Raw genomic sequence first — 68610 nt, 5'->3', positions numbered from 1 at the left:
ACAACAAGCTGATTGTGAGCCAGCTATCTGCTCTTCCAGAAAAGAAGCTCAAAGGCACTCTGGGCTGCATCGGGCAGAGTGTTGCCAGCAGGTCGAGGGAAGGGATCCTTCCCCTCAGCTCACCACTGGTGAGGCTGGACCCGGAGTGCTGGGTCCAGTGCTGGGATCCCCAGTTCAAAAAAGATATAGAGCTACTGGAGATAGTCCAGCGAAGAGCCACAAAGATGATTAAGGACTCTGACATACAAAGAGAGGCTGAAAATGCTGAGACTATTCAGCCAGAGAGGAAAAGGCTCAGGGATATCTCATCCATGTGTATAAATACTTAGCTTTGGGGAATAAGGAAGAGGGAGCCAGACTCTGCTCAGTGGTGCCCAGTGACTAGACAAGAGTCAATGGGCACAAACTGAAATACAGGAAGTTCAATTTAAACACAAGAAAACACTTTTTACTACGAAGGCAATCAACCACTGGTACAGGTTTTTCAGAGAGGTTGTGGAGTTTCCAATGTTGGAGATGCTCAAAACTGACCGGACAGAGCCTGGAACAACCTGCTGTAGCTGGTACTGCTCTGAGCAAGGGGTGGGACAGGACAATCTCCAGAAGTGCCTTCCAGCCTCAACCATCCAAAGATTCTATGATATATTTTTTTTTTTTTTTCAAGAAATAGAAATCTACATATTTCTAGTTAAATTAATTTATAGAAATGGTACAAAAAATAGCATTTTTTTATTGCAAAATAAGTGTCTGACAACAAACGTCAAATAATGCAACAGACATCACAGACATTTCATAGTCTTCCACAAATCTTGCAGAAAGCTTTAGTAGTTTTATATATAGACAGATTTACATTTTTAATAAAATAGGCTAAAGCTTCACCAAAATTTTGCTTAGACTTTCTTAAGCAGGAAACTAATCCAGATTTTGTACATGTGCTAGCATAACCTAACACTGTTCTTGTTAAACATTTGTATTCTGCACAAAATCTTCTGTGGCATAAGAAGAAACAATAAACAACATAAAGAGACATACCTCCTCTTGAAAAAACTCTCCTCCTTTATCTTGTTCAATTTTGGATCATGGAAGCAGGGACACTTGAAACTGTAGATGGGGTCATGCAGGCATCAATAAGTGTTTTACTCTGGCAGTTAACTTTTTTTACTGCATGCTGCAAGTCAGAAAGTGACTCAATTTATCATTTCCCTTACTGCTTTTGAACTTCCTTAAATTTCCTATTTTGCAGATGTTAATGATTTCACATGAACTGATGATGCAGCTAACTCTTCCTTCCTGCTATGTTGGATAAACTAACCATTAATAGTCACAACATACAAACTCATTGTATAAAAATACATAAATACTCAGTAGTATGTGTATTCATGCAGTATTTGTACTCATTTATACTCAATACATGAATATGTTCATAGAAATATCTCTCCTACAAATAAACACATTTTCGTAAATTATATGTTCTGGGTATAACAGCAGTGTTGTGTGATTAGTCCATGTTTAAAGTGCTTACAACATAGCCACTTATTTCTGTCAGGACCTGACTGGCTGTATATGTTGTTTATGGCCTCTGCAACAACCCAGGTTTTTCTTTGAGGAAGATTAATCTTTAGCACGCATTTGAAAACAGCCAACAAAATTCTGTCTTGCATATCTGTAGGCAAAGAAGTGGCAAGGAAAATATCAGATCCAAATTTCTGAACTTTCTCACTGCCTAATTTTGGGTTGGTTTTGTTTAATTCATCTTAGGGTATAATTTCATGGGTTAGATACAAAAGTGTTGGAATATTCAAATTGAAAGAAAATATCCAAAGCATTTGATGAATTTAGTAATGTCAAGTTCATAAAAGACTTTGCAGTCATATAAATATGAAAGTTTAAGCCGCAGTGTTTGCTTTAACTTCCAGCAACTTTAGATGTGGCTCTGGGTCATGCTGAGCGTTAGCCACTTCCCACTTTGTTTTACATGAGATATGTCATACAGATATGTAATCTTCATGTAATAGATTCTTTTTATTTCTTTCTGTTCTCAAATGCTTATAGCAAGAGTGATTTGAATGACTCCCTGATTTCAATTCCCAGCACAAGGACAATAGCAGGAAGGTGAAGAATTCCCCAGGCTTCTTAGTAGTTAGTCTGCTCGAGGAAGAACTACTCTCAATGCTGCTTTCCTTCTACCATTTTTTTTTTTTTTTCAAGTATGTGTGGTCAGATCCACCAATAGCAAATTACTTCACAGACATTTCAGATTTTATAAGTCTTTGCTTTTCAGTCCATACTGCTCAGTCTTGCCCACTTTACTCAGTGATTTCTACCAGAAGGACATGTTAATAATATTTTCCATTTTAAAACCTTAAGGTTAAGGATGAAAAAAGCTATAGATAAGTTAAATGAGTAATACTGAAGGCAGAGTGCATGTGAGGCAGTGGCTCAGCTGCAGAATTTGGTCTCCAGAACCATGTACCTTTCATTGACTCAGCCCTTGCCAGCACTTTCAGTACCTTGGGAACAGGACTGGCATGTTTCAAATCTTCTCCTCACCAAAGGTTTTAATTTTCTTATTTTATGTAGCCTAAAAAGAATACAGTACATGTGTCAGTGTGGTCTGAAATTGCCTGTTCACCAAATATGCTCTACTTGGGTACCACCAGCCACCTCAGTGACCACTACCACCTTGCATAACTTTTCCGTAGCACCATCATCCTGTGCCCCACATATTTCTGATGCAAAGTGTGTGTCAGTATGCCTGATTAATTTTGATGAAGGGATTTGCATCCTCTCGTGGTGACATGTTTGGTCAAGTTCTGGGTAACCTGAGGGTGGTCTTACGGTGTCATCTGACTAGTACCTTCAGGCTGCCCAAACAGTGGCTGAATTAGATTTAACTGATCCATTTTAAACTCTGATTTGGACTAATGCATCAGGGCTCTGTGTGCACCAGCTGGCACAGCCACCCTTCCCCTCTTTTCGAGGTCTGTGCTCCCTCGCTGGGTGGAGTGGAAGGGCCCTGGTCGGGGAGAACACGACACTTCTGGCCCCAAGGCTTCCTTCTGGTCCTGGACAAGCCCAGGATTCTGACTCTCCTGGAGACCAGCTTCCTTCAGGACATGAAATCTTTTGTGTTCCACTTCAACAGGCCCTGCCTTCTTCTGAGAACAGTCAACAGCTTGTGAACTGTCACAACCTACAGCCTGGTGCTTATGGTAAGCCAGCAATTATTTGGGTTTTGTTTAATATACTGTTCTGTGCTTTATTCTAGTTCAGTATTGACAACGTGAGTGGGTAGGACTCCTCCTAGAGTAGTCAGGGGTGGACAGAGACCTCTCCAGTTCTCCCAAGACAGTCTCTTCCAGCACCAGAGCTCTTGGTCCACAGGTCTGCTAGGATCTCTTGCAGGTGGTGTTCCACACTGTTGATGTAGAGGTTGCTAGCCAACTCATGAATAACTTGTCAGAAATGAAAGACACAAAATTCACTCTACATGGCCTGCAAAATCTTCTAATAATAATGTCTCGGTTTAGCATTAACATCTGCAGCATTAAGAGGAGGTCTGAGAAAAACACCAGGCTAACAAAAGCTTCAGAAATGTTACCAAACTTTCATAAGAAAAGAGTAGATGAAACAACTGTGTTCAAGACGTTGGCAAATGCATGAAGCTGTTTTGTGGCAGACTAACAAGGGCTGGTGTGATGCACGCAGTTCTGTGAAATGCACAGTACAATTTTTCAAAATTCTATTTTAAAATAATGTTGTATTTTTTTAACTTTTCCTCTTCCAGGCAATGTAAATTCAAGTGAGTAGTGGATGATTTCATGGTTCCTTTTGGATTATTCCTTCAACATGTCTGGGTCCCTCTGGATGGCAGCCCTCATCTTGAGCAAATCAGCTGGTCACCTCAATTTGGTGTCATCTACAAACATGTTGACAATGCATTTCATAACCTCCTCCAGGTGATTGATAAACCCACTAAACCAGATAGGTCACAGGATAGTCCCCTCTGGTACCCCACTTGTCATACCCTTGGTAAAATCATACTGACTGTTCCCAATGACCTTCTTAATGTGCCCTGAAATGTGCTCCAAGAGGACTCACATCATGAGTTTTTCAGGTTGATAAGCCTGCCATTCTCTGGGTTGAACTTTTGGCCTTTTTTTTGATATGGGTGTAACAACTTTCCTGAGTAAGTCGAAGTATGTTATCCCTTTCCAGGATAAAACAGGAAGCAAATGATGAGGTTATTTAACATCTATTTAACAAGACCATAATGACATCTCCTGAATGTCTCAATATTATCTTTGTTATGCTTTCCTATTACCTTCCCTACAGAGAGACAATGAATAGTTCATAGCTCATGACTAGGTTTTGGTGGATTAGAGCCAAACTATGCTTCACCCTGGCAATTTTGCCCAAGAGGAAACATATTGTGAAAGGTTGTATAAACTAGTGCAGTCTACTACAATCCCATCGCTCTTTTAAGAAGTGATTGTGAGCATTTTAGCTCTGCCCACTGTGATATCCTGAGAGAAACACAAAGATGATTTGCATGTGTGTCCGTCATGAACTCAGACTCGTTAAGAAATTGGTCTTGCTCTGATCTGCTGCAAAAAGCTTCCCAGGCGAGTCTTTGACCAAAGGGCAATCATTAACGTTGTCAAAGGCAGTAGGTGTGCCAAGAGCTGTTTACATCCAGCTACAATAGAACCTGGACCGTGTGTGGGATCACCCTTGGAGGCACTGGTAACTGGAAGGCTCCCCAGTGCAGCAACACATCCAGGAACAACTGTTCCCAGCACTGGTTTGGCCAGGATTTGCAAGTAATGTCCTGAACAACTCCTGGACACAGTCCAGAGGTTAGCTCAGGTCAGGGCTAACTTCTAAATCAGTTTGTATGTGTCCACCTTATTTAAAGGTTTAATAAAATGTATCTGGGCTCTTACATGGAAATTGGCCTCAGTGCAAGAAAGTAGCTCTGGGAATAATTAGTCTAATAATCAAGTGTCTAGTATCATTGTAAAAATTGTCTAATAATCAAATAACTATGTTCAAATATCTAGTATAGAAATCTGAGCCTTTGAGTCTCAAAGCTAAAAACAATTTTACACCAAAGCATAAACCTGATGTGTCAGTGATTCTTCACCCAATTATGAAAAATATTGTGAAACCCCCAAAATCTGAATCTCAGAGACCAAAAGGAACAACAATGTACATGAGTTATCAAAATTAGTGGGGCTATTCAGAAGATAAAGTTCTTTTTCTTGTGAATGAAGGTGTTCAAAAGCTAATTCTGTTAAGGGAGGAAATCACTGAGCATTTTCTCTTTGAGTCTTAAGACCACCTTAGAAGTCATGGTGAGCTTCCAGCATTACATCTTTAGGTAGAAACAAGTAGATGGTTCACCAACCAACAATCCAAACTGGGGAGTCAGATGATAAGACTCTCTTGATATAACTAGTTCAAGGCTGAGCCTTGAATGGAATTAGACTTTAACCAAAGATGGAAGTTTTGTCTGTGCTCTGGTATTACCTGCTCAAATTCTGACTTCCTTGCTGGAATATGCTTCTTTCCCAAAGAAAGATGCCCAGGAATCAAATTATACCAGTAAAATAGTTTGTTGCTGTGCTCCTGGTCCCTCTTAAGGGTATCGGGAGACACCCCAGGAGGTGAGGGTATTTGTCTCTTTTTTGTGCTGACCTCATGGTCTCTACTCTCTACTTATCTCTTAAAAGGGCTTATCAAGGGCTTATATCATCAGCCCATTGCTACACTTCAAAAGAGATGTAGAAATTAGGTTTTTGGCAAGTACTGATAATACTTTATTCTGTAAAAACATTACCTAATATTCTTTGCTTCTACAAAGCCTTTATATGTGGAGCCATTATAGCTGTATGTGATAAAGACATAGCTATGCCCACTCTGGTATCTACCCACACCGTTGAATCAAACATTGAAATGTGTTCTTTGGATCCCATTCCTAATAGTAGAGGGTTTTTTGCCTCTTTAAAAAGAGAAATCTCCTTGATCCTGGCTTAGCAAAGTCAAAGGATGAGAGAGGCTGTACAAAATAAGAAAGCATTTGTCAAAAAGCTGGAGCCTTCGCCACAGAAGGAAAACAGGAAAGTGTGTGAACTCTGACAGGATAAATACAAGACCACAGTAAGTCAGGCCAAAAACATTTTATTTTTTTTTTTTTTTTGTTATGGAACAACCTGTAAAAGGAACAAAAGATATCTAATAATAAATAATTTCCCAAAGTAGATTCTTATCAGACTATCTTATTGCATTGAGCAAATAGATGATTAAGGTATATTAAAAGATTCATTAAAGAATGTGATAGCAGAAAGTACTGGTGAGTATTTGATACTAAAAATTCCCTAAAGGATGTTGTCACGCTGGGACTTTTCTTCAAGAGGAATGTAAGGGAAGATCACGCTCAAAATGAAGTTCCAAAGGGATTAGAGAAAAAAATCAGCATTGCATTGCTAGACCGGGAGAAATGTCCAAGCTGCCCTGAGATGAGAGAAGGATCCTTTTATGGATAAATAGTTACAAGTAATTTGGGATAATAGAAACCAAAGATGACTGTTAGAAGGTTCAGTAAGCTGATAATAGTGAGTTACTGAATAATATTGTCAGATGAAATGTCAATTTTATGTATAATGTACAAAAATGTGAAGGTGCACACAAGATAAAGAAAAATCCTAACACGCTGAAGTGCTGGATTGGCTGGCTGGACGTTTTACTCTGATATGGTATGGCCTTTATGACCCTGTGTATTTCTGTTGCTACATGATAAATTCCCAAATGTTTTTCTGTCTGATCTAAAAATGCTTGACTTGGGAGGTTCAAATTACTTTCCAAACACATTTGTTTGCATCATCTGAACATGACATAACTCCACCCATCCTCTGCAACAGGGAAGACACCACCAGCCGGACAGAATCTCTTCTGAAACCACTTATGCTCATAAATCACATGAGCATGTAGGGATCCAGCACAGCAAGAGTGTAAAGTAACCCAGCAATCTATCATTAGAAAGAGTAATGAATTGTGAGTTAGCGAAAGTGTTAGCAGAACCTGGCCCCACTGTTATTAGGAAGAGAGGAGAAAATTAAGAGCTGAAGTGATAACAGTTTTCTAAGGCTTACTTAGAGAGATTAGCAGCAATGATCAGCTAAATCTAACATTTAGTGGGGAAATCTCCCAAACCTGCCACAGTTAGATGCTATTGCCCTAAAAGGAGAAAACAGGCCATAGGGCTTTGACAGTACTCTGTCGAACAACACTAAAGCAGGGCCTTTCCTGCAGAAGACAATCTCAAACTTGAAATATGGCAAAGTAAGCCTCCCAGGTTTCTCAGAAGATGGCTTAACAGAACCTACATCAAGAAGAATATTCCAGAAGATATTCCTATTCACATCTCTTTGGAAATGGTTCCCATATCTTTATTGCTTGTCTGAAAAAGCTGTTGCTAGTCCTTTCAAAAGTGCTCCATCCATACGAAAGAATTTTTGGCAAGGTAAGGCCATGTCAGACACCCATGACCAACAATAGAAACAGAAATAATTTTCTGAAAACTTTTGACGGAGCTTGTATGTTTTACAGGAGTGAATAGAGGTAGAGTATATACTTCCCATAGAAAACGAAAGGGGAAAGAACGGTTGGTCCAAATATAATGTACCCTTCCTCCAGGATGAACCATTGCTCTGGGCACGAGAGTCTGATCTTTCTCAAACTGTAATGCAACTCTGTGCTTGTCTTGAAGTCTCAACAGTAGGTATAGCCCTTTCCAGAGATTACATGTATTTGTCTTGTGCAGGTATGATATTTTTTCATAAGTCTGAGAACCCTCCAATGTTCAGAAGAATCCAGGCCTCCTCAGGCTGCTTTCTCTAACTGTATCTCACCTCATACCGGGAACTGTAATGGAAATGTCCGAACCTTAAAAAAGGACAAAAGTTCTCATCAGACTAGTGCCTTTCCATTCCCATTTCTGTTTAATATCTTTCTCAAAACTTGTGGTTTGAGCTCAGCTTGGAGGGCAACTGGGCACCACACAACCGCTCACTCTCCCCTTCCCCCTCAGGACCAGGATAGGAGAAAATAAAACAAAAAGCTCAGGGATCAAGATAGGGAAAAGAAGGGGTGAAACACCCATTAGGGTCATGGACAGAAGACAGACTCATTAGTGGAAGAAAACAAAGCATAAATTTAATACAGACACTAACTATGACAACACTGAACAGACAGAATAGGACAGTGAAAAGCATTACCACGTCTTGAAAACACTTACTCTTACCAACCCTCCCTCCCCTCCTTCCCGGGCTCAGCTTTGCTCCCAATCTCTCTACCTCCTCCCCTCAGCAGTGCAAGGACAGGGAACGGGGGGTGCATTCAGTGCTGTTGCTTCTTCCACTTCGGAATGGGGTGGGGGTGGAACTTCTGTCATTCACCCCTGCTCCAGCGTGATCCCCCTCTCACAGGAGATGATCCTCCACAAACTTTCTCTGACATGAATCCCTTCCACAGGCCACAGCATTTCCTGAGCTGCTCTGGTATGGATCCCCCCCACATGTTGCAGTCCTCCCAGCACAGTGGGGGCTGCTTCTTCCCTCAGATTCCTGGCCTTCTTCATGCAGAATCACCTGCTACAACGTGAGGTCTTCCACAGGCTGCAGGTTGGCATCTGCTCCACTGTAGACCTCCATGGGTGGCATGGCAGGGGTGGACCCTGCTGTCTCACCACGGGCTGGGTTTGTGTTTGTGGTGGGGGTTTTTGGTAATGGAGGAGGAGGCTACAGGATTGGCCCCCTGTGAGAAGCTTCTCGAAGCTCCCCCAGATCCAAGTCAACTCCACCTCTGCACAAAAAGTGAGCCAATCAGCTGCGCCTCTGCGATAATGTATTTAAGAAGGGGAACCTGAGAGGGTGTTGGGACTTGTGAGGAAGAATTGTGAGAAGGGCGAACACCAAGGTCAGTGGAAGGAAGAAAAAGGACGTGGGGGGAGATGCGCTAGAGCAGAGATCCCTGTATCTTGTAGTGAGATGGCAGGGCCACCCACCCTGCCACCCATGGAGGTCTGTGGTGAAGTAGAGGTCGACCTGAAGCCTGAGTAGAAAGCCACCCCAGGACAGGCGTCTGTGCTTAAAATAGGCTGGGACCTTGAGGGGAGAAGAAGCTCCTACTGCTGTGCTTCAGTGGTGGGAGGACTGCAATATGTAGGGGTGACCCACGCCAGATCAACATGGGAATGGCTGCAGCCTGTGGGGAGGACTCACACTGGAGAAGGTTGGTGGATAAGTGTCTGCAGTGAGAGGGGAGCCATGTGAAGCAGGGGAGGAATGTGCGGCGTTCATCCCCCATCCCGAGAAGGAAGGAGTAGCAAGCTGACTGTGACCCCCACTCCCTGCCCCCTGCACCTCTGGGTGAGGAGGTAAAGAGATCAGGAGCAGAGCTGAACTGGAAGAAGAGAGGGATGGGGAAGGTATTTTTTGGATGTGGTTGGGCTTCTCATTGTCTCCACCTTGTCTGTTAAGTGTTGCCTTTATTAGCATTTGAATTAAAGTGATGTTTTCTTTTTTTTTTTTCTTCCCCTAATGAGTCTTTCTTTTGCCTGTGACCATAACGAGTAAGCTACTCCTCTTGGTCCTTAGATGTATTCTTTAAGCCGTTCCTGATCCATAATCTTCCCGCCCCATCTCTTATGTGGGAGGGAGTGAGTGAGCGGCTGCATGGTGCTCAGTTGCCCTCTGGGCCTAAACCACAACTCCCCTTTTGCTACTACACCTCGGTTCTTTCTCCTTTGAATAAGAATCACAGTTTATGGTGCTTTCTAACTTCAAAGACTGGTATTCCTTTTGAGATTCATAAGAGAGAAGGCCCTTCCAGTCGGTGAAACAGAAAACGAAGAACTAGCTTTAAAGGACATTATTCCTTTTCCTACCTCACAGGGACTACCAAAACACGTGAGTTGCCTGAGCTTCTACTCTTGTCCAATACTGGGCTTTCCTACACTTTCCCATGCCCTAGCCCTAAGGCTATGTATTAAGCGCAGAATGCTTCAGGAAATGAAAAAGAAAAAGAAGTGCTGGTGCAAACAGGCAGCTCAGCACTGAAAAGAGACAAGAGGATCCTTTTGAATCAAGCCCTATTCCCAAGTGGAAGAGGCATGTCTTACACTGTAATTGTCTAGACAATTGTACGACTCCAGCTCTCCCAGTTGCTTTAAGTGTGCAAATGGGTACCATTCTTTCAGAACAGGGAATTAGAAAGGTTGACCAGCTTTGACAAGAACCATTTAGAGAAATATTTAGAGAAATACTTGTGTTGGAATGTACATCTGAATGTTGTTGAGTCCAACCTCCCACTTAAAGCAGAGGCAACATCAGTGTCAGATCTAGCTGTTTGTCCACTTGTGTTTTGAATATATTCAAGGACGGAGATTTCACAGTCTCTCCAGACACCCATTCCAAAGAATATCCAACTACTCTCACCTGTAAATCACTCTTTTTCGTTATAGAAAATTGGACTTTCTCTTGCTGCTGTTTGTGACTGTTTCCTCTCACCCTCACACTGCATACTTCACAGACAAGTCTGTTCTGTCTTCTCTACACACAGTGGAAGACAGTAGTAGATCCCCTTAACTTCTATTCTCCAGGCTGAAAAATTCCAGTTCCCTCAGATCCCCATAATCATCTCTGTGCCCCTCTGCTGAATTTACCCAGTTTGTCAATGTCTCTCTTGTAATAGAAAGCTGAAATCTGGACATGGAACTCCACATGCAGACTCGTGAGTGCTGAGTAGGGGGAATAATCACTGCCCTTGACCTGCTGGGTCCACTTCTCGCAGTATTGCCTAGTATGTAGATAGTTTTCATTACCATAAGGAAGCACTTCTGATTTGTGTTCAGTTTGTTGCCCACCAGGGTCTCAGAGCCTTTTCTGCAGACCTATCAGTCAGTCATTCTCTATGATACATGCAGTTAGTTTTTCCCAGGTATTTGGCTTTGCATTTGCTTCAGAAGATTCCTATCAATACATTATTTCAGCCTGTCAAGAACCCTTTGAATTACAGGCCTGCCTTCCAGTATATCTGACAACATGCTCAGTTTGCTGTCATTCACATTCTTGTTAAGGCTGCATTTCATCCCATTGTCCAAGTTAGTTAGTACTAAATGCTGTGAGTCTCAGCATTGATCCTTGAACAGCATCACTCACCACCAGTCACTACATTCTACAACAGCCTGGGCTGTTTTCCCAATACCTTGTTCTAACCCTATGTCTCTGAAAACATTCAGCTCAAGAGTAAAGCCCTCTATTTGAAAAAACCACAGAGATTAACTGAGTGATGCAATCAATATTTTAAAATACTAAATTAAAGTAGTAGGAAGGCAAGTAAGCGGTAAGAAGATAAAGAGCTAGATACCTACAGAAGTAAATTCTGGGCTGATATCAAATTAATGGTGGCTGATCTCTTAACTTGTAAGTAACATACATAAGATCTAAAATTAATTAGGGTTTTAGACATACTCCTGTCCTTTGAGATTCCTGTTGATTACAGGCCGCCACTCAATGTGACAGCCTGGTTTTCAAACCCATTCTCAATTTTCTAGTTGCCCATGTGTACTTTAAGAGATTTGAGGAAACTTCAAGTGTGAATAGGCCCATTCTGGACAGTAGAGCAATGGCATTGAGGCACCATGGATTTTTTAAAACATTTTTTGTTCACCTCAATAAATTAATTCTTATTCATCCTAATACGAGACAAAATCATTATTTTTCCTTGAACAAATTAAAATGTAACTAAAATTTCTTGACTGGAGTATTCCAATCATATTCACAAAATGGAAGATATCCAGTAAGGACACGTTACCCAAATGGTTAAATTTAGCCAAAATGAAAGGCAAGTACAATGGCATTTAAAATAATTACATGTGAGGTATAATCCTCTCTTGGCTGCACTACTATTTTTGCCAAGAAAAGGAAGAAAATGAAGAAAGTCTATATATTATTGCAGATTTTCCACAGCAATACACAGTCGCTTAAGCTAAGAAATGCATTTTCAAATTCCTCAGTTTTTATTGGTTATTTCATTACATCAGTAACTAATATTATCTCTTCATTTTCAGATGTTATTGACTGAATTTTGCGCTCCATCAGCTGAAAGGAAAATAAAAACTTCCATTAGCTTTATACATAAAAATAGTCTAGCTTTTACTTATTTATGCACAATTATGAGAGTATTTCAACTTTTGTTGCATATTTTATAGAAATATTTCCCTCTTTTGTTTCTTAGCTGATAAGTTTTCCTCAGCTGGATGTAACAGTGAAAATTCAGCAACTCTGTAATGCTGACACATAGTTGTTGACTCACCTGGAAATGGATAGGAAGAACATGTTCTTTTCTCCAATGTACCATGTAGATTACCACAAATCATCTCAAACAAATTAATACAAAAGGATTAACTTCGCTAAGGTGTGAAAGTAGATAAGTAAACATTGGTCTGAAGTTTAGCTAATTGAACAGGCCATGAAGAGTTACTGGTTGTGGTTTAGACCTGGTTGGCAGCCAACCACAATGCAGCACCTCTCTCTCCCTTCCCCTCCGGCAATGAGAAGGGACAGAGAGCCAGGCTTGGGGTTCAAGATAGGACTGGGATGGGGGAAAATCCCCCTTTTATGATCACGAGCAAAAGGCAGACTCGTTAGGGGAAGAAAAAAAAGAACATACATTTATTACAGACACTAACAACACATAACAGAGTAGGACAGTGAGAAGCATTGCCACATCTTGAGAACACCTTCCCCCCACCCCTCCCTTCTTCCCGGGCTCAGCTCTGCTCCCGATATCTCTACCTCCTCCCCCAGTGGCGCAGGGGCAGAGAATGGGGGGTGCAGTCAGCTCTGCCACTTCCCTTATCTTCGGTGAGGGGAGTGTCCGAAACTTGTTCCTCCTGCTCCATCGTGGTCCCCCTCTCACAGCAGACAGTCCTCCACAAACTTTCTATGACATGAATTCCTCCCATGGGCTGCAGCATTCCCCACACTGCTCCGTCATGGGTCACCAACTTTCTCCGACTGGATTCCCTCCCATGCGCTGCAGCCCTTCCCGAGCTGCTCCGGCGTGGGACTCCCCCGCATGCTGCAATCCTCCCAGCGCTGAATTACAGCAGTGGGGCTGCCTTTTCCCATGAGACCCTGGCCTTCTTCGGGCACAGAACCTTGATCATATGAGCAGGAGCAACAGGCCATAAATCAATGTCTGCTCCACCGTAGATCTCCATGGGTGGCAGGGGGGGCCGCCCTGCCGTCTCCCCACAGGATACAGGGGGGTCTCTGCTCCGGCACACCTTCCCCCTCCTTTCTTCCTCCGTTCCTCCACTGACCTTGGTGTTCACGCAGCTGCTGCAACTCCTCCTCACAAGTCCGACTGCACATCACCATGTCCCTTCTTAAATACGTTATCACAGAGGCGCAGCTGATTGGCTCAATTTCCCAAACAGAAGTGGAGCTGAACTGGAGCTGGGGGAGCTTTGAGAAGCTTCTCACAGGGGGCCGCCCCGATAGCCCCCTCCCCTGCCACCAAAAAACTCCACCACTCACTCAACCGAGAACAGCATAACATGATAAACTGCTGGACAAGGAAAGACCACCGGTGAGCTTTTGGTCAGTATGATGGTCTGGTCAAATGCTCTGTGTGACCATTGCAGTCTGTCCTGTTACCTTACAAAATCCTATTTTGAAATGTATCACCTTGCTTTCTATCTTGTGTGTTTAACTTGCTAGAGAACTTTAATGAGTCTGGGCCTAGTGAGTGAGTAGAAAAGAACTGCATCTGGAGAAACCCAAGATGAGAGTTGGTGGCCTGGTGGGGGGATCCAGGGTCTGGGCACAGAAATCAGATGTGAGGAGCTTGCAAATTTATGTGTGTCGTGAATGAAGAGAGTGAGGGTGTCTGAACGTCTCACTGGCAAACTTCAGCCCTGCTTGGCTGGAGAGGAGCAGGAGGACTGGGATGTCTGTGACCCTATTTCTGTGACTGCTGGTGGTGTTGACATGGTGCTGGTAAAGGCACCTGTGATGCTGTTTGTGGCTGGCTACGTTGATGTGTGTCATTCTACTTGCGTGTGCCTCATGTTGGGAAAACACACAGCCCTTGCTGCTCTCTGGACCTACCGGACAGGTAGTCAGGGAGCATCAGCCCCTGCACCTCTGAGACTGGAACAGGAAAACCCCCCTGGTTCTGGAAGAGCACTGCATTTGGCTTCCCTTAACAAACTTGACTGCTGATTTTCTCTTTTTGTGCTGTGTTTCTGTGAGTGATGGGGTTTTTTGGTAGCAGGGGAGGAGGCTACATCAGTGGCCCCTGTGAGATGCTTCTCAGAGCTTCCCCTGCTCCAAGTCAGACCTGTCTCTTAACCAAGGCCAAGCCAATCAGCTGCACCTCTGTGATAACGTATTTGAGAAGGGGAACCTGGGATGAGGAGTTGGACTTTTGAGGAGGAGTAGTTGAGAGGAGGACACCTATGCAAACACATAGGTCAGTGGAGAAAAGGAGGAGGAAGAGAGGGGAGGGGGTGTGTGTGCCGGAGCACAGTCTCCCCTGCAACCCACGGTGAGACGGCAGAGGCTGTCCCCCCCGCCACCCATGGAGATCTATGGTGGAGCATATGCCCACCTGCAGCCTGTAGAGCATCCCATAATTGGAGGAGATGGCTGCCTCCGAAGGAATCTGGGACTCTGTGGGAAGAAGCAGGCCCTGTTGTTGTAGTTCGGTGCTGGGAGGACTGCAACATGTGAGAGTGACCCATGCTGGAACAACTTGGGAAAACACTGTGGCCCGTGGGAGGGACTCATGTCAGAGAAAGTTTGTGGAGAACTGTCTCCTGTGAGAGGGAGACCACGATGGAGCAGGGGGAGAATGTGAAGAGTTCCCCCTTGACCCGAGGTGGAAGAAGTGGCAGCAGTGACTGCACCCCCCATTCCCTGCCCCTGCACTGTTGTGCTGGGGAAAGGAGGTAGACAGATTGAGAGTAAACCTGAGCCCAGGAAGAAGGTGGTAGTGGGAGAAGGTGTTTTCAAGATGTGGTAATGCTTCTCACTGTTCTATTATATCTATAAAGTGTTGTTGTTAGTGTCTGTACTAAATGTATCTTCTTTTTTTTCTTCCCCTAATGAGTCTGTCTTTTGCCCATGACCAAATGGGAGAGTCATCCCTCCTTGTCCCTATCCTGATCCCTAAGCCTTTTGTTTTATTTTCTCCTTCCCCCTGAGGGGAAAGGAGGAGGTAAGCAGCTGTGTGGTGCTCAGTTTCCCTCTGAGCTCAAGCCACGACACTTGTAATTCCTCAAAATATGGCAAAGAGTTCTTTGTGTTAAGTTCCTTATAATTTAAAAAATACCTGCAGTAGAGTCTTGTATGTACTTCACACATTTAATATAAAATAGAAAGAGAACATACCTCTGGATTTGTATCAGATAGGCCATGAAATGCATTTTTTGGCTCTGGGATTTGTGAAAATGCAGCTTTCCAACAGCCAGTCCTGGAGATCAAAAGGGATGGTATAGAAAAGAAAAATTAAGTAATTGTCATGTGTCAAAACCATTACACCCTTGGAACAGCTTTTAGCTTGCTCTTCCAGCATAAAAGAGAAATGAAAAATATACACAAACTCAGCACAGAATTAACATGTATCAGGAAAAAACTAAGAATTTGGATGGTGATAGTTTCATTTTTGGTAAAAGATTCACTAGAGTTATTTTCTTCTTTAAAAGGAAAAGGAATTTTTCCTGCTCTTTAAGTCACTACAACCAGTGAAGAATGGATGTAAAAATTTTAACTAGTTGGAAGAACAGTATCTTCTCTGAATTATTGTATATTTCTATACAAAGTGCATGGTACAGCAGAATATTCATTTTTTTTTCTGTTTCATTTACATGGTTTATTTCAAGAAACAAGATGTTTAGCTTATGTTCTTTCAGACACATTCAGTTTGCTAGGACAAGTCTAGTGAATGTTGCAAAATCTCTACGGTTAAGTACAGTCAACCTGTATGTTTGCAATAAAGTCAACTGTTCAAAAAATCAGAAAAACTAGTGCATAGATAGTCTACGTTGCAAATATTCATAGCAGCTGTACTGCTAATATAAGTAATTGCATATAATTGCTCTCCTTGCCCTGTTGACAGAAGAGGCCCTGGAAAAACTTGTGTGGATCATGCAGGGAGGGACTCCGGGCATCACCATTATAGTACTTGCCACAGGATCACTCATTTGGATTGATTTCTACTACAGTGTGAGTGAAAAAGTTTTATGTATACTACAGAGACACCTCTACTTTACTTATTTAAGAACTGCAGATGTTTCACACACCCACACAAAATGAAATAAATGCATAAATTAAGTTTACCTTTGGCAGAACAAAATTGTGGCGACTGCCACTAAGAGCGTCACAACTGCTACCACAAGTAAAATCCATACTGAGTAAGAAATAATTTCTTCACTTCCTGAAAGAGAAACGCTCATAAAATATTGTTGTTAATAAAGAGGAATAGGTGCATAACTGTTTCAGATGTCTACCCTGGTGACTAACTGGTGAATGTCAGCCTCAAAAGTTTCACTTGGTATCAAGATCAATTCTTTAATTTAAGCACCTTAGCAGTAATGTCTGCTAGGAGGGATCAGCATTGAGACTGTTTGTCCATCCCCTGCAGTAAGCAGGCATGCGCTTCAGTTGCAAATGTGTAAGTTTTTACATATATTTCCAATGTTAGAGTGTTAAGAGATTTATTATTCCCCTTCTTTTCTTCAGCGTGGAGTGAAACAAAATGTTTGCCAATCCTTTACTCATCTGTGTGTCTGTAGGCTCACAGCAATGTGTGAGGTAGACATGACGTCTCTGGGGGAAGAGTAGCCCAAGGCATGAATTTGTTCTTACCAAACTCAACAGGTGCACTCCACGCCCCCCAAGCTGGGCTCACAAGGCAGGCACTGCCAGCTGCTCTCATTTTCAAGAGGTATTTCTTTCTTGTATTGGATCTTTGAAATGTGTGACTATTTCCCCCTTCCTAAAAGCAAAGCAAAACCGAGTTGTTTTCCTCTGGTGCGTATCTAGGTGTGGATAATATGCACATGCCATTTGCCAGTGAAACTTTTACAAGGCTATCACATCATTACTTGTTAAAGTAGATTGCTGTTCCAGAGCAAAAAATAAACATATTCATGCTTATTATGTACATATTTATGTATCTCAAAAATAGCCCATTATTCAGTAAACTTTTTAAGTTTAGAAGCTTTTTGTCTTTTACACTATATCCTGTAATTTCTTATGATATAGTCTGATTTATTGATAATTTCTCTTGACACACTGATGGAGGCAGAAAAATATCTTGACCTGTCTCATTTCAATACTGCTAGAATTGAGTGATTTGAGAAATAGAGTGTCTGCATGCACCCCATCTTCCTCAGTCTTTGCATTATGACTTTTCAGGAAAAGCGTAACTTTATAGCCAAACCTGTAAAATAAGTGGAAGACTGCAATACTTAGTGTTACTCGAATTTACTGGAACACACTTGCTCTTAGAGACTCTCAGGATAGAAGTGGGATGTGCAAGCTGCACTGATTAGGAGGAGGTGCAGCGTGCCTGGAGGACAGCCTACATCCCAAAGGGCTTTTGTGGTTTTTGTTTTTCACAAGCAAAATTAAATTCCTATGAGGTGTTTTCTCTGTGTTTCTTTACTCTGCTGTCACTCATGTAACTTCAAATTCTGTTTCAAATATTTGAGGGGGTCAGGACAATAACATGTAAAATGGAAGGTTTTTCAGAATACTTTCAGAATAGTAATTAAGTTCTGTCCCTGAATGTGTAATAAATGACATATCATGATGTTTTTAGCAGTTTGACGTATTCATGAAATTTACAGATAAGGATCCCATGAAGCATAGGACATTGAACACATACTCATTTAAAAGTATTTGCATACTATTTACTTTTCACAAATGACTATGGAAGTAACAAGTATTGCTGATTAATAGAAAAAACAGACTTACTTGTATAGATGTATATTTGTTTTTTCCCTCAGGATTATCCTGTAAATTGAGAAGAAAATTCTTATTTTTATGATTGCATGTTTTGTGTTTAGATAATGACTAATTTTTGTGTAATATCCCCTTGTTCTGCATTAGTTTTTCCTATCTATTTGACAGGTTGTTCAGAAAATCTAGTAGTTTATCTAACATTTAGTATCTAATATATAATTCTTCTACAATGCCAAATTTATATAGTAACTAATTCTTCTATGGAAAAGTATTTGTTTCCCTTACCAGCAGAGTTGAAAAATAAATTTTAATTCAGATTGGTGATTAAACTGAAACACAAGCAAACTAGACCTGAATGAAATCTATAACTTTACTCTTACACACAGCAGGGATAAAAAAAAAAAAAAAAAAAACCAAAAAAAAACCAAAACAAACAACAAACAGATAAAAATCTACGAAGGAAACTTTTTCGTTTACATGTAGTGTTTATATTTTATAATAAATGTTGCTATATTTAAATGCAAATACTATGTAAATATTATTTACTTTTCTGTCAGATGAAAATATTCAGGATTGACACGGATTCACAGATATTTTAGGTTGTTCTCCAACTGCATTTTTGATAGATACAATAAAATTCACTCATTTCTTCTGAATAGCCATCATGACTACCACGTAAGGTAGTGACCACATACAACTAATGACTGCAGACTATACCACCCCTACTAGCCTGCCAGAGTTATGTATTTTTTAAATTATTTTGCATGCTGTATTAGTCCATTTTAAAACAAAAGGAAATGAATTCAAACCTGTTTTATTGAATAACTGCATGCATGCTCATGTGGCACCTGAACATGAGTTTGCAAGGCATGCTGCTGTGCAGGACAGCTTCTAGAATCGATAACCACGCTAGCTTAAACACAGGGATCAGTCTAGGAGAAAGTGTAACAATATAGTCTCCCTTTTTTTGTGTTTATATTAAAATATATGAGAAATGAAAACAATGAGGTCATGGAAAACTTCAGAAAGTGGAGTTCCAGAGGGACAGCTGGTCTTTTGTAAGTTTTGGAAGAAGAGATGCATTAAATGGCACTGCGTTTTAAAAAAATGGAGGAGAAAATACGTGTGATAGTTAAAAGAGACTCCCTCCTGCATGGGATGGCAGCACCAATCTCCTGACCTGACCTGATGGAGGTCTGTTGCTTGCCAGGGGCCAGGATCCAGGATGCTGCAGGACTGCCAGATTTGTCTGGCCATTGAACTATTACCCCTCCCTGCTCTTCTGCGGGGGCACCGATGATACGGCTGGGGATAACCTAGATTTTTTCAAGGGTGATTGCAGAGCACTTGGGGGATGGTGTCTCCTCAGTCCTTCCAGTGCGAGGGAAAGGCTCGAGCAGAATTGCACTTATCCAGCAGGTCAACACTCGTCTGGGTGACTGGTGTCACAAGCAGGGCTTTGGATTCTACAACCTTGGGACCCTTTTTGAGAAACAGGGGCTACTAAGCAGGCATGGGATGCACTTCACCAAGTGGGGCGAGAGTGTCCTTGCAAACAGGCTTCCTAACCTGGTTCTCGTTCTCTGTGTAAAGGTGTGCCTTGAATACCTCTGTGTTGATCTATAGCTCTGTTTTGGGACAAATGACAAACCAGTAAAAGAGCTTGTGAGTAGGCATCAGAGGAAAGACCATCAGAGGTGACAAGTTGTAGGTGTTTGTTCCAGATCTCCCAATGAAGAAAAGGAAGCAGATGAGACCCTCTTCAAGCAGCTTCATAAAGCCTCACAGCCACAGGCCTTGCTGCTCAAGGGAAACTGCCTTGGAGGGCAAAGCTGCTGGTTGAGCTACAAGAACAGCCTCCTCAGAGCACAAGAATGGTCCATTCTGGTAGTCAGAAAATCAATCAAGTGTGCCAGGGGAGCATGGCAGGACATGACGCTTGAGTTTGAGCTCAGAGATCAAAAGGAAGTATGCAGAAGGTAGAGTAAGGGATTTGGGAGGAATACAAAGGTATCATCTGCACATGCAGGAATGGAGTTAGGAAAGCAAAAGCTCAGCTGGAGTTGAGACTAGTGAGGGAGGTGAACACAAGAAAGGTTTGTATGAGTGTAATGGCAGCAAAAGGGAGGTTAAGGAGGATGCAGTTCCATTGCTCACTGAGTTGGGGGAACCTAGTGACAAGGGACAAGTGAAAGGCTGAGGTATTTGGTGCCTTTTTAGCTCAGTTTTAACCAGTAAAAGTTGTTTTCAAGTTTTCCAAATACTCTGATCTATAGAGTCTTAACTCAAATCAGTTTATCAGTGTCAGATATGAAAAAATGTTATTGAAATTATGTTACTCATGGTGTTATCCTTTTTTGTTTGTTTGTTTGTTTGTTTCATCCCAATGCATGCAATTTCCAACTATGAAAATAAAGTTTAAAGGCTGACTGTATATGTTGGTCATAGCGTATTAGTAAAAAAATACAAGTTGATGCCTGGCAGTGGTAAAGCAAATTTTGCAATACAGTAATTGCTGGACCTTGACATAATTGGTAACATGAAAACTGCCAATGATTGTTAAAAAAATGCTAGATAATTCAGACTACATGTGAATTGAATATTCTTCATCAACCTAATATTTGGCATATTGAAATATGTTAAGAAGTATGTATTGCTTTACTTCAGTGCACTTTTATTTCAATGTCACACAGAATTTTCTATAAGCTTTCTTACAGAAAGCTTTGCTACAATGGCCAAGGGATTCACAGAAGTAATGTAGTTTTGTAGAAGTTAGTTGGGCTTGCAAGAAAACTCATCTGTTTAATAGCAAGCCTGATCCAGGCTACAAAGTTCCAAATAGCAGAAATCTATTGAATGCCTTCAACCAGCCACTAAGTGGCCCAATCTGGCTGTAGTACAAGAAGGTTTTCCCTTTGCAGTCACTATCTGCCACCCTGTGACCATTTGATGCAATTCTGCCACAGTTACAGTAGTTTCAGTCTACTCCTCTTGCAGCAGAGCAACAGCAATCTCACTCCTTCCCTATTCCTGCAAAAGGACTTGTAAAGCCAAGATCTGAATTTGACTTTTGGTATCATTCCCTCAGTAGCCTGTGCTTATTCGCACTGCCTTTCTACTTTCTCTCACATTTATTTCCCTTTTATTTAACATTTTAGAGCTTCGGCTTTCAGACCAACAAGTATGTTGTTTATATATGCTATCTGGTTAAACATTTCATATATAGAGAAATTTCATCCCCCTCCATCAGCTCACACTTGTTCAGTGGATGCACATTTCTCTATTCAGTATTTACAACCCAAATCTGCCCTTTCACAGAGGTACAGTCACCACTGGAAGAACTCCAATCCAGGACAGGTCCAGCAGGTCTCAGTGAAAGAAGTGACATTTCTGAGTTTTGTCACAGCTGTGATATGTTCAAGTCTTGATTAACCATACTTCTGCTCTCAGTCCCACACAAAGTCATCCAGTGTCTCTCCAACAATATCTCACTCAGGGAATTAAAAATATGGGGCAGTATGGCATAATAGGGTTCCTGAAAGGCATAGCCACAAGGGAATATGGTGGTACATTTGAGAAAGACTACACTGTCCGAGAGAGACTGATCTTCTTTTCACTCATATGTATTGGTAAATGCAAACATATGTATTTATGTTAAATGTTGATGAAGAAATTCCTCTTACCTTATATTTTATGTTGATTTCATATTTAAAACACTTGTCTTTGTTAGAATGACTTATTTGAGGTTGTTGCCATTGAATTATGCAATTATTGTTAATTTCATCACAGCTGACAGTGATATTTGATGGAGGCATGAGCTTTTCTGAAAAGATATGACCAAAAATTCAACTAATCACAATCACCTGATATCTTTTTGCTTTGATAAAAGAGAGTGCAATTGCAAGCAACACCTCTATGAAGAAAGATACTCATTTGTATCTATTTTTCTTAGGAAGTCTGTTAGAAATAGTTGAAAGACCAAAGTTCTTTAAATCCTGTCCTCAGAATCAGAAAAAACAGGGAGTAAGCCACAGAAGGTGACTTAGGGGCATACAAAGATACAAGCCCCCTCCATTTATTTTTCAGGATAAATAAAATACAGTCCTCTTTTCTTTTATAAGGATGATTTTCACTGCAGAAGAACAAGCTGATGCTAATCCTAATGTACGAAATCCAAAGGTCATTTCTTCAAGCCTCGTCACAAGATGCTTCTGTGACACAAAGGTGTTGCTTGCTCGGTGTTATGAACTATGCAGTTTATTTCTCCCTTCCAAAAAATTAGTCATACAAATTTAAGACAGACACTTCAGTTTTAAGAATCTAGCCAGCTTCTTCACATATGTCCCCTAATTTCACAGGTGTGAGCAAAAATGTGAAGACCTTTATATTTTGATCATCATTAAGGACCTGATTATTGTAACAGTAAAAGACAGTCACTCGTTACAGAAATGGTGGTAAAAGGTTGATAGAGGATAGCTTAATTTTAGCTAGACTATTACTTTACATCAGTCTTTAGATGCAGGCCTGGCCTATTTGTAATGGGCTGTTTGGTCAAAGAACAGACTTGTTTCATCTGCCATGGGTGGTATTACAGCTCAATTCCTTCTCATAGAATGAAGCCTTGTTTGCCCATTTTTTGGAAACAATACCAAAACCAGCGGGACTTTGAAAAAAAGTCTGCCACCATAAAATAATTGCACAGGATGCTTCCAAGTAGAGCACCACATATGAAAAAGTATAAGAAAACCTGGGGTATTTTGTACAGATATTAATTTCTTTAATCAAGGATATGGGGTGTGTGTATGCCATCCCACTGGCAATGAGAAGCAGAAATCAGTGCTCAGATAAAATTCTGAAACGTCTCCTCTGTTGAAATGTATTGAGTCATCAGTGAAAGGACAGCAAGGGGAAACAATCTCTTAATTCCTGTGGATATTGCTGGAGAAAAACCTAAACCCAATAAGGGTAGATAGCTAAAGGATCTGAGGCAGGCTGCAGCTGTGGAGCTTTCTTGCTTAATTTCCCTCATTGCTCTTTTTCTTGGGCAATAGGTTTCCTTGAAGAGGCCACAGTCTCTTTCAACTCTAGGTGAGATAGGGTACTCGGCTCCTTCCTAGGGATAAATGCTCTACTACCCTCATAATATAATGAAAATAAAACAGCAAGAAATTACTTACTTACCAATTTGATACAGTTCAACATACTCATCATAGAACTGGATCGGTGTTTCTTTGCTAGACCCGTTCACCAGGAAGTAAGCTTTTTCAAGCTCTATTGTCACATTTTGGAATCTACATCCCATGTTTCTTCCATTTTCATCTTTAATGTAAAGCTCACATTCCATCACATCACCATCTCTGTATATAGCAAGGTATTTTAGTGAAACGTGAGCAGTATGATGTGTTGAATGAGAATTCAGACTTCCCTCGACTCAAGCAGACCTACTTACCTTGAGTTCTTCCAGTAGAGAAAATATTGGGTATCTCCTGGAGCATCCCTGCCTGCCTGCCAAGAGCACTTCATGAGGGAAATGTTATAAATCACACAGGAGAAGTTTTCAATGGCTGACCCATTCACGTCTGCAAACACAGAAATATCCGTGATGAGGAAAAATTGTGTGACTGCTCCAAGCTGGAGGATCTTGGCACACACCTAGATATGTTAGACACCTGCAACTTCAGCTGGCTATTGCTTGGGTTAGGAATGACTTGCTTCATTTTAGGTAGTAACATCAGAAGATATTTTCACTGACAGATTCAGTGAATAATTTGTCATGCATAAATCCTCCAAAGATATGGTTATAGCTGCATCTGATAGAATAAGTCTCAGGGGAGTCTATACTGCTCTAGTATAGGCTGACACCTAAAGTGGCTAGCCCTGTGCTTTGAATTGTTCCTGTTGAAAAAGAGACACTGGTGCCAAAATGCCACAAGGTGAAACATTTGCCTGTCGTCCTTTAGTACCCTGCTGTAGCATTTCTATTTGAAGGATGTTCTTCAGCCCCCTATCAAATGAGTGGAGAGCATGAGGAGCTTCCCTGTGGACTCCAGAAAGGGAAAGAAACTCAAGTGCAGAACTGTGAAGTTTTTCAAGACTTCTGAGAGGTGTAGGTGTAAACTTGTGAGGTGTTTGTGCTCTGCAGAGATACCTTCTTCCATCTGGGATTAACATGAGAAATCATCTGCTTGATGAGGCAGGAAGTAGTGTCATTTTGTATATGCCAACTCCATATTGCTTAAACGAGCAAATCTTGTACCTCATTCACTTGACAGTCTTATATATATTACCCCCCTCATACAAAGAAGAACAGACTCTCTCAGACCTTTCATTATTGTGGATGGGACACTGCAAAGTGTTGAGCATTACACCATGAGTTGTGCCATAACAAAATTCAAGGTGTCACAGATTTCTCAAGGAAGAATTTATGAACTACAGCCACAAACCTGTTTCACTTGGATTTTTAAAAACATTTTAAAGATATTTCGAATGCAGTCAATAAAATTTTAGCACAAACAATTAAAAGAGAATTGGCAGTTAAAAAGATGGCACCAAGCAAGGTGGTAACTGAGGGCTAGAAAATTACTGAACTAGTTGTAGGAACCTCCTTTTATTTTCACAGAAACAGTGTCATAGGACTGAGAACAAGAACCTGTTCATCCTAGAGGAAACAAATTAATTAAGGAATTAAAGATTTCAGTTTTTCTTTTATCCCCAGGCCACCTGAAGTAGGAAAATCCTTCCCCAAAGTCTAGTATATTACCTTGAGGAATATATCTGCATATGCTTGAGTATGTGCCATTCATGTTCACTGCTGTGACAGAAAAGCTTGCCCCATTGTGCAGAGGAGGTGATATATTTCCAAACATGCACTTCATATTCTTTGCTTGGAAAAGGCCAGGCAGAATGTTTACTTTTTAGTTGTTCAGCTATTGCTTTATGCAGTGTTATTCCCTGTAGAAAGGGCTTAAGCTTGTGCTTCATTTGTAACACTGAGACCACAATAGTGAAGTGGGGACTGATGACTTCCCAGGACTGATGTCTTCCCAGGCTTGAGAAATCTCTTCCCAGAAGTTTTGTGTAATTAGCCTTTACCAGTGTAAGGTGAAGAGTTCAGTGCTTCCCTCCAGTAAGTGTCATGGCAGTGTTAGAAATAGCAGTTCCTCCCCTCCTTCTACCCATAGTCCACCAAATCAGTTGAACTGCCTCAAAATAGAGCGTATGCGCTTTCATAAGAATCAATAGATGGCTGTAATGTGCTATACACTCCTTTGAAAAACAAAGGGAGATATCGCACAAATGACTGCCCGAGCAAGGAGCTGGCTTAAGGTTCATCTCCACTAACATTAGCTTTCTAAAAACTAACACCGAATTTGGGAAAGTCATATAGATGCCTTGTCTGTGGAGTGGTGAAGGAAGACACAGACAGTGGCATATCAGATGCATGGGATACACTGCCTTCGGGCAGGGGCTGTACCTGTCCAGTAGCTCCCGACAGAGCTTAGAGGACTATAATTTCCATGCTTATATAGTTGAAATAAGGGTGACGTGAATCTACTCAAATCCATGATTACTGATACAGACGATATAATTGCATGAAGTATCAGTGGTGTCCCCAGATGTCAGATTTTTCTAGAAACTGCCTATAGAAACATTAATGTTGTGGCATACAACTTGCTTGACACAGTAGCATAACATAAAATGCTCCCAGTATATTCATGCAAAATAAAGTGTCAAAACAAATATCTTCCTTTTACAGTTCCTATTCAACATTATTTTGGAGATTACCTACCCACAAGAAATATTGGCCAAACAGATAGAGACAGATTTGAGCTCTACAGAAAGAGAATTTAGTTAAGGCAGGAGTAACACATGTATGGGGAAAGGAATAATCCCAAGACTGAAACTTCATGCTTTGCTTTGAAGTATCTGTGCAGCTTGTAAAGGCCAGTGAAAGAGAAAACTATTTTTCTTAACAAACAGTTACAAAATAGGAAATGCTTAGCTTGCTGTCTTCTTTGCATAAGAACTGAAAACAGAATAAACCAGAAGCAGAAGTTGCTTTTTCTTAAAGTCATGACACTTCTCATGTAATCCATTTACACAAGATCTTAGTTCTAGACCTCCTGTCTGCTATCAAAAGCTTGGATTTGAACTGGAGCTGAAGTTTGGATCTCATATGGAAATCAATTTGACAAGGAATGTGAAAAATAATAAGGGCTTCTACAGGTACGTTGGTCAAAGAAAGATTAAAGAAGGTGTACCTTCTCTAATAAATAAGACAGGAGAACTAGTGACAGCTGACATGGAGAAGACTGAGGCAGTCAACAGATTTTTTCCTCAGTGTTCACTGAGAATCACTCTTCCCACATCTCTCAAGTCCCTGAATCTCAAGGCAGGGACTAAGGGAATGAAGTCCCTCCCATTATATGAGAGGATCAGGTTTGAGACCACCTGAAGAACCTGAGCATACATAAGTCCATGGGACTCAGTGAGATGCATCCTAGGTGTCCTGGTTTGGGATGAAATAGAGTTAATGTTCCTTTTTGATAATTAGAATAGTGCTGTGTTTTGGATTTAGCTTTGGGTTTGGTATGAGAAGAATGCTGAGAGCACACTGAGGTTTTCAGCTGCTGCTGAGATTTCAAGGACTCTCCGACTCCCCATGTCCTGCCCGTGCACAAGAAGCAGGGAGGGAGCACGGCCAGAGCACCTGACCCACATTGGCCAATGAAATATTCCATATCATGGAACGTCATGCTCACTATGTAGAGGAGGGGTGGTTGGGAAGGAGCTCTCTCTCTCGCTTCTGGGATTGCGATTGAGGGATCTTGGTATCTCGGGGTCGCTGGCCGGGAACGGGCTGGGGACTGGTCAGTGGGTGGTGAGCAATTACATTGTGCATTGCCCATTTATATTTTTTTCTATTATTGTCATTGTTCTCATTTTATTACCATTATTAAACTGTTCCTATCTCAGCCTGCAAGTCTCCCTTTACCCCTCCAATTCCCTCCCCCATTCCCAGGTGGGGAGGGGGAAGAGTGGGTGACCGGCTGTGGGGTAGTTGGCTGCCGACCAGGCTCAAACCACAACACTAAGGTCCTGAGGGAATTAGCTGATGTAGCTGACAAGCCACTCTCCATCATACTTAAAAAGTCATGGCTGTCAGGCAAAGTACTGGTAACTGGATAAAAATGAATACTGCACCCATTTTTCAAAAGGATCATAAGCAGGATCTTGGGAACTACCGACCAGTCAGCCCCACCTCCATGCCTGGTAAAGTCAGACAACAGATCCTTAGAAGTTTTCATCTGCACAGCATGACATGCCTTTCACCAAAGTTCCTCCGAATCCAGGGAAAGAGGTAATCTTACACTTCAGTCCCATCAATGCCCTGATTTCACAAAGGTCGTCTGAAGGCAAGAATTTCACAAGAATGGCCAGAGAAGGCTGATATGCCTCAGTACCAAAATAAGTCTCAACAAAAACTAGAAAGGACTACTAAAAGACAGACTTTTTTCAATGAAGGATACTTTTTTCAGTTACTGAAGTATATGAAAGAAAAAGAAGAAAGTGTAATGATTTATTGCTGTTAAAACTTTACATGGCAAGTTTACCATTATGGTCTCAGTAAAATCTCCTACAGTCTCTAAACACCAGTGCTAAGTGAAATTCATGCTGCTCATCCAATTCAGTTCAATTTTCCACTGATTCAGCATCAAATTTCTAATAAGTGAGTCTGGCATCTCCACTGAAAGTGTCACACAATAGGATTAGTAAGGTGCAGAACTGATTCCCAGATTTTTGGAAGCAGAAGTTACTACTTAGCACATCCAAGACAGAAGGCAACTTAAGCACAGCTACCCATGATGAGAAGCACATTACACTCCACCTCAAAGGATTTCCCCATGGAGGTGTTCTACTCACAGTCTGTGTAGTGCCAGCCAACACACAACTGCATGATTATCAACATCCACTGGGTCATGAAGATGAGTGGAAGAGCAGCAGACATCTTGTCCTCCTTGGAGACAGAGAAAAGTGAAACTTGCTCAGTGTGAAAAGTGCCAGTATGAACCACTCTCCTCTAAACCTGTGTAGTCTGACCTGCTCATATGCCTGTTTCTACACTATATGACCATCTCTCAGTTTTGGTGGGAGGAAAGATTATACAGGCTTCTCAAAACGTCAGAGAAATGTTAAAATAAACAGTAACAAAGTTAAAGAAATTGTCCTAATCTGTAACAAAACAATTTGTGCGATGATTCATAAAGCTGGTGATCTTGGGAGCACTGCATAGATGTTACATACATACATTTGGTGACTGCTATCTTAAGGTCTAAAGATTATTTACCTCTCTGCTATATACAAAGGTTAGGATGAATAGACATCAAGCAGGCAGGTAAACAGCTGCAAACAGAAAATATGAAAACATGTCACAGAAATATCAATCAGCTTGTTACCTAATGGTGAATATAGTAAGATTGGTGAGGACGTTAGTTCATGTACTTTCAAAGATATTTTTGAGTATCTGCTTAAAAGTGGATCTATGAGTGATGCCTAATTTCTACAAATTCAGTACCAAATCCAGTAAGAAAATCAAAACTGTGTCTAACACCTTTCTTAGGAGGCAGTAAGCATTTTATTTGCAAAAAACTTAATTCAGCTTAGCCCCATGTATTCCTCTGAGAGCTTTTTAGATTTTACCTGGGACATCACCCCTCCAGCCCTGCACTTCCTAGAGTCTCACTGAATACTTCAGCAAACAAAACAGAAAGACAAAGATAGACCTACCTTCTATTTCAAAATGTCTTTATCATGTTTATCTTTCTATCATAGTCTTCAGGCTCAGAGAAGATGGAAATATTTGTATTTTAAATGGTTGTATAGCTATAAATAGGGCTGTCTCCCTTGCCGCTGGTGTTTTGGGGAACTGTCATACTGTCGGAAGTATTGCAAGACACAATGTTCATCACTTCCCTCCTGATTCTTGCCAACTTCACGTAATTGTACAACTCGTGATTTCATATAACATGAACAAGCAATTAGCTGCTTAAATTTTCCTTTCTGTTCTACAGAGTCCACTGGTGCTTGGGAATCCAGTAAGTGCATAAAAATCCTTTCTTTCACAGGTATTTCTCTCTAGCTCTAAATAATACTAAATAGCACAAAGCATCTCTCAGTATAAACCAGCTCTGGGGGCTGGGGTCAGCGGGGGGTCCCCGTGATGGGTCAGGGCAGGGCCCCAACCTGGATCAGGGCAGCCCCAGCCCCGGCATCGGGCACCTCCCTGGGGATGGGGGTGGGTCACGGGCCTGCGGGGGGGCCCGGCTCGGCGGGGCCCATGGCCGGGCAGGGCAGGGCTGTGGGGAGCTGGAGACCGGCCCTGCTGGGGGATCGCTGGGGCAGGGGCTGACGGCCCCGGGGGATGACATGGGGTGCTGGGCCATGGTGTCCTGGGTTGAGTGAATGGTGGAGTTTTTTGGTGGCAGGGGAGGGGGCTATCGGGGCGGCCCCCTGTGAGAAGCTTCTCAAAGCTCCCCCAGCTCCACGTCGGCTCCACCTCTGCACCAAAACTGAGCCCATCAGCTGCGCCTCTGCAATAACGTATTTAAGAAGGGACGTGGTGAGGAGCAGTCGGACTTGTGAGGAGGAGTTGCTGCAGCTGCGTGAACACCAAGGCCAGTGGAAGAACGGAGGAAGAAAGGAGGGGGGAGGTGTGCCGGAGCAGAGACCCCCCTGTATCCTGTGGGGAGACAGCAGGGCGCCCTCCCCCCCCCCCCCGCCATCCATGTAGATCGATGGTGGAGCAGACACTGATTTATGGCCTGTGGCTTCTGCTCAGTTGATCAAGGTTATGTACCCGAAGAAGGCCGGGGTCTTGTGGGAAAAGGCAGCCCCGCTGCTGTAATTCAGTGCTGGGAGGATTGCAGCATGCGGGGGTGTCCCACGCTGGAGCAGCTCGGGAAGGGCTGCAGCCGTGGGAGAGAATCCAGTCGGAGGAAGTTGGTGACCCATGACGGAGCAGTGTGGGGAACGCTGCGGCCCATGGGAGGAATTCATGTCATAGAAAGTTTGTGGAGGACTGTCTGCTGTGAGAGGGGGACCACGATGGAGCAGGAGGAACAAGTTTCGGACACTCCCCTCACCGAAGATGAAGGAAGTGGCAGCACTGACTGCACCCCCCATTCCCTGCCCCTGTGCCCCTGGGGGAGGAGGTAGAGATATCGGGAGCAGAACTGAGCCCGGGAAGAAGGGAGGGGTGGGGGGAAGGTGTTCTCAAGAGGTGGCAATGCTTCTCACTGTCCTACTCTTTTATGTGTTGTTAGTGTCTGTAATAAATGTATGTTCTTTTTTCCTTCCCCTAATGAGTCTGCCTTTTGCTCGTGATCATAAAAGGGGGATTTTTCCCCATCCCAGTCCTATCTCGGAGCCCAAGCCTGGCTCTCTGTCCCTTCTCATTGCCGGAGGGGAAGGGAGAGAGAGGTGCTGCATTGTGGTTGGCTGCCAATCAGGCCTAAACCACGACACATGAGCAGGGTGGGGGGAGCCCCGGGGGCTGACATGGGGTGCCAGGCCATGGGCAGGGTGGGGGGAGCCCCGGGGGCTGACATGGGGTGCCGGGCCGTGGGCAGGGTGGGGGGAGCCCCGGGGGGCTGGGCAGGGACGGTCTATGAGGGCACTCAGGGAGATGAAAATGCAAATTGTAAAGGTTCCTTAAGCCTGTGGAAAAAGAAGATTTCAAATCTTGGATATGAAGTCTTCAAATAAGGTATGTCACTATAAAAAGTTGCGATCTGGATTTGTTCTCAGTCCATACCTCACAGTGTCAAAAAAAACAAACCACACACCACTGCAAAAAAGGACAAAAACTTGCAAGTAGTTAGCATCCAACTACAAAAGCCACTCCAGGAATGAATGATGCTGAGCATTTGTCCCTTTCTCAGGCCAAAGCCGTGCATTTTCTAAATGAAAGGATCATTAAAAAACAGTATAAAACATCAAAATCTCCCTTATACCCTAAAAGGCTTTTCTCCACAAAAGACAATGTAATTTACTTAATATGTAGATTTAGAATCCATGTAAAGCTATTTAATTTCTTCACATGTTGAAAATGAAGCGTCATTAGAAAATAGGATATTTTTCAAACAGCAAGATATGTCAACATTTTCCTCTTAAAAACAGGCAGTTCTATTCTGCTGGAGTTAAAAATCTGTAGGAGAGAGAACTGTCCACATGCTTCTCTACCATTCCCATTTCTTGTATACTATATTTGGAAAAAGTCTCCTGCTGCCCAACACCCTTATAGGATGCTCCAGGATTCACCTTTATCAAAATCCCAAGATCATTCTTATCCTACTGCTTCTTCACTGACAGATGAAGTGATATAACCATATCAGCAATTCGTACATAACTAAGATAAAGTTATTTCCAAAAGAAAAAAAAAAAAACCAAACCCAAAGACAGTGCAGTGCTGACTGTCTTTGGGGACAGAGGGCTTACTTTCTAGAGACCCAGAATTTCCTAGACCCATGAGCATTTCTGCTTCCTAGATTCCTGATAGAGTGTGAGATTTATGATTGATGAGCTATAAGTGGACCATCATTTTCCAGGTTCATTCACTTATGTTACTTGTAAACAGGAATAATACTGAGTTGTCCCTGAGAACAGCCAACACCCCAAAGCAGATATCTAACCTACTTTTTTCTCCGCAACTCATACGGTGTAAAGGGAACAGGTGTTGTATAACAAATCTATCTGTCATATTAGCAACTTCTTGACTGCAAAATTATTTTCTACACAAATAAAAATTGAACCAGCTCACATGCAGTACTAGAAGCATAGAGCAAGGCATGAACTGCAAAACAATGTGTCAAGTGACAACCTATAACTGTGTTCATGCATTTGATCATGTCTGTCAGTAACATGGTACTGGTTGAGAAGATGAACAACTCACCTTGAGCATCCAGAACTTAAAAAAAACTGCAATCATCCCCAGAAACGGTAATCATGAGAGAATCAACAGACCCTGGCCTGGTCTTTTGCGGTTTCAGAGGAAAGGTCTAATGCTATGGTGGCTCTATAAGGACCAATTAATGTGAGTTCACTTTCTTCATATAAGACACAATAAAAATGTGACAAAGTTTTTTTGAGGTGTAGTTATGAAGCAAATAGTGGGAATGAGGAGCAAATAAGAATAGGTGGATATTCTACCAAAATGCAGGTTTAGTTACATAAAAAGTTCTTTTAGATAAGAATCACTATGACTATCTCTATCACATTGAAGGTGTCAACAGACAAAGCAACTGACAGTTTAGACTTCAGGTCTGGGCCCATGATAGTCATTCAGAGGAAAAAGTAGTCCATCGTCAGAAATTTCATTGTATTTCCAGATTAAAGAAATTCCATACTTATCCATGTAGGTATTTTTTGAACACTTACTGAGCTGTAAAGGGGTTATAAAGGACTTCTGATCACAAAGAATGTAAAAACTCACACTTCATTTTAACCTTATCTTTGGAAGAAAGCACTTAATTTTGTGGTGGTAACAGACTGCATTTCATGGAGAAGGGAGGAGGGGAAGTGACCAGGGTAATAAAATTAGAGCTGTAGGAAATGTCACGGAGAAACAAATGGGGTTCAAGGAATGAAGAAAAACCTTGCTTCTGTGCATCTGCCTTTCTCTCTGCTTTCCCCCAGCCTTCCACTTCCCTTGGTCTCCATCCTCCAATAGGTCAGTTACGAGAGGGTTAAGCAGTCTCCCACCCACTCCATGAGCAGACATCCAAACCAGGAGCTCTGCTCACCCACTGGCACCTCACACTGATGGTGCGGAGAAGGGAGGGAGCTGAGGTGAGCCATTGGGCTGGGGAGGAGAAAGGCTAGGATCAGTTGTGCCGAAGTTGCATTTACTGATCCTGCAACACGTTAGGGACAGTGTTTATGGGCAGCTGTTTCTGTGAGGGAGCTGTAGCTTCACATTCTTATGGAGATGTCTTGGCAGAAGCAGTTGGACCTCAAGGCTGTACCCACTGACGTCTGTGGCTGGATTGCTGGGCAGCGTCTGTATCTTAGACACCCTTCCATCACACTGCTTAGTGTTGATGCAGTGGGATGTTGACCACCCTGGGCAACTGTGTGTTTTTTTTCTGTGCCTAAATCTGGTCCGGGGAAGTGCTGTCAACTACCAGCCTTTGAGTCATCCCAGTTATGCATCTTGCAATGGGTGGAAAAGGACAAACACATGTGTCCAGTGCTGGGTTCTCTTTCTCCAGTTGAACTGTCAACTGTATGGATACTTGTGCACCCCAGGCAAAGCCCCATGCTCCCACTCTGAAGATCTCCCCAGCCTGTAGAGCAGGCATCAGAGGAGCAGTGTGCTCTTTGGTGCTGTCTCAGATTATGCACCTTTGTAACACAGTGAGGAAGTCTGGGTTTTGAGGTTTTGGGGTTTTGGTATTTTTTGGTTTTAAGATGAAATATACTGCAGCACAACAATCCAAACAGCCCACAGGGACAGCGGTGTTACCACAGACAAAGGAAGTATCCTGTCCAGGGGATTTCTTTGCTTGCCTATATTTAGGGCTAGACCTCATCTGAGGCTTTCATAAATGAAGATGAATTAAAAAAAAGAAAAAAATCTCCAAGCAAAGATGGTGCTATTGATGGTGCCACCAAAGTCAGTGATCTTTTAGAGGCCAGAAAACTAGTGTCGAGTGGCCTTGTTATGATCCAGGAGCTGGAAAATGAATTAAAAGAAGAAGAGAAAGAGAAAGAAGAAGAGAGAGACAAGAGAAATCTGGGCAGAGACATTAGGGCTGTTTTTTCAATTTTCACTCTACAGGGAGTAGAGTCACTGTAGGAACAGGATTAAAACCAACTTTTTTCTGTCTTTGTGTGGTACCAGCAAGGTTTTACAGCTCTAATGCACTGATGCAGTGTAGGACTGGATGATGGTAGAGGCTTTTAGAAGTGGAGACACAGGATAGGATGTAGAGGTATAGAGGCATGGGGCTGGATAAGAGATGGGACACAGGCACGGCGCTGGGGACTTCATGGCTATAAATGGCCTCTAACCCCTGGTTTTCCCAATCCAAAAAATCTATCCACAGAAGCACAATGTGTAGTTAGACTCCAAATTGATGGTTTTCTCTCATATCTCCTCACTAATTGGAGGATTCAGGATGTGTTGCTTCTGTTTTGTCCAGGTGTTATAAAACCCCACAACTGGCCAGCGACATTTGCAGCTGGCAAGTGACAGGCTTCTGCTGCAGAGTTCAGAAGTTCAATTTCCAACATTTCCCACCCCACATGCATACACATAATTATCTGCTACTTGTTAGCAATCACATTTTAAGTTATTTTTTCATCTACCACAGATATGAAGTGGTGAAAAGTGGGAGGAAATTTTTGGGTTTGTAAAATGCTGTGAGAAACATCTAAGGCATGCTGTGGTGAATGATATAGCAACGTAGTTTGAAGGCAACAAATAGATTTATGAGAAAATTGTCTCTTGAACTCTTTAACAGTACTCATTTTGTATGAACAAATGATAATTCTTAAGATGTTTAATCTTTGATGGTTTCCTGTGGGTGTTCATACAGATGACAAATGTATATTCATGATCACAGTCTCAGTATGGCTGTACCTTTTCCAAGGTACCGTACCGCTAGATATCCTGAATAATCCCTTTAAGTTTGGTTTTTCTTACTTTATTCTTTTGAATGGTATTGAAAAGCAGTATAATAACTTACAAATCACTACTGAAATATTTTTGCTGAAACATTGCAAGAATATTCATCATAAGAATAAACAAAAACAGTCCAAACAACTCTATTATGGAAAATGCAATCAAATACAAAGAGACTTTTAAAGATAGGCTCTTGGGGAATTGTTACTACAGGCAACACCATTTGCTCTTCTCACAAGAAGGAGAGAATATGAAGAACCTGTAAATTGCTGTCAACAAGATATATATGTTTGAAAAAGTTCAAGTTGCTCATTTCACTTGCATGTTATTACATCACTTCTTCAACAGTTATTATTTCTTCAGTGTCATGCTTTATTAATGGATTCTTGTATTCTGTCTATTAAAGGAAGAATAAAACATTTCATTAGTGTTTCACGCGTGAGATTAACCATGAGTTTACAATCTATGAACCTCCTGTCATTCAGAGAGTTGTTATTTATTATGTAGAAGCTGTAGTGTAACTCTCAATGAGAGGACTGAACTAGACGTGTCTAGATCTTCCCTCCATGATGAGGTCCCCAAAGAGGCACAAAAGTTTTTTCAATTCAAAAGCCAGAATACTCATCTTTTTAAACATGGAAAAGTTAACATGATGAAGGAATAAAAGGTAAAAGGATTTATAAAGGCTCACCAGTGATCCAGTGTGTCCTTGCAGACACATTCTTGCTTCCAGACCTGGCTGTAGCCAACTTAAAGACTCTGCAAATTGCAAATTGCAGCAAACTGCAACATGCTTTCCAGATGGGCAGTTCCTGCAATGTCTGTCTGTCTGTTCCTTCTTCTCCTGAGTTTCTCCAGCTCTCTGCATAAGCTAGAACCTCTCAGCTCTCTGCTATACTTTCTTCCTTTCCATACCTTAGAAACTTTTCATCCTTCATTATCGTTGCCAAATACTAACATGAGTCTCAACTTCTGCTATGGCACAACTATTTTTGGCCAGCAGTAGATTCTCCCTTCTCTCCTGATTGCTGGCCAACAGTCTGATTCTGTATCATTATTGTGCTGAAAAGTTCAGGCTCAGCACTATTCTAGTGATAGCATATGGCTTAAAGGGAGAGCAGGGTGAAATTGTGTATTTTCTCCAATGTTCCTGTTAGATGGATGACAATTGTTTCAGAATGGAAAAGGAAACATGGACAAACTATTTGCATATGGACCTTCTCTTTAGATACCCCAGGAACAAGAAAAAGAAAGAAAATTTACCCTTGCTCCTGTGCACCTTTCTGACACTTAGGTCATACTTTTGAGACTGCAATGGATCTTTATTTAAAATAAATTTCAGACAAACGGAAAGAAAACATACCTTGAAATCCATTGAAGAGAGCTCATAAAATGTGTCCCTTGGCTGTGGTACTGTAGCAGATGTTTTTTTCAAATAAATGCTTCTACAGTGACAAAAAGAGTAGGTGAAGAAAAGATGTAGTATACAAACATATGAACATGTACTATATAATAATGCCTCTGAGGTATTATTTTATTCCTCTAAGACAAAAGCATTGAAATAGTAACTATAAATTACATAGGCTGAATACAATGGTATCATTTAATTGTTCAGAAATTGGATGATAGCAATTTATTTATGACTTATTAAAGAATCACAAGAAATTGGCTTTTTAAGTATCTGAAAGGGAAATATCCTCAAAACAAGTAAACAATTTCATGTATCACCCATCTAAATTGCAAGGCCTGATGGCAGGAAAGCGGCATTGATGTAAGGCCTTGTCCCAGTATTGGAAAGTGTATTGTATTGATCAGGTGGATAAGAAGGTGGGAATCAGAAATACAGAGCCCACCTGAGGAACATCCGGCAGGTCATGATTCCTACTATAGTTTAATGTCAATTTTCCCTTCCCTCCTCTCCTTTAAAAGGAGGCCAGAAATTTTCTGTTGGGGAAAGAGGTGTTGTTTCAACTACAGCATAAAAATTTTGAACAAGATATAAGGCTTACACTGTGAAGAGAAAAAGTACAAGATTTGTTGCCAGCACTGATACCAGAAATAACATGTATGATGAAGTAGATGTAAGTTGCTCTTTCCCTGAAAGACAAGCAATCATCAAAGTGTTGATTAGTATCACAGAACGGGAATGATTGCACAGCTCTGTGCAATCTGTTTTGCATGATAGTGTGAGGCACCACTATGAGGTGTCTGCTTCTTTGGTTTAGTACCTCATTGCCCTATAACATGTGAAGGAACGGGGTGGCTGACAGTATGTGGACTGTCTATGGTAGCTTGAGACCTTACCAAGCGTTTTGTGAGGAACTGAGACCTACAGAGTACTTCAGAATCCAAGGTGGCAGAGAGTAATGGGGGAAAAGATAAGTTTATAAAGCCAGAAGTAGAAATGGAAGAAGGAGAAGACCTGGCAGCTGTCCTCAAAAAGGTCTGCCTTATTCACTATCTCCTTGCATGAAGCACCCACTGTCACACGAGAATGCTTGGAGGCCTCCCCCATGTCAAAAGATGCCAATTCCTTGCACCTTTTCAGCCTGGAAAATTAATGTGTAAATATCGGTGTTTTCGTCTGTAGGTATGAAGTCATAAATGAGGCAGACAAGTAATAACTGAGGGAAAACTAGGTCAAGGAAGTGATTTTCATTCTTACCAAACTCTACGGGTGTACTCCACTCTCCCCAGCTTGTGCTCACTAAACAGCCATTGTCAGTTGCTCTGATTTTAACGCTGTACCTTTTTCCTGTGCTGAAGCTCCCAAATACGTAGGAGTTTCCTGTGATGTTTCTTTCCTAAAAACGAAACAACTAGACTGAGAACTTTTTATTCATTGGTTGTACAGATGCTAAGAATGTGTCAGGTTCATTTAATGCTTCAAACAATTACAAAAGAAAATTATACATATACTTCCCTGAAGAGACTCTGGTGAAATAAGTAGAAAATCAGTCTTTAAAAAGTTATCTTGTTCCATCCTAATCCCCTTTGTTTGAACAATTTTGTTATTGGTGATACGAAGATGAAATTTGCAGTATGCTTCCCTACTACTTAGCCTCTGCTAAACAACAGGACTTTGCGAAAAAAATAACCAATAGTTTATTTTCAGTCTGTAAATTATTTATTTTACTAGAAGGTCATTTTTTAAAGATCTGGCATTCCCTTACCATAGATGTTTTCAAAACTGAAGTAGAGTTTAACAGCCAGATTATACAGAAGGGAAAATTTTGACATATATTGAAATCCTTCTCAGAAGAGTATGGAGCCTTCTTGAAAACTTATTTTTTTTTCCTTCTTCATAGTGGCTTATCTTTCAGGTGATATTTTCTTGCCTTCTCCATCTCAACTCCTTCCAGAGGCCATTAATAAATAAAAAATAATCCACATTTTGGGTGTCTAAGTGTAATGTGGAATTATAATCCATATTTCTACATATATGTGAATTTGGTAGGAAGTACAAAAGACTGTAAAATGGAAGATTTTGTGACTTGCATAGAAGTAGTATAAAGTTCCACATGTGCAGGTGTTTTTTGTACCATGTTTATAAACAGCAGTTTAAAACAATGAGTTTAGAAAACTTGTCAATAAAGAGCATATGGACTATACTGAAACTGGTAGCGTGCAACCGAAATAATTTGGTTGGAGGATGTTCCAATATAGATAAAATTTCAACCCAGCATAAATGTTAGATTAATATGATAATGAAAACTTACTATTTTAGATGTGGTTTTGATGGTTTTCTGAGGATCAGCCTAGTAACAAGAGAAAAATTTAATTTTTATTATTGTTCTTTTTGTTACCATATAATAAAGGGTCTTGCCTTATAAATGTTTGATTTTCAGGAATAAAAAAGTACATCTAATATTATAAATGCCTTCTTTGAAGACAGCGAAGTTAAGTTGTTCTTCCACTGAAAGGTTTCTCCTCACCACTGGTGCTCTGAAAGTCTGTACGCTTTAAATTTGATTGCAGAACCGAGTATCAAAGAACTAAAAAAAAATGCTCAGGTTGTCCATCTGTTAATATTTTACGTTTTACTTGTACAAAACAAAGTAATTTAAAAAATGCTAGTAAACTTGGACAATGTTGTTTCCATTAAATATTTTGTCTGTGTAGTTCTACATTCTTAAACATTTAATTTAGCTATGTTATGTCTCTATTTTTTTTTATTTTTTAATTGTGTTTTTAATGGTGGAACAACGTACTCACAAATATTTCTGCAAATATTTCAAGCTTTGTTTCTGATGGATGTAATACTACTTTTCATATTCATCCAAGTCTTCAAAATAGTTGCGATTACTGAAATGCATAATAACAACGATAGACCAGGAAAACCTGGATATTCTGTTCCAATAACCTGTAAGAATATTTCTTTTTATTCAGAGACGTGTATGGCTCTTTCCACTTTAACTTAAAAAAAAAAAAAGGACACAGAACTTAATAAAACCCCACAATGAACAGCTGCTGTATTACTGTCCCCCACACCTGATTGTGACAGTTTTGGTGCAACCGTCTTGACTGTCTATGCTGCAGAGCTACTTTAGATAAACCTAAACTCCTAAATTCCCTCAGCTGGTGTCAGTAAATGGAGGCAATAGGAGACGACAGCAACGTTGGATAAACAGAGAGCAGGATGGAAAGCACGGTGATCCAGGTGGAGATGCCTAAGAGCTCTTGCAGCACATCCTGATTTACAGCTGTGCCTATGTAACAAATCATGTGTTTCTTCTTCAGACCTAATTTAGCAATACTATAAACCTGATGGAGCAGTAAGGATGACCACAAGAAGCAGGAACAAATGCAGAATGAGTTTGTGAAAGACAAGATAAAAGTGACTGATGGAATAGGAGGTTGCAGAGGGGAAAACCATAGTATGAGTGGCAGTGGTGCTCATGTGCAAGTGGAGAACTATAGATCAACAAGGAGAGGTTAGGTAAGTAGGCAAGAGAACAGGGTATTAGTTGTATGGTAGCGTGTGTGGAAATACAAGCACACAAAATACTGCTAAGAGTCATAATTATTCTTACCTGGTTTTCTATAACAATTTCATACTTGAAACAAGCACGTCTTTTCACATGACTTGTGTGAGGTGGTTGCCACCGAATTTCACAGCTATGAAAAGTTTCTGTACAGTTCACAGTGACATTTAATGGAGGAGTAAGTTTTTCTACAATAATGTGATTAGAAATACAATTGATTAATAATCAGTTCTCTTCGCTCTGGCTTTTTTAAATATAGGTAGATGTTCAAGCAAATGGTCTAAAAAGGTGTAATGCAACTTTACCATAATTATTATATTCACTCCATATTCTGAAGCAGGACTCCCTGATTTAACACTTCAGTAGAGGAGCCTTCCATAACAGCAGGTAAAATTTAAAAACACAAACCATTTGTTAGATTTTACTGATTTCAGCATACAATCTGTGCAGGGTTTTTGTTTTGTTTAAGTTGGTTGGGGTTTGTTTTAATAGTGTGATCATATTAAACAGAAGCAATTTTTTTTTTTTTTTCAATTTTTGATTAGCAAAATTCTTCCATTAAAAAAAAGAAACGTTTTTGCTCATAGTGTTAAGGTAATTGGTTCTTTTGTATTGTGTGGATGAACAGAACTACAAGATAATGATGCAAGACCAACTTCTGGGTAGTCTCGCTCAGGCTTCTTTAGCTAGTTAATCCCGAAAGATAACACATTTCTTTCAGAGAATAAATATTTGACTGAAATATTCACAATTCTCTAACCTATGATTTCAGATTGTCTCTGCATTCACTTGGTTTTGTTCATTCTTGTACTTTTGACTTTTCAGCCATCAAGGCTGGGGAAAAAGAAAAAAAAAAAAATTGTCTGAGGAGCAGTATTTTAAAAATGTACGTTTTTTCCTTCATTCCCTTTACATAAAACTGGAAATAACATTGAAAAAAAAAAAATCCCACAAAAAACAAACCTTACCAATTTTGTACAGAAAAATCGTCTTCTTATATGATTGAATGTTTTGTCCACTTCTAGACCCATTTACCAGGAAACAAGCTCTCTTATTTGCTATTGTCACATTTTGGAATCTACATCCTGTGTGCATTCCAAAATTATCTCTGATGTAATTCTGGCATCCCGTGTAATCTTCTTTCCTTTACATGACATATTGCACTAGTTAAATATTGACAATGTCACATGTCAGACCAGAAATCAAAATTCCCTGGATTTCAGCAGACCTACTTACCTTGAGGTCTTCCAGTACAGGAAATATTGGGTATCTCCTGAAGCAGTCCTGTCCACATGCCAAGTGCAGTTCATGAAAGAAACATTAAAAATGACACAGACAAAATTTTCAATGGCTGTCCCATTCATGCCTGTAAACGCAGAGAGAATAGCTTACGTTTGCTCTGTGGGAAGACTGTATAACTGCTCAAATTACGCAGATCTCTTCAAGCTCATTTAGCGACCTGATTAGTAAATCCAATTGCATATTGTTTGGGTTTTGCAGTTACATGCTTACTTTGAGATAGCAGTGATTTTCTTTGTGTTGAGCCATGAGGATTATCTAACATAGACACATCTCTAGCATCTGTAACAATGTCATGCAGCTGACAGCACTGATTCCAAAAGAAATGCTGTTATTGAGTGGACCAAAACTTTTGACATCATTAGATGCTTAGGGAGAAAAGTATAAGGAGAGAGAAAGCACCAAGCAAACCTTCACCTATATGCTTTCAGCTATCAGCAAGCAGTGCCCTGTGGGCTTCCAAAGTTAAAGGCTACCTCATAGATTACCATGTTTAGCAGTCTGAGAAAGCCTGATTCCCCCATTAATTTCCTTCATACCTTTTAAATCCTTTTTTTTTTTTTTTTTTTTTTTGTTCTCTACCACATCCCTTGCCAATAGGATGAGCAAAGGGAGAATTCAAAAAGTGTCTTTTCCTTCTGTCTTCTTTCCTCTCTTCAACTGTAACATGATAAATGGCATGTTTTCTCCAGAAGATAAGGAGCTCAAACACACTGTTGTGTCTTTCATGGCTTGCTCCAGGCAGCTAATGTGCTGTATGAAGACTTTGGGGATGACTCTATAGAAGAAAAATTCTTTCATTTGGGTGTACTACAAGTGCAGGCACATAATAAAGGTGGTTAAGATCAAGGTTTCCAGAGGGAAAGGCTGTTACCTAGGAGACCTGACCTAATATGATGATGTGTAGCTTAGTTACAAATAGAGCTGGACAAATTAAACCCCATCCCTCAAAATACTTCAGTGGAAACTTTTACTTCATGCTCACCAAACTAAGAGTCAGAAATGCACTAGGGGAAATGTTGTCAGGGACAGGATTTTGCAAAGGAGTCCCAAGAGTAGCAACCATCTGATTCTTAAAACTTTGGAAACAAAGAGGAGTTGTTCAAAAAACAACAAAGGTCTCGGAGTACTCCTGGATTTCTGGAAAAATTCCCCTTTTCCAAGGGGAAGGTTGAAACTGTTTTAAGAGCTTGGTTCAGCAGCATTCCTTTTGACAGTAGTGTTGGCCTAAGCATCCCCATCCTCTGCGGTTCCTTCTTGATTCCATCCTGCCTCCCTAGATGTCCTAGTGCTGTCCTTTGTAGGGTCTCATAATGAATAGTTCTGAAGGAAGTGGTCATCATTAAAGCTAATGCTCCTCCCACCCCAGTAGTTTTTGTTTCTTCTTTCTTCATCTGGCTTATCATCCTTTACCAGAAACAATGGAACAAGCTCATCTAAGATGACACTGTGGGTTAGCAATAAAGATCCAGAGGAGAGCTGTCGAAGCTATTTCTGCTGCTGCAAGAAACGTTGACCTCTCTCAAGTCACTAAAGGTATCTAAGCTCTCAGTATAGAGTTGCTTATATCCAGTTTATGTGTAATTTTATCTATATATGTATAACAAACCACTCCCAAGCATCCAGGATTATGGTACTGTACTGAGGTGATGGAGAGCTTTGCTCAGTTCTCTGGTCTGCCACAGATTCAGTTTATGTCCCAGGGTCAATCAAATCTGTGTACGTCACTTCCTCATTTACAAAAGAAATAGAGAAGTTTTCTTCCCATCAAGAAATTGTGAGGTCTTGCAATAGTCTGAAATATGATCACAAGTGCTGTGCAAGAGTCTTAGAGGGATGGGTTTTGTGAAATCTCTGGCAATGATGCAAATCAAAAGAAAAAAGGGTTATTCTGATTTTGAATCTGATCACAACCTGACTCACCTGTGGCTGAACAATCAGGTAAGTTGTCTGGTGACATAGGAAATAGGGTGAAAGAAATTCCTAAAATGGCATCGTGGTCAAGGAAAAGACAAATGAAACCACATCCTTCACCTCTTCAGCAGTGGCCTCAGTTTTTTGTATCTGAGAGAAATGCATAGAAATATACTCAGATGTTCTTTAAACTAATTAAAGTTCTGCAGCCAGAACATTACTCCACCTACAAAACAAACATGATCAACTGCACAGTGTCATATTCATACCAACATCAAGCACAGGATGGGAAGAACACTTAGACATCTTTGAGTCACTATTCCCTTTGCCAACATGACTTTTTTTCCAGGTTTTGAGGGGATTTATTTTTCTTTTTTTTTTTTTTTTTTTTTTTCTTTTATTTATTCACCTTTCTATGGGTATGGCAAAGAAAAATCTAATTGAGTAGGTAAGTATGACTACCCATCCTTTAAGGTTTATTTTTGAGCCTATAGTATTCATTCGCAGTGTAAGTGTTATAGTTTTACTCCTATTTTTAGCAACACCTGGAATGGAGCTAAATCTTCACAAGACAGTTCTCCCATTATCTCCCAATTTTTCAGTAAGAAGCTGAAATTTTTATCTTTCCAGTTTATACTTGAAGACTATTTAAATTGTTCTAGTGGCTTCTTGCTTAACTGCTCCTCTTTTAATAACCCCATATTTGTCACTTCTTTATCAATATTTCCTTAAAAAAGAGGTAAGATCATACTCTTATGATCATTTTCTGTGAGATGTGATACAAAGAACAATTTAGTTTCTCTGTAGTACACTCTTCCTTCTGAACTGCCTCCTATAATCTTTGATAACAAAAATAAAATACATATTCAAGTATACTAATATCCCCACAAGCATCCTTTTTTTCATATGTGAATAACTTATTTTCCCATATTTTAATGTCTTTATATTTGAAATCTTTCTTGACATTCTTTATATCTTTTTATGAAAGAGGTAAGGTACTTGGGACTGATGATCATTGTGATTGCAACCAACTGCATAATAACTCACTGTTTTAAGCATACACAGTGCTTCTATTTAGTTAGTTTGTTAGTTTTTTACTTGCTTATATACTTTTCTTGAGTCAGTTTAGGTAACCTCCATCTCTTGGGCAGGCGCTAGAAACTGTAGGAGTAGTAGTTGCAGAAAAGTATCAGAGAAAAGAAAAGTTGGCTCTGCAATGACTTGTGGTAATCAGAATTGATAACAAGGAAGGACAGGATCTCACCTCTGGGTTTTGAGCCCAAGAGAATTTTTATTTTTATTCAGTAGTTCTTGAATAGAAAATGCATGACCTGCTCTTGACTCTTGGACACAATGAATCAGTTAATTTGTGAAGGAGTGTAAATAACATACTTACTACTGGAAATTAATAAAAAAAATTAAATTGCTTTAACTTTTTAACCTAACTCTGAAGATGCTCTTAAATTGTGGGTTGGAGTTTTTCTCCCCTAAACTTACCCAAGCGCTCTATAGATATGCCCACAGGGGAACCAGTAATCCTACATTGCCTTAATACAGGCTGGAAAGAAACAGCTACTCAAAATAACAGTTTGTTCAACTTGGTCTCAGACAAGATGAATGAAGGCTTCACTGTGTTTATTTCCTGTCACTCACTGAGAAGATATTCCAGGGTGACCAGCCCAGAGGGATGCCTAAGCTTTCCACCTTGGTTAGGTGAATCCAGGAGGATTCATTCCTTTCCCCTCTTACATCATCTGGAAATCACATGTAAGTACTGAACAGAAATGCTGCCACTGTTCTTTTCATACAGAAAACTGAAATCTATTTCTGAAAATGCCTTTTCCTTCTCTTTCTTATATCTGTGTTAGTATTATGTGCTGCTTCTCTTTAGAAAAACAATTGTGGTAGAAGAATAATACTGTTTTCCCCAGTGGTGGTCCAAACTTTCTTTCACATCTCAGATAATTCATGTGCAGATTATTGATCAAAATTTTAAGGAAACATAAAGTGTTTCTATGTGAAGTGGTTTCCTTTCTGCACTGTAATTTTTAAATTTTCTGTGAAAATTGGCTACTGTTAGACAATGTGTTATAGCACAAGCCACTCTCAGTTACCTCTCAAAGCATACTGAATCCTGACACATGTCCAGAGGAGATAGTCGTGTTAGGAATTTGGAATTATCAGCAAGGTTGAAATCCTGCTGCAGTGGCTATTCTTATCCAGATTCACTAGAGAGTTGATTACATGAGAAGAAAAGCTGCCCAAAAACCTGCTGTTTATAAGTAACATATAACCATATAGCTCATCATGTCTTAATATTACTATGATTTTTATAACTAATGAAGGTTTGTAATTGAAAAAAAAATAAATAAAAATAAAATAATAATAAAAAACCCCCACCAAACCCTATGGGGTTTTTTATATCATTACATTTTGTTAAGGGAAATACCTTACCTGTGATGAGTACAGTACTTAAGACTAGACCTCTGAGTTTTATTTCCCAGCTTTGTGTCTGAAGCACTTGGAAATTTATTTTTGTCTGGGGGAATATATGAAATAGAATTACTGCTTACATGTGCATGTGAGGTGTGCTATCAGGGTAAAATTAAACTTACAGTCCTGTGACATTTTCAGAGAACTGTATATATGTGAAATCTACTTCAGTATTAAAATTGTATTAAGAGAAAAGACGCTGACATACTTCCATTCTACTGGTGTCTAAATGTAGTACTCCTAAAAGGGGTTCACTCTGCATAACAATTTTGCTCTATGGGTGTGAAGAGCTAAAATCTGAACATTTTCAGTTCGGCTGTGTTTTCAAGAGAAAGTGACATAGGCACTTTTCAGTGCTGTAATGCAGGTTTTAACAAGCAAAATACTGATATGTGGATGAGGCCCCTTGTACTGGAAACAGCTAATTTAAAAATATTTTTATATAATTATTTTAAGACTGTAATAAAAATATACCATCAAATTTTTGTATAAGACATTCAGCAGACAAAAGTATGCATTTGCAGGTGGTGTCTATTCACACCTCACAGTTACATGAGCAACATTAAAACTAGCACACATAAAAAAAAATGCAGTATTTCTTTGCCTGCGTTATTTGGAGTAAAAGAAAAGAAAACCCAGACAAAGACAAAAGTAAACTTACCTCCTCCTTATTTCCCCGTCGCAGCTACAGTAATGGGGCACAAAAAGAACGGAAGACGTGAATTTGCAATGGTGGCAGTTTGTGAGCTTTGACAATGTGACTTCATTATTAAGTTCTTCTAAATGGCTTGTGTAACAGGGTGTGAAAATCCTGCCTACGTCTTGCCCATTTCCCTTACTCTGTACTTCTGTAACGTAATGAGGAAAAGTGTGGTTACACCCACTGTTTTTCTACAGGGAGGCAAATAAGTCAGAATAGGACACCCTCTTTATCACTTCATTCACATAATTTTCACTCATTTTTGTCATACATTTTTCATATAGGTGATTGTACAGGGCACAGCCTCAGCCAAGTGAATATATGAGTCTACCTTCTGGCTAGGTATAGGTCAGGTACCACTGCTTCAAGCCGCGTCACTGTTTTCTGCTTACTGCTTAGGGTCACCACCCTGCACAGCAGAATAAGCCTAGTGCTCTGGACTTTGCAACAGCTATTCCCAGCTTTGCACTAGCCAGACTCATTTCCCCGAGACGGGTGACAAACCGATGTCACTGGCCCCTACAGCTTTTTCATGGTAACACGTGGACTGGGTGAATCCAACTCACAGACCAGGAAAAGTTTCTTCATGCATGCACGTACCCTGAGTGTACCAGATCAACACCACATCGTTTGTCTGTGTTCGTGCCCTGGTCCCAGGAAGGTGTGCAGTCCCCCTTGCCCTCTGCTTGCAGAGTCTGAGCATCCTCTTTCCAGTTGCATTCGAGAAGGTGAGGACGCACACACGGTGTGGTGGTAACACCGTTGGTGGTGCGCCACCCAGGCACGGACATCCACAACCATCCTTGTTAGGAGGCTCCGAAATGAGTAAGCCCGAGGCTTTTTTTTTGCCACCTTGACTGATTTTGACACTAAAGAGTGTGCCTGGGTCCTGAAAGATGTGTCTTCAGCAAAGCAACTCTCTGTGAACTGAGAAACATAACGCCTGTTTTTTCATGTACCCCATTGTACAGTCTGATTACAGAGTCCTCTGCCTTTCTCACCTTTAAATAATTTGAACAGGAAAATGAAGTTATTAAAGTAGACAACAGCATTTAAATCTGATTAATTATAATGTTCACTGAGTGTACTAGTCTTACTATTCGTATCTGCTATAACTCACTGGAGGACTGGTAAATCAGATCAAATCTGTCCTGCTTCTGTACCCTTTACAGCTACATTTCCACCAGCCTTTGTTCTTGTTGCTCTCTTGGGCAGAGGAGGAGTTGGGGGGGTTTCAGCTTCTTTAACTCTCAATTCCTCAATTATATTCATAGAGTAGACAACAGGATACTAGCATGTTCCTTGCTAAGGCATTTCATTTCAGGACCTGCAGAAGTAAGTCCTTTTGTTCTCTTTCTCACTTTCTGTTGTAGATACTTCTATAAAATTGGAGTGAATTATGGTTTGGGGATAGATTTGTATCAGTAAACCTGAAACCTCATTTTTTATAAGGTTTGTACAACCTGCCCAGCTAGATGACAATAATGCTGTGTAGGTTCAAAGATAAACAGCCAATTCTCATTTGCATCCATAAGTTGCAGAGAAAGAAACAGGTCTTCTGTGGAAAGGATGCAAGTATGTAATCACACTGATGTCAAAGCTTAGCAGTATGGCAGGAATACTAATTGTTGTGTAACGGACACAATCTACAACCCTGTTACTATTATATTTTAGTTTGATAAATGAGAATTTCTCAGAACATTTAACATTGTTAGAAGGAAGAATTATCCAGGAAAACAGCTGTAAATAGTCCAGTGTTTTCTTGGATTTTTTTTGGATTATGTTCTTTAGTCCATTGGTAGGATTTCTGCTTTCCAAAGTGTCGGTTAATTCTATACTCCCTTTTAATGATTTACTGACAAAGCACATTGCCACAGTGTCCTTGAACCTGTTAAGGGCAGATTGCCTAGGGAAAAAAAAAAAAAAAAAAAAAAGAAAAAAAAGTTAAAGAAATTGAAGGATTTAGAGAGATCAGAGCAGAAAACAGTCCAAATCCCATCAGTGGTACATACAAAATCCTAGAAAATTGGGCACTTGATATGCACTCTATATGCCAACTAGGAGGAAAAATATAGGGCCTGATCCAGAACCATTGGCATCAGTAGGTAATCTGTCCTTGAGCACATGAACCTTCAGGTGAAGCCACTCATAAAAACAGCAGAATGGGATCACGCAGAATAAAACTAGGGATGTTTTCTTTGTTAGGAATGACAGAGGAAGAACTTGTCCTCGTATTTGGTTCAGACTTTAGTATTTAATTTAGCTCCAAGATGTGGTAACTGATGAACTTGCACATAAATGGCACTCACTGTGTCTTCCCTGAAAAAATATATGAACTGTTTGCAATTAAAACCCCCAAAATCATGACCTAACCTCAGGGAATAAGTGAGCCTGTCAAAATAGAAACAAGGCGGCTTTCACGATGAGCGTTCAAGGTAGAGGTACCAACTGGCACATTTTTCAGACCAACTGGCAGGTCTTATGGAAAATGAGATTTTCAGCACTCTTTCACTGTTTATGGCGTACAGAAAGGTAACCATCAGGTTATGAAGTGTGCTTTTATGTTATTATGTGCAGGTAGAACAAAAGCTAACTGGTGATCTTGGGACTAGTGTGCATTCACCCGTTGGCCACTGAGGAAATCTCATTACTTATGACATCTTGCAAAGACTAGGGAAAATTCAGCCAAACCAACTCTGCCTCTGTAGCACCTGTGGCAAGATGTTAAGCTGGCACCGGATAAGCTGTAACACCTTGTAAAACAAGTGTTCTCATGACATTCCATCATGCAAGTTACTCTTGCTCGGTTTACTGATGAGATAAAGAAAAAAAACCCAAGCATCAAGTGGTAGTCTGCTGCTGCGAGGCAAAGCACCGATTTATTACCTTTTTCTTTTGTATCAGCATTTCTGCACCCTGAGCGTGTGTGTGGGAAAGGCATGATTTGGCAAGTAAATACCTGGAATGGCTTCCCTCAAAATCTCTGTAAGAATCCAAAGAACACCACCCTTTCTTGTTGGATGCAGCTACATCAGGTATGCGTCATGTTACTGGTGGTTCTCCCACAAGCTGAGGAAAGGCTCAGGATACACTCACCTGAGATTTCCACCTTGACCTCAGCACGCAGGATTGGTTGTGCCTCCCTGGGTTATTTGCTTACTTCATGGAACAACTAGTTTTCAAGTTCTATTTAGGCTTGCAATGAATTTCCAAATGAAATGGTAGAAATCTCTCCTCGGGAAGCTGTCAAGGAGGGAAAAAGTTTTAAAATGTTCTCTTCCAGCACCCATTGATTGTAAAGTTGCCCTGTCTGGGATACTTGCCCCACAATAATGAATGGCAAAAGGGTGAAAGTTCACTGTAAAGCTGCACTTTAAAGGGGCAGTCTGGTTGGCAAAACAGATACAAGGTTTAGGATAGAAACTGAGAGAAATAAAGGAAATGGAGCAAACTGTATAATCAGTAGCTATTCTAATGCAGTCACAGAGGAATGAGACTTGACTTAAATTGTAATTATTTGCCTTTTTCTGATTATCTTCCTGTACAAAAAAACAATCTGTCAAAGCTGATGCTGCTTCTTGCCAAAGTCCCTTCAGCAAGTGAAACACCTCCCTGAAGCAAGTGAGGGGCTGAAGCACACACATGCCAGAGCATGTGGAACAGTAGTGACAATGATCTGAGAAGAGCTATGTTATGTGGCTACTTACAGTTCTTAAAAGAATACTTGCATCAAGCATAGCCATACGAACGCAGCAGGTAAATAGAAGTCCACAATTACCTTAGAAGTTTAATTTGACAAATTGCATTATGATAATGTCCGGGAGGTTGAGAGACCTTGTGAATTATGGGCCAATGCATTTATCTGGTACAATTATTGTCTGCATAAAACAGGAAATGGGAGAGAAGAAAAAATGAGTTGTTCTGATTGCTGCTCTGTAGAGGAATTGAAAGAGTCCTGCTAGAGGATAAAGATAGTGCTGAGACTTCTGTGATTACTCAGCTTCTGTAATTTTTGAAACTGTTCCCTGCAGATTCACAGAACAGAATTATTCTCGCAACTCCAAGTTCCAGTAATGGAGAAGCTAGGTCATGACCTAGCTGTTACAGTGAATTAGGATACAGGAAACTGGGCTAGTATAAAAGCCTTAATTTATTGTAAAATGAATTTCTTTAGCTGTGAAAATTTTTCGTATAGGTTGGAAAAGTTAAAACCTTCAATATTTGTACAGAGTAAACAATACACTATCAATTTCAGTATTGGCAATTTAACTAACTATATGGAATGTGTGACCATGAAAATTGACAAAAGGCCAAAGATCATCCCTGCAGAAGATTTGGGGTACTATATATGCATCCCAGTCTTGTCAGTCAGAGTATCATAATCAGTGTTTGACCTAGACATGGATGTTTTCACCAAATCAGTCATCCTGAAGATAAAGTTCCCCTTAACTGCTGTCCAGTCCGAAGGATGATTTGGTCTGCTTAATGAAAGGGAGGGGAATTACATGCCAGAGTAGTCTAAAATCATCATTTACTAGACCAGCACATTTTACCACAGACTTTTTGGGTCAATCTGTATTCTTCTTAAAACCAGACTAATTGTACAAGCTTTATATGTCTAGCTTTGTAACCTTTAATTAAAAACATAAGAATTCAAACATTTGCATTTAGTCTTCTTCATAGCTTATGCTAAGAAACAACATTGTTGTCATAGTCAAGAAGTTAATAATCAAAAGAGAAGATTTAATTCATTTTTACTTTTGTTTCTCTGGCTTAGTTTATTTTAAATTTACCACCTTTTATGTGAAGTATCAAAAACAGAAGTCATATAATATTAACAACTTGGATATGACGTAGAACTGGTTTTTGCTTTTTTTACCTTTTTTTTTTTTTTAATTTATTTCACCAACAAATATACATGTCTGTGTAGTAGAATTGCCAGAGCCCTAGGCTGAATTCAGGGCCAGTGATGTTTTGTGTAGAACACAAATATTGTCTTCACCTTTTTGCACAACCAAGTTATGCTTCAAATTATACAAGCAGAGTTTACACCCTTCCAAGAAACAGGGCTACGAATCCATTGGCTAAATTTGATTCAAATCTGAAAATACCACCAGATCTCCTTAAACTACCAAATCAGCTGATGTTGTCCCAAACCTTTTTTTTCTTTTTTTTTTTTTTTTTTTTGTGCCATACAGTTGTTAGCGGTCGCAATCGCAAATAGAACTTATCTACACCCAGCAGATAAGCAGGCACTTCTTTATTCCAGCGCTGGGGAACACGGGGGATAACTCCGCCAAAGACGGGTTCGCCGACAGGTACAAAGCACGACATATTTATACACTTTTTCAGCAGAGTCATGGTTACATAAGATCAACAAAATTCATAAAGTTTAAGTTGACCTTAATAATGATTGGCTTTCTGTTACCTCATCTTATCTATATTCCTATTTTACAGGAATCATTGGTCATCTTTACCAATTGATTTAAATAGAATGGGTGGACGGCAATGATTAGCATATTCATGTTAGTTCCTGGAAATTATTCTCATAGGCAAATGTCCCTAACGCATGCGTGGTTATACTGGACGGGGGTCCTCTGGTGGTCGTCGTTAGTCTTCATCACTGTGTTGGCTGATTGAACTCCATCCCTGCGCATGCTCACTCCATCTTTGGTTAACGTTCACCTCTCCCTTGGCCGATCTTCCCAACCCAACCAGTTTTCCTCTGGTACCTATTGTTTCAAGTCAAGATCCATAACCAGTACCTATTGTGTTAATTCAGAGCCCATAATGATTGTTATAGTGTTCAAGGCACACAGCATACTAGTTGCTTAATCCTAAGGGCCTCAGTGTACTTTATATTCTCAGAGCTAATGTAGCTTCATGTTAAATCAAAATCATACTTTTAAACTAAAATCAAAATAATATTCTAGGATCCAAACTGTTTTATTAAGGTAACTGCAACACAGTCAAAGCTATGTTTTTCTAATGAATAAGACACTCTGAGACTGTAACAAAGAGAATTGTTTAAACCTTTTACTCCTTCTGGTTTGCATTTTAGATGAAAAGTGGAAATTTCAGGCAACTGCAGCTGATGATATGCTGACCCCACATGGTAAAGGAAGTGTAAGCAGAAGTTTTCTGGATATAAATTTGTTCATAATAGTGCAGAGCTCCAGAAACGTAGCATATCTCAGTGTAGGGTTATCCAGTAGGTCACTAGATAGCCCTATCGTGGATATTACAGTACTTGGAAGCTGACATATGGCTCAGCTCCCCACTGTGTGGTGGCGACTGGCCCTGATGTTTGTTTTGATTTCAGTTTACAAGAAGGAGTAATTTTTCACCCTATTTCCTTTTCTTTTATGATTTAGCTTTCTTGTCTCTGATCCTAGGCTACCATCATGTGGCCACTTTGAGAATCTTCCCAAGTAACAGAAACAGCCTGGAAAGCAGCAAGGTACTGCCTTCATAAAAAAATAATGCCACATTTAGCTTTCAGAGTGCTTAATTTTGCATCTTGATTGCACTCAGTTATTGATAACTTAGACAGTTTTTGGGTGTCCTTCAATTTGTGTCCATTTTGTTCTGAATTAATTCTTCCCCCCCCAAATACTGACAAAACATATCCTAATTTCGGAAGGAAAAGGTGCAAATTTTTCTGTAACAGCATCGGGCCATTCCATGTATTAAACTCTAAAATATAGGTTTATCTATACAGGGCATTTCTACCCACACATTCCAAACTCATCCCTCTGTAAATCTGTTTTGTAAGGCCTTTGATATGGTCCCCCACAACATTCTTGACTCTAGATTGGAGAGATACTATTTTGACAGATGGACTTTTAGCTATGGAACTGGATGGATGGGCTCATCCAAACATTTACAGTCAGTGGGTCAATGTCCAAGTGGAAACCAGTAACAAGTGGTGTCCCTCAAGGGTCCGTACTGGGACCAGTATTATTTGACATCTTCAGCAGCAGCATAGATCATGGGATCAAGTGCACCCTCAGCAAGTTTGAAGATGATACCAAGCTGAGTGGTGCAGTTGATTCACTAGAGGGAAGGGATGCCGTCCAGAAGGACTTGACAGGCTTGAGGAGTGCACCCATGTGAACCTCATGAAGTTCAACAAGGTCAAGCATAAGGTCCTGCACCTGGGCTGGGGCAATCCCCAGCATCAATACAAGTTTGGATGGATGAATGGATTGAGAGCAGCCCTGCAGAGAAGGACCTGAGGATACAGGTGGATGCAAAATTGGACATGAGCTGTCAATGTGCACTTGCGGGCCAGAAAACTAATCACATCCTGGGCTGCATCAAAAGCAGTGTGGCCAGCAGGTCAAGGGAGGTGATTCTGCCTCTCTACTCAGCTCTGATGAGACCCCAACTGGACTACTGCATCCAGCTCTGGGGTCCCCAACACAAGAAAGACAAGGGACCTGTTGGAGTGAGTCCAGAGGAGGGCCACAAAGATGATCAGAGGGATGGAACACTTCTCCTGTGAGGAAAGGCTGACAGTTGGGGTTGTTCAGCCTGGGGAAGAGCAGGATCTGAGAAGAGTTTATTGTGGTTTTTAGGTACATAACAGGGGCTTATAAGAAAGATGGAGAGAGACTTTTTACCAGGGTCTGTAGCGAGAGGACAAGGGACAATGGTTTTAAACTGAAAGAGGGTACATTTAGATTGCACATAAGGAAGAAATTTTTTATGATGAAGGTGGTGAGATGCTGGAACAGGTTTCCCAGAGAAGTTGTGGATGCTCCATCACTGGAAGTGTTGAAGGTCAGGTTGGACATGTCTTTGAACAACCTGATCTAGTTGAAGACATCCCCATCCATGGCGGGGGTGTTGAACTAGATGATCTTTAAAAGACCCTTCCAACCTGAACCATTCTGTGATTCTATAAAATATGATTGTAGTAAACTCTCTCCGAAGCTCATGCTTCTGAGCTATTATTTCTGACCGTGAATCAAAGCAGACAAATATGGAAACATCTGATGCTATAGATTTGCATCTGTCAGAGACCTCCAAGTCAAACACGAGCATATACTGCGGAGAAAAACTTTCTACCAAATAAAGACTCTTTGTTGTGGTTAACCTGGCCGTCAGCTAAACACCACAGAGCCAATTGCTCACTCCCCCCACCCCAGTGGGATATGGGAGATAATTGGGAAAAAAAAAAGTAAAATTTGTGGGTTGAGATAAAGACGGTTTGATAGGACAGAAAATGAATGGATAATAATAATAATTAGAATATATGAAACAAGTAATGCCCAATGCAATTGCTTACCACGCTCTAACCGATGCCCAGATAGTTCCCAAGCAGTGGCCCCAGACAGTTTCCCCCCCTAGTTTATACACTAACCACCACATCATACGGTATAGAATATCCCTTTATCCAGCTGGGGTCAGCTGTCCTGGCTGTGTCCCCTTCCAGCTTCTTGTGCCCCCCAGCCTCCACGCTGGTGGGGTGGGGTGAGAACCTGAAAAGTCCTTGACTTAGTGTAAACACTGTCTGCTGACAACTAAAACATCAGTGTCTTATCAACATCATTCTCATCCGAAATCCAAACCACAGCAGTATGCTAGCTATTGTGAAGAAAATTAACTCTATCAAAGCCACACTGTTTAATTCATGTAATAATGGAAATAGTATTTTTTAAAAAGTAAAAAAATTACATACTTAATATAGCAATTGCAGAATGGACTTGGATTCTTTGTTGGAACTCTTCATCAGGAAATAATCTATGTTGGAGTCTATCACAATTTGAAATCTAAATCCAGTCTCCAACCAAATGGAATGTTTATTATAGTGTTAATTTTTTACCCTTCTCTTTTTCTCCATGTACAACAAATTGTTTAAAAAATGGAAAAATTAAGATAGTTTAGATAAAGATTTTTAGCTACAGACATTATAAACTCCCGGTCCTAGCTTTTATTTTATTTTATTTTATTTTATTTTATTTTATTTTATTTTATATTATTTTATTTTATTTTATTTTATTTTATTTTATTTTATTTTATTTTATTTTATTTTATTTTATTATTTTATTTTATTTTATTTTATTTTATTTTATTTTATTATTTTATTTTATTTTATTTTATTTTGCCAGAATTAAGGCTCTTAAACCTTTTTACTAAAATATAAATTCTGTTAACAGAGTTTATGTGCTGACAAGGAGCAGCCCAGTGCTGAATTTGCAGGCAGGCTGACTGACCAGGTTAAGTTATGGTTTTGGTTACAGTCATTTTATACATTATGGCTCCAAACACCAAATGTTAAACAACACTTCAAGGATGGAATTTATTTCTGAAGTAGACATTAAAACTGCATACTGTAGTCATCTATACTTTAGTTACATGACTCTCCGCTCAGTTCTGACTCTGAATAGAAACGGACAGTTTTTGGGTGAACACGAACAGGGTGAGGGGAATGTTGCTTTGCCAGAGTGTATTTCTTTTCATTGGCAAGAATGAGAGACGAACCTGATTTGTGCAGCTATAAATATCTCCACTGAAATGACATTTCTTCATTTCAGAATTCCTCTGTCTTTCAAGTTGCAATGACAATCATCTGATTATTCTCAGAAAGGTGATATGCATCAGTCTGAAACTGTGGTTATACAGCAGTAGCATGAGTACCTTAGTATCTTTCCCATGCACTCACAATTATATTCTGACTCACAGAGAATTGTGGTCTGGTTCTTCAGTCTAGGATACGCTGTCTATTGTGTGAGAAATATTAAGGAAGTAAATTAATGATGTTCTTCCTCCGCCTTCTTGTACTTCTTAGTAAACTTGGGTTATCATGTTCTAATCATTACTTTGTAGTGAGGTTTTGCGTTAGGTCAATTTTCTTCTCAGAAGTACCTCATTCATTGACTGGTCCTTCCAGTTTGTGAGATATACTATCCAAGATGGTTCTGCTTTTCTTTTTTCTTTCAAGTCTTTTTACTAACTATTTACCCTCTCTTTTTTCAAGTTGGTGCAGTTTTTTCCTTTGAGATATTTGGAAAAGATACAGTACTTTTTAAACCCTAAATATCGAATAGTTGTTAGTACCTTTTCCACCCATATGAGGACAGTCCCTCTGTTACAGCAACTCTGCTTTTATCTGCAAAGCAGCACACACCGAGCTGTTGCCCCTGGGAGATTGCCTCAGCCTCCCCCATACGCCCTTTGCTGTGTCAGCAGTGGGATACAATTCCAACAAGACGCAGACGGGTGCAGCACAGGTAGTAAGTTTTTGCAGGAGACGTTGCTTGTTTCTGTGGCACTTCAGTTCGGGGAGCTGTTGGGACCAATTCTGGGAGCCGAGTACGAGCATCTCTAACACGACACCCGGTGACCATGCTATGCTCAGCAGTGGCAGGACACCTGTGGTGTTCTTCTAGACATAACTGCTCGGTGACTCTCTTGTGCTTCAAAAGCTGACAATCCCCTCTTACCACACGGCCTTTGTTTTAGTGATAATGCTTATTTAGTCCGAATCGCATTCAAAGTCCAACTGGAAAGGCCTTGATAGTCTTTGTCAAGCCCAGACATCCTGAACACTTCTGGTAGTAGTCTCTACAGGAGATGTGTCTGAATATAATATTTGTATAGTAAAGTTGAAAGGATGAGAAATGACCAAAGTCACATGATAAATGAAGACAACAAATCTCCTCCGAAGATTAGGTTACATGCTTACAACAGTAATGTCTTCTGCATTATCAGTACTAAATCCATAAAGCCTCCCATATTATCTACAGTGTTAAACATTTTCAGTTTATTTTTGAATAGGAAAGATCCCAGGCCCGGCAGCAGTCCATCTTCATCATACTGACACATCTTTCTCAGATTTAGTGGCCTTCTCTATTGACCTGTTGATCACAGTGTTTTCTTGATTTGGCTAATCTTCTTTCTGTCCAAACAGGACATGTCAAAAACCCAACCACATGGTCATAGGTCTGATCTAACAGGGGATGATCAGTGTTAGTCTTCCACCCAGCAGAAGGGATGGGTTTGGAAGAAAAACACCTCTTCAGCAATTTCTCTTGCAGGTTCTGGTAACTCTAGGTGAGATAAGGTAAAAGTATGTATGCCAGCTGCAAGTGTCATCTGCTTCTGTAGCACTATGTGGTCTAAATCAGTTAAAAGTCATATTTTGGTGCAATATTGTGGTGGGTTAGTTTCAACTAGCAGGTGAACTCCCACTCAGTGGCTTGCCCACTCCCTCTACTTGGTGAGACAGGGAGAGAAAATAGGAAGAAAACAGGAATGAAAGCTCATAGATTGACATAACGACAGGGAGATTACTTACCAGTTACCACTGTGGGCAAAACAGACTTGACCTGGGGAAAATTAACTTTAATTTATCGCCAATTTAAATAGATATGGGTGGTGAGAAACAAAAAGACAAACACTGAAACAACACCTGCTTCCCCCCACCTTTGTTCAGGCTCCACCTCACTCCTTCACTTTACACTTGAAACAAAAAAGGCCCAAACAACAGGTGTCAAACCAAAGTTGACTTCTGAGTGAATCCCCCGACCAGCAACCAGCATCTCATCAGCAGCACGAAGCAACCAGCATCTCATCAGCATGAAATGCAACCCTGGGAACAATCCCTGGGAACTATAAGTAAACAACAGGAAGTAACTATAAATCCCAAATGTAAAGAAAAACGGAGACTCCTCACATGTGCCCGGATCCTGACCAGATCCAGACATGCCTGAGTGAGGCATGTCAATCTACCAGATATCTCCTGTGCGTTTTGTACAGACTTGTTTGTTAAACTGTATAACAGCCGGGCCCCCTCCCAGCACAGACGCAGACCCCACCTACGAGCGGACGCCCTGCGTGGGACTTCCCAGCTGCCGGGACAGGCTCTGCGACCCTTGGCTGGGACGGGGCTCCCCAGCTGGTGCACGGGTCGGGGGGATGGTAAAGTAGGAGGGCAACTGGTGATGGATCTTTCTTAATCATTATAGCTAGTTTTATGTGGTAATGACTAGGTGCATTACCTTGCTTATTCTTTCTGCTGCTTTAAACTAAAATAAAATAAGCCTGTTTCTTTAGCCTGGTGTCGGTGTCCTTTGTGTTAACCCTGTCAATTGGCAAAACAACACTCCTCTACCTCCCTGAGTGGTGCAGGGGGAATGGTGACCTGGGGAGGCTATGATCAATACATGAATAGTTCATCTCCACTGCTCCTTCCTCCTTACGCTTGTTCTCTGCTCCAGAATGAGTCCTCCATGGGCTGCAGTGAATCTCTGCTCCATGACGGAGCATCTCCAACTCCTCCTCCTCCTCCAACTTTGGTGTTCCCTCAGCTTTTTCTCACTCTTTTTCCTCCCTCCTCCTCTCTCTATCCAGCATTTCCCTGCTCCCCCTTCCCCCTTAAATATGTTTTCCCAGAGGTATCACCACCTCTGCTGCTGGGCTCCGTTGTTTTCTGCTGTGGGTCCACTGGAGCTGGCTGGAATAGGGTACAGGACAGCCCCTGGTGTCTTTTCACAGGGGTCACCCCTGCAGTCCCAGACACACCTACCACCACATCTGGCCACCTACACCCAATGAATGTTAAAATAAGTTTCTAGTGTTTTTCTTCCTAAAATAAACAGAAGCGTGAATTAAAGTTGAGCTAGAGCTCAACAGCACATTCTCTGGCACATCACCTGTGTACGGTCATCCTCACCAGCAAAATAGTTACAGGTCAGAGTATGCAGGGACATTTCTTGCTCCTTAATTTATATACTATGCTTATCAGAAATAATAACCCAGTTAACACAGGTTACTAAAAATTTCAGGAGCTGATGAAGGAGATGAAGATGAAGGAGAAGTGCTGAATAGTCTTCATGTGATGTACCCAAAAGAGGCTTTGGTTTAAGTATGGGGCTATTTTCCAAAAGCTGATGTCTCAATGGATAACTACAGGTCAGTTGTTACTAGAAAAGTCATTCCAAGCCAATAGGGTGGGATTAATTTCTAATGCTTACCATCTAAAAATGATAACTAAAACTGATCCAGTCTCATCAAAAAGGATGGGACTGAATTATCCAGGGGATTTGATCTGCTTTATGGAATAAGATTAAAGCTGTAACAGACACCTAAATCATGACAAATTCATTAATCCTTATTCTTTGTGAAGGTAATCTAAGTTTATGAGCCCAAATTTAAGGATCTTTGACTGATACCTAAGTAGTGGCAGATGAATCTTATCCTTCTGATGTAGAGATAGATCTTTGCACAGTGCCACAAATGGCTCCTCCACTGATACCTGTACTGGTAGTTTCAGTGGTGAGGTTACCTGCTACAAATTAGCTAGCTCTATCATGTTTGCATAGTGTTTACTCTATCTTCTCCTTAGGTTTTTCCAGCTACTGGAACAGTTACAGTAATTCTTCAGAAGTAAACCTTTGTTAACCTAAGGAAAAACTGCCTAAAAGGAAGAAAAACATTTAACCACATACATTTGTCAGATAAAATGAAATGGAAGCGGCTAAAGTAATGTGACGCAGCCTAACGCAGGGAGCAGTTAAACAGAGCGATGACAGCAGTGACTCAGCCAGGAGAACTTTGAGTGCTCTTGCGTCAAGAGAGCTGGTGCTGCTCTCATGGTCATACGCGCTAGTAGGAGCTGGAAAAGGAAGTAGAGCCTGGGACTGAACAGGGATGTGGCTGGTTTGTTAGTTAGTTAGCTGATCTGGTTGCACACAGGGAGGTGAGTAAGCTGAGTTGTGAGAAAAAGGCAAGTAACACTGGACTGAGTTCATGAGAGAATTTGGAAGTGTCAGGAAAGCTTGACTCATAGATATGGGAAGCTACAGCTTTGAAAATCACCTCAGAATGAGAAGCATGTCTCACTCTTCAGCATGCTAAACAGGGAATTACTTCAGCTTTGAAGTTGGAAATAACACCTAGAGGGCTGCATCCTCTCACCTTCTCCATTAGAAAAGTGTGTGCTCTTCTTGTGGGAATGAAGGAGTGAATCATGGATGGACTTCAACAGATGTGAACCTCTGCCAAAGGTAAGTCCGAACAGCATTCTTTTTCTAAACTTCAGGCAAGGTTCATTCCCTTCTCAGATTCTTCCCAGAGGCAGAAACCCTCACTTCCACCTCTGCTGATGATGTCAGGGCTGTGATAGAGCAGCTGTCCTCTGACTGACAGATTTTAACTCAGCTTCTCCTCCACCTCCTTTGTTTTCTATCTAGTAATCCTCAAGTGAAAAACTTATTGTTTAATCAGAAAAATCAAGTACCCTCCACTGGGAAACTGCAAAAAAAAAAAAAAAAGCCCTGACCTCTCAAATTATTTTCAGGCAAAGTTGTGGATTTCAGAAGACTCTTCTTAAAAAACTTTCTAAAAATCAGAATAAATTAGGGGAGGACTGTCACAAGGGTGAGAAAGTTCTTCCTAAAATGATGGCTATAGTAGGTGGATAGACTTTTTTCTCCCTCCAGATTTGACATTGTAAAGGACACTGATATGCTTGTCTTCACTGAGACTGTCACCTGCACATATATGTCATCTTTCTTGATTAGGCAAGGAGTGCCTCATGGTAGCACTTGAGGGCTTCTTATTGAATACCAATTTGTGAGTTGAAAGAATTAGATGGTGGAAACAGAAGGCAGCACTTTATAAAATCTTCAGTAATCCAGGTAGGAAGCAGTCTTTTAATAACCATTTGTAAATCAATATAAGCTTTGTCGTGCCAGTCCTAGGTCTTAATGGTGGAAGAATGAAAATTAAGACTTGAATTTTAAAGATGTTATAAAGATTGTTTCTGGGCACCTGAAATGTTTGCTGCATAGCAACTGGGAAGGAAAAAAAAAAAAAAATGAACTATTCTGAAGGACATTCTTAAATTAATTGTATAGGGGAAGCACGGAGAGAAATTAACAGAGCTCCATTAGAGGAATGGAGTGAAAAAAAATGGGTTTTATTTAGAGTCCATTGCCCTTTTCAATCTGCCCAGATTTAAAGGTTTTATCTAAACAGGGGGAGCAGACATTGTGTTTGTAACAGTTTTAGGGGTCTGAAATTCAACTGTAATGAGCAGAGATCTGATCAAAGCAGTTTACAGTGTGATTTATCAGATTTACTGTATGGGTTTACCTGAAGGTGAGATGAGTCTTCTCTCTCTGTCGTTGACTCATTACTTTAGCTAAATCTCCATTAGCTGTAACGGAAACCTGGACAACCAACTCCTTGTAGATGTCAGTTTGCAGGTGTCTGAATCCTAGTCCTAGACTGGAGAAACCTAAACGGAGGATTAATCCCATCCCCAGACTTGTAACTGGGGAAAAAACTGAGCTTGTATTTTAAAGCCTTCCCCACCTGCCTCCTCCCAGAAGGGTCTGTCCGCTCATTCATTCCCTGTCCATACACTGTGCACCTCAGGTAGCCCAAGTCCTGCGGGAATTCTGTACAGGTCTAGTAGAAAAACACTCTACAGACTGATGCAGTGGTTTAGTAGCTTGGTTTCATTCTGTTAATGGGGAAAGCCGAGTGATAAACAGAATTAATGAAGGAAGCATTGAGGTTTCTGCCTCCTTGAGATATACAATTATATACACAGATCTTAGTAGTTCCAAAACAGAAATGGGCATATCCCACACCTCTGACCTCGCAGGGTCGCTGTTTGCAACACAGCAGCCACCAAAGGATTCAAACTGACTCTAAGAGCTAAGCATAAAGGTGAACATGATGTGCTTTGTTAGTTTTTTATTTGATTCCACAAGTTAGCAGCTTATAAAGTGTATATATATATATATATATAAAGTATTCTGTTGTCAGTGCTTGAATATCTGATCAAGAATATTTGCATAAAGTAGTAATCAGATGCCAATATATATGCTTTAAAGTGTCTAAGACTTTTCTCTATGTTAGGCTATGTTTCACCAGTACCCTTGAAATTAGGATAATAGTTATGAAATTTAGCTTATCTTTTATACTACAGCAGCCTCTCTTTTTGGAAACATTCCGGATGCATATCTATTGTTTTCATGCTAAAAATAAGTCATTCTTTCAAGCCTTAGTCTCTTAGGCTGCTTGCCATCATAATTATTGTGATTCATGGCTGATGTGGTCATCACCCCAGAGGGAATTTGTGAGCGTAATGAGATAGCAGCTGTTCTGAATTTTTCTATGTAGTTCACAAAGTTTAAATTTGAAATTTCAGAACAGTAACAATTCCTATTTCTGGTGTGATTTGGAAAACTTGTACAGTCTCTCCATGCCTCAATTCCTCACTCAGAAAAGATTAGGGTCTTTTTTTTTTTTTCCCCATTTTTCCCTCCCCTTTCTCTCCCCCATTAGAAGCCGTGCATATCCTAAAGTAGCTGTTAAATGGGTCTGATTTAGCCTGATGGACTTGTAGTCACAATACTATCAGCATTACCTTTGTAATTCAAATTTTTCACTGATTCCTCCTGATTATCTGAGAACAACCATGCCTATAGAGTATGGCACTCCTTTATGGGGCTCATTCTCACCTTTGATGCAAAATCAGCATACCCTACAGTGTACCATAAACCTGCACAGGCTGCCTCATAAATCTCTGCATGTAGGATATGACTGTACTTAATATTGACCTTTCGAGATGTAGAAAACCAGAGAAACTAGAAGTGAGGCATTGTATCTGAAGTTTACTTTCACTGTCAACAGCTGGTTATTTGCTGTAGCTGATGATTTTTGGAAGGCAGAGAGATCTTCTCCAAGAAATTATTTTCTCTGGCAAGCCTTGTATTGATATATGTACATATGCCTCTGTCTAGTCTGAAAAGTGTTACAAAAGTAATCCACAACAAAAGAAAAGCTACCTTTTGAGACTGCAGATGCAGAGTAGAAGTCCACATGGACAGCTGCCCTCCCTATTTTGTGAAACAGAAACAAGAGATCAGCTTCAAAACAGGATTAAGAGACCCCAAAGGGTGGTAATTTAGTCACTGCGGTAGAAAACTGTGATGTCAAAACTCCCTTCTGCTAACTAGCACACATCACTTTCAGGACACTCACTTTACCTTACTCACACCTTTCTAGCCTGCCTCATGACCCCTTCGCAGTGAAAAAAATTAATTTTCAGCATTCCAAATCTCTGAAACTCCATTTTAGCATTGTTGCAAAGCAAAAGATGAGATTTCCCCCTCTTCCTCTCTCGATGTAAACAGACGCAGAACTAAAGAGCATCCCAAATGCCCCCAGCACATGATATAAACACGAGTTGTGCTAGCACCACAAACTAGACCTCAAGGGAATACGAGAAGGGAAAATACATGCCCTTTAATCACACGTGTGGGACTTCGCTGGAACGAGCTCAAGACAGGGTTCAGGTGAGTGTGAAAGAAATGGCTGCTAAATACTAAGCACTGCTTGGGGCGCTGGCTTTATGGATTGCTAGCAGTCATTCCTTTTTCCAGGCAGCTAAACCCTGCACAGTGCATTGGCTTTATGGGTATTTTCAGTTATATGGCATGCCATTTTGATCAGCCCAAATCCGTGTGTGGTTCCAGTGCAGCTCTTTGATGAACGGGAACTATTATTCAGTTCAGTGTGAAAGTCTAATAAGGATGGAAAAAAGTGTTGAATTCCAACCATTCCTGTTTTTCTGAATAAATTAATGATGTGTGAAATTAAAAAGCCTTGAGGTGTACCTTTTTTCCTTTTTATCTTTAATTATTTTAAATTATAAGAAAACTCCAGAAAACATACCACCAGGTAATGAATGGTTTTTCTCTGAAGTCAGCAATGGTAGCATGTTATGGGTGTAAAAAAACATGCTGCAATTACTAATGTGCTACCATCAATTCAACGTACAAACCTCACTTAAACCACATAAAATTTATATGTTTTGCTAATAAACAGAAGACACAAAGGGAAAATAAGTTTTCTACATTTTAAAAAATGAAGTACTGGGCCTGTGGTCAGGTTTGTTATTATTACTGTTGGATCTGAGATTCTGTCACACTCTTCTCACTTAAATACATCATACTTCTAAATATAATCAAAGTTCTCAAGAAGCATTTACCTCCCTTTATCTAGTTAATTGTTAAAAATGTATGCTTTTTATATACCCCCAGTTTAAGCTCATGTCTGATAAACTCCAGATCAAGGGAGCAATTGGATTCAAGGCATTAGAGGTAAAGTCAATTGGTTTGGTCTTACGTTGTATAACTTCATTACCTAGTGTTAACAATAAAATAACACATGGACTTAAATACAGTCTTTTATAATCTAAAGCCAAGATTAATTTACTGAATGTATGTATAAGGGGAATCTGGATATAAAACAGTCACAGTAATCACAACAAAAAATGTTATTAAAATAAAGGGGCACATGGTGTACACCCAAGACACAAAGCAGCGGCTTTTAAGGCTTTAATAGTGAGAAGTTGAAACATTCCACTGGGGTTTTGTATGACATTTCTTTGGTTGAGTTGTTTCGGTTTTGTTTGTTTGTTTGTTTGTTTGGGATTTTTTAAACATGTATTCTTCTCATATTTACTAAAAGAATAGAAATATTTCCATACTTCACTGTAACGACCTCTGCCTGGGATGAAGGTGAAGGTCTTTAGGTCTCTACCACTTCACCTAACAAGCCATCAAAGCGAGGGGGATACATGGGATCTTTCCTTTCTCAGCATTTCTCTGCTGTGTGCCCAGTAGCAAAAGAAAAGCAAAGCAGAAGAGCCAGTTTCTATGCTTTGGCGGGGATCACAGCACTTAGAAAACGAAAGAAAGTATATTCCTTGATCTCGTTATCCCTTTGTAGCAGTGCTTGTGAAATTAGTCTCTTAAGAGGATAATAGCTTGTCCATATTTGGCAATTTTTAAAAAGGCAGTAAATGTTACATTCATGACACCTTAGGTTCAGCATTTGCATCAAAATCTGGGGTCATATTCTCAGTGAATAAACTTTTTAATGTGAATGAAGAGGCATATCTCTTCCAAACCACATTATCAGAAAAAAACTGAACAGTTTTGTCCTTTATTCCCCCTCCAAATTCAGCTTAAGATGGAAAGCTGGAATGCAAGCTATCAGCTTGTATGTATAAAATGGTAAATTGATCTTAAACCTACTTTTTATCAAGGCAATCAACCCCCCAGAATGCCACTCATAACATGCTTGTATGGCTTGCGATTGCATAAGTGATAACTTCAAATTAACCTCATTTACAAAGTAAACCACATAGAAATAGGACAATTTCAGAAGCTAAGCTGGGCAAAGCTTCAGATATGAAGAGTAAGACAGACAGTCTTACCTGTTCAAAATGTAAGATTTATTTGTTCTTTTTCTCCAGTAGTGCTGTGATGTTTGGCTATCTGCCTAGTCTGTGTTTGTTTGGGTTCTTTTAATTTGGTATGCATTGAAAGATGCTTATTGGCCACTGAAAAGTCAGGAGAACAATGACAAGTAGTGAATGATCATTCTGGGATTTTAATTTCATAGCCACCACTTGTACTATATGATCTAATTTATTCTATAATATTTTCCTTAAAAGAAAAAAAGCTCATTACAGTATTTAAAAAGTTTTTAAATCTTTCTGCATGCGAAGAGAAAAAGTAGTAACATCTATGACCACTGAGGTAGTCATCCAGAGGTGCATGTCTTTCAAGGTATTTTAAAGAACTTGGGTAAGGTTATAGTTAGTGTTCACATATTCAGAGGTGTGCTTTGGTCCCACAACAGGAAGTGGCACTGGGAACAGGCTTTTCTGAGGAGGTGTCTTGCAAAAAGGGAAGTCTTTTGACTCAGTTTCTCACTATAGTCTTAAATCAAGACATTCGTCAGTGCTGATCTCTCCTGCTTTTCAGCTCAAGCAATGCACAGGTATCCAGGATTTAACAAGCATTAAAATGAAGGTAAGTTTTGAAAAAAAGATTGTAAATGGTACTGCTGGTTTTACTTTTCAGCTATATAAATAAATATATTTAACCTATATTGTTTATTTCATCATTCATTAATCAGTTTCTACGCTGTCTACTATCAAATATGGGGTCTTTGAAAAACATGACTTGACAGACTTAAATGAAGCATAAGTTTTAGGTAGTCTTAATCAGTCAAACAGTCCTAGTGATTTCCCTTAGCTAAGTTTGTGCATTAGAGCCATGAATAAAAGACTTCGTTGCCTAATGATTGAATTGACCCTCTAAGTTAGGCACAATATATTTTTCAAGGGCACTTGAAATTGTGGTTTTGGAGAATGTTACTGTTTTTTTCAAAGAAAATAATAGAAAATGCTGTTTCTCAAAACATTGACTTTTGTGTTTATGAAGATATAATAATCAGCCCTACAAACTTTTCAAAAATTATTTTATCCAATCACATGGACAGTGAACAGATCTACATTTCAGGAAACTCAGGTCTCCTGAATTTTTAAAATTAAACGGTTCATTTTCCCCACACTCCAAGTAACAGCTCTTAAGTTTTGTGAAGGCTGTTTTTTCTACTTTCATTTTTCTTGCCCTGACTGTCTACTTCCCAGATTCACCAGGTGGGTTTTGCATAAACCCCTACAGTCTCTGCACCTGCAGTGGCATATGGGCTGGCAGATCCCCTTATGTTACCTTCCCTTTTGTCTTACTTCAACAACTCACTATTGTAAACCAGACACTCCTGACAGCAACAAACAGGCACTGGCTGTAGTTGAAGCTCAGCAATGAAAGCAAGGGGATAAACAAAAGACCAAAAGAAAAAAAAAAAAAGTAAAATATAATTGTAGTACTGTTTTTAAATATTAAGAATATTTTCCTACCAAAAAAAAAAAAATGTCTTTTTGACAGTGCACTGTTTGGAAAGCAATAATTAATTTGTTTTTTGCTTTCTGGTTATTTTTTACATCATTTAGATTATTGAGATAATTTCTATCCCATTAGATTAACTGGACTGTTTGTAAATATATTTGGCTAGTGTGCATTTCTCCAGCCATAAGGACCAGAGAACCTTTTTAAACAAAAAAGTTTGTCAGGCAATGAATTTTATTTTGTACCTCACAGGCTGAATTTCAGCACCATATGCTAACATAAAGCTCTTTGTAGCACAGGATTAGAAACACACAGTCTTGTCCACGTACATCTGAGAAGAAACGTTCTGTCTTTCTGCTCATCTGTGATGGCATAAATGGAAATATGAGCTCTTTGACAAGCAGTGAGTTGAAAGACTTTAATGTCTGGATGGCTCTTCATTCCTCCCTAGTCCCCTTGGGTGTTGCTGTGCTTTTGTTTTTCTGTTTTCTGTGGACCAATTAATTGCATATAAACATAAGAAGTATCGTATGGGGTCAGCCCAGCGGTCCGTCTGCTGTTCTGCCTGCAGCAGCCACAATAGGAAGAGCTACTCAGATATAACCCACAACTCTGGCCACCTCCTGCAACCCATTCTCCAAGTAGCCCCCCAGCACCTGCAGTTGCTGAGTTAGGGATGTGAGAAGGGACATCCATTTCTCAAACTTTTTAGTAGCTTTTCATGTACCCGCTTTCGGCGATTTTTTTTTTTTTTCCCGGTCCTCTTCTCAGCCTGCTGACGCTGCCCACCAGCGCGGGGCCCGTGGGAGCAAGGTGTGGGGGTTCATTGTGCACTGAGTGGAGAAGTGCCCCACAGCGCTGTACGAAAGGCACTCCTAGGAAAAAATCACCTCTGGGAAACAGCGAGGATCTCCCCTGAAATCTCTTTCTTTCATTCAAGCTGCTTGGGTTTTTTTTTTCTACATTTATTCAGACTTTAAAACTCTTTTTTTCCCTGACCCGGCGTTTCCTCTCTCCAACTGAATGCATTTACATTACCTCATAGATGATGTAAATTTTTTGTTTCTAACACCAAAAGTTGTTGCTACTTTAAGATTTATTTTGTTCCTTTTCCTGTTTCAGGTTCCCTTTTGACTTGCGTGTTCCACAAAAGTCATGTTAATATTAGCCAGAAATATTTTAACTTGCTTAGTGTTTTCCATCCTCATTTTCCCCTTTCTCCTATTTTAAATAAAGAACATACATGTTCCTGGGACTATTTTTGATTGCTCCATCTCATGCTGATGGATGAGCCCTTTACAGCCACTGCATGTTGAATTACAAACCCTTGAAAGCCCCTTGTTTTCATTTCATATTTTCCCTGAGTTTTTGTCTTGCTACACACTATGCCATTGCAGGTTCATCACTAATGGCACAGCTCACCCCTTCCTTCTCCAGGCAATTAGAATTGGCTTCTTTCCCCAGCACACCAAGCAGGAGAATTTACTCACATTTTTTGTTGGCCGTGCACATGGTGTGGCATGCACACTATAGCTGCTGCTGCTGCTATAGCTGAGATCACTACCAGAATGAACCGGGTGGGGGAACCTCTGCCTTAAAGCATTTTGATATGATTTTTCATAGCTCTTCATAAATAATAACAGCATTCATTAAACAACCCCTTGTCCACTGCACTGTGCCAAATTAACATTATAAATGAATCTGTATGTATATGTATTTGTGTAAGTGTACAAGTATGTGTTGTTTTTTTTTTTTTTTTTTT

General features: G+C 40.4%; 2 protein-coding genes across 6 annotated transcripts; both read right to left on the bottom strand.

The window, feature by feature from the left end:
• Positions 1-7863: 7863 nt before the first annotated feature.
• On the bottom strand, positions 7864-28963 carry LOC104367613 (granulocyte-macrophage colony-stimulating factor receptor subunit alpha). Of its 3 annotated transcripts, XM_032996555.2 has the most exons (11): positions 28830-28963; positions 28390-28445; positions 27966-28059; positions 23491-23620; positions 23223-23398; positions 21725-21864; positions 18054-18092; positions 16941-17070; positions 16413-16509; positions 15465-15546; positions 12060-12164 (listed from the first exon to the last, which is right to left on the bottom strand). In XM_032996555.2, the coding sequence occupies exons 3-11, from the start codon at positions 28048-28050 to the stop codon at positions 12090-12092; spliced, it is 954 nt and encodes a 317-aa protein (XP_032852446.2). In that variant the 5' UTR covers positions 28051-28059; positions 28390-28445; positions 28830-28963; the 3' UTR covers positions 12060-12089. The 3 variants fall into 3 exon arrangements, with proteins under 3 accessions (XP_032852447.2, XP_032852446.2, XP_032852445.2); XM_032996556.2 differs by lacking the exons at positions 12060-12164; positions 28390-28445 and adding an exon at positions 7864-7947; XM_032996554.2 differs by lacking the exon at positions 28390-28445.
• A 5659-nt stretch (positions 28964-34622) lies between these two features.
• Positions 34623-46182, bottom strand: LOC116962548 (granulocyte-macrophage colony-stimulating factor receptor subunit alpha-like). 3 transcript variants are annotated; one of them, XM_032996559.1, is made up of 11 exons: positions 46078-46093; positions 45378-45462; positions 42933-43073; positions 40947-41076; positions 40679-40854; positions 39759-39898; positions 38445-38483; positions 37391-37529; positions 36735-36822; positions 36089-36170; positions 34623-35122 (listed from the first exon to the last, which is right to left on the bottom strand). In XM_032996559.1, exons 3-11 carry the CDS (start codon positions 42967-42969, stop codon positions 35054-35056), a joined length of 900 nt encoding a protein of 299 aa, XP_032852450.1. In that variant the 5' UTR covers positions 42970-43073; positions 45378-45462; positions 46078-46093; the 3' UTR covers positions 34623-35053. The 3 variants fall into 3 exon arrangements, with proteins under 3 accessions (XP_032852450.1, XP_032852449.1, XP_032852451.1); XM_032996558.2 differs by lacking the exon at positions 45378-45462 and having other exon boundaries at positions 46078-46182; XM_032996560.2 differs by lacking the exons at positions 42933-43073; positions 45378-45462 and having other exon boundaries at positions 46078-46182.
• Between the last annotated feature and the right edge of the window lie 22428 nt (positions 46183-68610).

This window comes from Tyto alba, unplaced genomic scaffold, assembly GCF_018691265.1.
Source record: "Tyto alba isolate M040663 unplaced genomic scaffold, T.alba_DEE_v4.0 Super-Scaffold_14, whole genome shotgun sequence".
Classification (NCBI taxonomy): domain Eukaryota; kingdom Metazoa; phylum Chordata; class Aves; order Strigiformes; family Tytonidae; genus Tyto; species Tyto alba.
Note: the sequence above shows the minus strand (reverse complement) of the source record. Positions and strands in the feature narration are given on the sequence as shown.

What these genes read in the sequence shown, in the direction of transcription:
- LOC104367613 (XM_032996555.2), bottom strand. Translation starts at nt 28,050, where the DNA reads ATGTCTGCTGCTCTTCCACTCATCTTCATGACCCAGTGGATGTTGATA. An exon ending in CTCTACTGGAAGAACTCAAG is followed by an intron (nt 23,399 to 23,490) that starts GTAAGTAGGTCT and finishes TGCTATATACAG; the next exon opens with AGATGGTGATGTGATGGAAT. An exon ending in TGTTGAACTGTATCAAATTG is followed by an intron (nt 21,865 to 23,222) that starts GTAAGTAAGTAA and finishes ATATCTTTTCAG; the next exon opens with AAAAGCTCATGCCTCCATCA.
- LOC116962548 (XM_032996558.2), bottom strand. Translation starts at nt 42,969, where the DNA reads ATGTCACCAGACAACTTACCTGATTGTTCAGCCACAG. An exon ending in GATTTTTCTGTACAAAATTG is followed by an intron (nt 39,899 to 40,678) that starts GTAAGGTTTGTT and finishes ACATTATTGTAG; the next exon opens with AAAAACTTACTCCTCCATTA. An exon ending in TCAAAACCACATCTAAAATA is followed by an intron (nt 37,530 to 38,444) that starts GTAAGTTTTCAT and finishes TTTCGTTTTTAG; the next exon opens with GAAAGAAACATCACAGGAAA.